The sequence below is a fragment of the Pempheris klunzingeri genome, chromosome 9, assembly GCF_042242105.1.
Source record: "Pempheris klunzingeri isolate RE-2024b chromosome 9, fPemKlu1.hap1, whole genome shotgun sequence".
In the NCBI taxonomy this organism is placed as follows: domain Eukaryota; kingdom Metazoa; phylum Chordata; class Actinopteri; order Acropomatiformes; family Pempheridae; genus Pempheris; species Pempheris klunzingeri.
The window spans coordinates 26,030,769-26,102,226 of NC_092020.1; the positions used below are offsets into that span (position 1 = coordinate 26,030,769).

General features: G+C 41.9%; 4 protein-coding genes across 6 annotated transcripts in view; 1 reads left to right on the forward strand and 3 right to left on the reverse strand.

Annotated features, from left to right (window-relative positions):
- LOC139206753 (transcription factor COE1-like) overlaps positions 1–1,214 on the reverse strand; it is a 157,918-nt gene extending 156,704 nt beyond the window's left edge. For both annotated transcript variants that reach the window (XM_070836325.1, XM_070836324.1), the window contains exon 1: positions 1,081–1,214. In XM_070836325.1, the coding sequence (XP_070692426.1) occupies positions 1,081–1,214 (134 nt within the window). The remainder of the gene's footprint in view (positions 1–1,080) is intronic.
- A 9,339-nt stretch (positions 1,215–10,553) lies between these two features.
- On the forward strand, positions 10,554–23,826 carry LOC139206754 (ubiquitin-conjugating enzyme E2 2-like). Of its 2 annotated transcripts, XM_070836326.1 has the most exons (8): positions 10,554–10,936; positions 18,954–19,017; positions 19,108–19,139; positions 19,485–19,562; positions 20,099–20,204; positions 20,438–20,531; positions 21,458–21,508; positions 23,046–23,826. In XM_070836326.1, exons 1-7 carry the CDS (start codon positions 10,913–10,915, stop codon positions 21,504–21,506), a joined length of 447 nt encoding a protein of 148 aa, XP_070692427.1. In that variant the 5' UTR covers positions 10,554–10,912; the 3' UTR covers positions 21,507–21,508; positions 23,046–23,826. The 2 variants fall into 2 exon arrangements, with proteins under 2 accessions (XP_070692427.1, XP_070692428.1); XM_070836327.1 differs by lacking the exon at positions 21,458–21,508.
- Positions 23,827–26,061: 2,235 nt separating this feature from the next.
- nfkb1 (nuclear factor of kappa light polypeptide gene enhancer in B-cells 1) lies at positions 26,062–58,890 on the reverse strand. The gene is made up of 24 exons (XM_070836322.1): positions 58,800–58,890; positions 58,394–58,437; positions 57,866–57,947; positions 52,281–52,321; positions 51,159–51,257; positions 41,955–42,106; positions 41,696–41,859; positions 41,269–41,427; positions 38,616–38,720; positions 36,815–36,906; positions 36,372–36,510; positions 35,664–35,816; positions 35,377–35,493; positions 34,427–34,582; positions 33,501–33,618; positions 33,239–33,353; positions 31,836–32,037; positions 31,574–31,743; positions 31,367–31,469; positions 30,641–30,780; positions 29,821–29,890; positions 29,520–29,683; positions 28,851–28,980; positions 26,062–28,354 (listed from the first exon to the last, which is right to left on the reverse strand). The coding sequence occupies exons 2-24, from the start codon at positions 58,430–58,432 to the stop codon at positions 28,260–28,262; spliced, it is 2,805 nt and encodes a 934-aa protein (XP_070692423.1). The 5' UTR covers positions 58,433–58,437; positions 58,800–58,890; the 3' UTR covers positions 26,062–28,259.
- An 8,239-nt stretch (positions 58,891–67,129) lies between these two features.
- The window catches only part of LOC139207159 (diacylglycerol kinase theta), a 22,463-nt gene continuing 18,134 nt past the window's right edge, over positions 67,130–71,458 (reverse strand). Inside the window, exons 16-23 of the mRNA XM_070836802.1 lie at positions 71,129–71,280; positions 70,266–70,414; positions 69,994–70,172; positions 69,685–69,785; positions 68,446–68,592; positions 68,249–68,360; positions 67,988–68,140; positions 67,130–67,837 (exon numbers count right to left, since the gene is read on the reverse strand). Coding sequence (XP_070692903.1) covers positions 67,736–67,837; positions 67,988–68,140; positions 68,249–68,360; positions 68,446–68,592; positions 69,685–69,785; positions 69,994–70,172; positions 70,266–70,414; positions 71,129–71,280 — 1,095 coding nt within the window. The 3' untranslated portion in view covers positions 67,130–67,735. The remainder of the gene's footprint in view (positions 67,838–67,987; positions 68,141–68,248; positions 68,361–68,445; positions 68,593–69,684; positions 69,786–69,993; positions 70,173–70,265; positions 70,415–71,128; positions 71,281–71,458) is intronic.

The window sequence follows — 71,458 nt, forward strand, 5'->3', positions numbered from 1 at the left end:
TATTTCATCTTCGAATCGGTACATAAATTAAATATCGCCTAAATTCAGATTTTTTAAATTATACTCCAGCGTCTTAGAATTTCTAAACGGTGATGTTTGGAGATAAAAGAAAATCGCTGTGATTTAATTAAATGGTCTTGTTCTTATTCTTATAATTACCTTCTAAATAACCCTCAAATATTCTTTAAGACTCCCAGAGAACAGACGCCTGCAGCGGCTGCAGCTCCGCGCTCCTCCCGCCGCTTCTCTGCGCTCGTTACGCGCGGCGTGTTCGTGCAGCACCGAACTGCGTGTGAGGATTATTTAAATTAACGATCAGCGGCGCGGTGCGGGACATGCACGCAATATTTCAGGTTGAGCTTTGGCTCCTAAAGACGAGCGGAGGCTGGAAAGTGATTCGGCGTCCGTCTCCGCTCGCAGCGGCCAGTTGGTGAACCCGAATCCTGCGGAGAGGAGGCGGGAGGCGGTGTGGAGGGGCTGCCGCTCCGCGCTGAACCCATCAACCCTGCTGGTTTGAATTACCGACTAATGACTGACATGAATTCATGTGGTGGTTCTCCCTGCGTTTTTTTTTTCTCAAATAAATGTTTGCTTTACTTTTTCTGAATTACAAACGGAGCAAGTTGTTCAGCCAACATGATTTTTCAGAGTGGAGCTTTGATATAAAGTCCAGCTGCTGCTTCCCTCTGTCACTTTACACTAAAAGTTTGCAGCCTCTTTCTGACTGTTTGGGTTATTTTATCCTCTCCCAGATAAAAAGGGGGAAGTGTGACGCGTGCACGGTTCATCCTCTCGCTTTAGTTTGTTTTTCTAATTTTCCCTCAAATAACACAGAGACAGGGGGGCTGAGCTGCCTGCTGCAGCCGTGGGGCTCAGCTGCTCTAAACTTTGGGTCGAACTCGCCGTTTCCTGCTCTGCTCGCCCCGCAGACTGCGCGGGCACTTCGGTGCATGTCACTTTTCACCCGGATCCTGCAGGACGCGAACACCACTTTCACCTTCACGGAGTTTTCTAAGTGAGCCACTAATCGGCCGGTGGGCACCGCGGAGCACAGAGAGGGGAAGCTGTGGTGGTTTTTACCTCTGGGCCGCTGTGTTGGCGTCCAAAATCCCTGCGCCCTGCATCCAGGAGCGGACCGGGGTCATGCCGGTGGGGAGCGGCTCCTCCTTCATGGTCAGGGCCCCCCGGGGGAGGCTGTCCTGGATGGAGAACATCAAAGTGTCCTTCTGGGAGCTTTGCCTTCACCAGAAACAAGAAAGAAGAAGAATAATCCTCCCTGTAGCAGCCACTCAAAAAAGCCAAAGGACCACCTGGATTAAGGTGGAGAAGAGAGGAGCGATGAGGAGAAGGAAGGAGGGGAGGAGGGACGCACGAGCGAGCTTCCCCAAAGTACCGGGTCCTGATCCAGAGATGAGTCCCGGATCCCTCTGGGTTTCTCCGGGGTTGTTTTAGATCCCAGCCCCGGCTCGCAGCTGCCCGGGCTTTAAACCGGCGCCTCTGTGAAGTTAAAAGAGGGCGGAGAGAGGAGCGGAGAGCGGGGAGAGCATCTCAGAGGAGCCGAGAGAGACGTAGGAGAATCAGCCGGGATCCGGAGAGCCTGACGCCGGGAGAACGGAGCGTGGAGAGCCGGGGATCAGAGGGAGGCGAGCAGCCGCGGATTGTGGAGAAATGAAAAGTGGGATAAAAAAACAAGCCACCGCTTCAAAAAGGAGTAAAATGAAATGATTAGCAAACAAGAGGGAGGGACGGACCGTGGAAGGCTGCTGCTCCCGGGGGAACAGGGGGATTGGGCAGCGAGAAATCTCATCCCCCTCCCTCCCCGGCTCTTTATGGCTCCTCTGTCCCGGCGGAGAGCTCCTTCTCCCGGGGTCCGGGGCTCTGGAGCTCCCGGGGGACCGGCGTGGATCGGGAGGGGGCGTGGACACCACCAAATAAGGCCGGCTCATTTTAATACTGGTCGCACCTCTGGCGCGTGATTGGCGGAAGTGGCGCGTTGCGTCATTGTTTTTTCCAAACTCACGCCAAATAAGGGTTTCCGCGTGTTCGGCGGCGCGCACTGTAAAAAATGATGTTTCAATCCAAGTTTGAAGGCGGATAAAAACATCAGAGTTAATGAGAGCGGATCTTTAATGAGCGGAGTGAGGTGAAGCTCACCTGGATGGAGGTAAATGGAGACCTGTCAGACACTCAGTCATGTCTGAAGCCTTCAAAGATCCTTTTTTTTGTTGTTGTGTGTGTGTGTTCACCCCCCCCCCCCCCCCCCCCCCCCCCCCCCCCCCCAGCACGTGGGGGAATCTGCTCCTCTAAACAGCATCACAGGTGTCACAGTCACACCTCTGCTCAGTGAAGCGTCTTTAAATAAAGAAATGAGCTGTTCAGGCTGACAGACAGGAGGCCCAAGCTCCTCCATCCAAACCTTCACAGTGTTTCCGCTCCGGCCTGCGCTCACTACCACCACCACCACCACCACCACCACCACCACCCAAAAAAATAAATAAAAAAAACCCTCTCCAGATTTATTTTAGCGGATACGAGACAGTAATACTGAACCTGATCAGCAACAGGAATCTGTATTCACTTCCTCCTGCCTCACAGACTTCTTCAGATTTGGGGGATTAACTGGTTTCATGTGGAATAATCTCCTCTGTCATCCCACGTTCAGGCTGACTGACACGGGAGGCGCGCAAATTTGGCACCAATTTGCGCTTCTTTTTTTTTTTTTTACGCACGGACATATGGCTCTCTCTCTCACACACACACACACACACACACACACACATTTACAGACACACACACACACATTTACAGACACACACACACACCAGGAGGAAAAGCCGCTAATAAGATGTGTTTTAGTACAAAGTGTTTCATTTCACACTGTTTTAAAATATGTCTTTAATTTTAAAACTGAGGTTAAACAGAAAGCGGCCTCAATAATAACAATAATAATAATAATTATTATTATTATTATTGTTATAATAATAATAATAATGATAATAATAATGATATTTTAGGCTGTCTCTGATCATCCCTCTTGATGTTTTTGGGGCTTTTGACATCTCCAGCAGTCATTTCTGTTCATCTTCGTGGCAGAAGCAGAATTCCTCTAATTAAGCAAAAACTCCAGAGCAGCGCTGATTAAATATTTATCCTCCTTTAGCCCGCTGCCTTCCTCCAGGGAGACAGAAACGTCTGGAAAGCCTGGAAAAATATTTCTGTGCGGGGAAGAGAGTGAAAGTCAATGAGACGCTGCAAACATGTTGGCGATGAAGAGGAGGAGGATGAAGATGAGGAGGGTCCGGCAACAGGCTCCTGGTCCGTCTCCTCTAATGCTGATTATTTTATCTGTGTGATTAGTAGAACAAGTGACAACACGTTCTCACTTCATGCTGCTGTAAATAAAACACTGAGACTTTTTTAGGATTCTCAGAAATAAAATACAAAAATAGAAGATTTTTTTTTTCTGTGATATTTTTTCCTTATTTTTCGTTTTAAAATATTTAATTTAATTTAATTTAATTCCTTCTTGTGACTTTAAAAACACTCTAGAACCTGGTAACTCCTTGAGAACCCCTGAAAAGACCTTTACTGCAGGATTATGATGTGACACTAGAACCTCAGGGCTCCTCTGGTTCCACTCAGACCCTCAAACGCTCCCTCCAGACCCCCTGGAGCGCCTTAAGAACCCTGGGAACGGCCCAGAGTAGTCCTGGAACCGGTACTGGACACTCACGAGTCTGTTAAATACACCAGGAACCCCCTTAAAGAACCCGTAGATACACCCCACCCCTTGGTTCCCCTTACCTAGCTTTGAAACCAACACGGAACCCCTTGGAAACCATTCAAGAACTCCAGGATCTTCCTTTAGAGGGGATGGTGCTCACTCAGGAACCTCAGAGAACCACTTAAAGATGATCAGAACATTAATTACAACACCTTAAAAACCGCCTGGAACCTGCTCCAGGACACCAGAACACCAGTGGAACCCAAAACTACGCCTCAGAGAGCTCATCAGACCTTTAGAACCTCCTGAACATCACACCAGAACAAAGAGGATGTTCTCCACAGACATGCAGAACCTCTGGAACTGCCCTCAAGTCCTCCTGGAACCTCCTGCAGCCCTTCAGGCACACCTCAACCCTCCTCCACCCGCCCTGGAACCATCCGGAGAACCGCCTACACGCTGGAACCTTAAAGAACCTCATGTGTAAATGAATGACAAACACATAAATAAACAGTGTCGACGCACATTCATGTCAATGTTTCCTCTTTTCTTCTTCTTCTTCTTCTTTTAATGTCCAAATGAGGTTCTCTGATCTTAGCAGACCCTTTAAAAAGCCTCCTTACTGTAAAATAACATGCCGAGAACCCGTCACAGGATTAGAGAGACACCTGAAGGAGCACACGGCTCGGCCCGCCACTCACATTTACCTGGTTTGTTTGTTTTTTTTAAAAATATTTTCCACTTTTAACTTAACGACTTTATTAATTCTCGTGCTCTCGTAATAAACAGGAGAATCTGTCGTGTGTGAGACACAGATGGCACTTTGTTCTGCTCAAAATAAATTCAGCAGCAGGCTGTTGGAGCAGCAGCTGCAGTCCGGAGCGCTCAGTCTGCAGGAGCACGGCGCCCCTCGGTGGACACGGCCGGGTACTGCAGCTCAGGTACGACCTTAAAACAGAGACACGCTTCAGTGTGAGTGTCTTAAAACATTATTTTACAGCTTTATTTCATATTTATGTGCTTGATTCCACTTGTTACCGTCTCTTACATGCAGTTTTAAATGTGTTTTAGCTGATAATAATAATAATAATAATCATGAGGATTATAATAATAATAATAATAATGATGATGATTGATTTGTATTATTTTCATGTCATGCACACGTAGTTCCCGACCTTCATGGCACTTAGAAGTACAAAGACATTTAGTTTTATAATAAATTAATAGTTTGGTAAATAAAACCTAAACCTAATGAATCCAAAAGAACAAACAGCATCTGCTCAAAGTCTCCAAATCATTCACATACAATGAGAATGCCACTGAGCTGCAAACGTTCTTATTCTTATTTAACCTGGAGCAGCTTCAATCAGGCCTGGAATCAGTCAAACGATTTAAAATATCTACAATTTAAAATAGTGCTGGAGGAATTTATTATTCTAGTCTCCAAACACGTCAGCGTGTCACAGAACTGCACTTCTTTACAGGATTATTAGGGGGAAAAAATAGAAATGATCCTTTAATTAAATGGAGAAAACTTTCCAGTCAGCTGTAACGACAGAAGACAACCTGGAACAGATCACTACAAGTAATCTATGGATTCATCTGATAAATGATCACAACAGTTTGTAAAAGTAATAAAACATAGTTCAAGTCATGCCCTTCAAATATATTTATCTTATTTATACTTATGATACTTTTCTGCTTCACAACTGAAGCAACTAAACAGACATGACAAATACACATACTACTAGTACTTCTACTACTGCAGTACTAGTACTACAGTAGTAGTACTTCTACTACTACTGCAGTACTAGTACTACATGATTACATACATACATAATGTCTTCAGTAATACTACTAGTACTAGAAATTATATCCATCTTCACTCTCTTCAATGTCACCAGACTCCATTGACAAAAACGCTAATTTTACCTGACAGAGCAAAGGGAGCTGCTGGTCTACTGCTGCCTACATCAGGTAGTTAGTTTGTGTTTCTGTGTGACTTCGGTGTTTTAAATGTTTAGTTTGGGTCTGAAGTTGCATTTTAGTTCACTGATCGAGGCAGCGGCAGTCCAGCAACTCCTTTTGCTCTGTGAGGTAAAATTACCGGTTTTGTCAGTGGAGTCTGGTGGTTTTGAGGCAAGCAGAGATACAGAGAACGGCTTCAGTCCCCCGCTGGAGACGTTTATTCTAAATATGACGTACAGTTAAACTATTTTAGGTCACTGACTGTGGAGGAGCTCAGACAGCCACACTGCACATCATCTGGACTCTGTCTGATGAGCTGAAGGAACATTTTCCTCACACAGTATTTCTACAGTGGAGTATTTTGACAGTATTTCTACAGTGTAGTATTTTTAGGTTTTTTTACAGTGTAGTATTTCTACAGTGTAGTATTTTTTGTTTTTTTTACAGTGTAGTATTTCTACAGTGTAGTATTTTTGGTGTGTGTGTGTGTGAAGAAATGTGAAAATCCAAACAAGCTCCTCTTTTTATGCTCTGATGAGGAGCTCAGGCCTGATGGATCAGAGGACGCTGGAGCCTGCAGACCTCCTGCTGGGGGGGTAGGCAGGGGTGGGGGGGTAAGGTCAGGACCCCACTTTAACCATCTGAGGGGTATTTAACCCCCGAGATGCCCCTAAACACTCCTACATATCCTAAAACACAGTTAACTGCCCCCAGACACTGAACACGAACCAGCTGCTGAAGTGTGAATACAGTCAGAGCACACAGTACTACTGTAGTACTAGTACTAGTATTACAGTAGTACTACTGGACCTGGAGTATTACAGTAGTACTACTGTAATACTACTGCTGCTGCTGCTGTTGTTGTTAAAGATCAAATCCACTGTGAGCTTCAGAGAAATTATAAACTGCAGCTTCATTCTTCACTTAAAGCTCATTGAGAAACTGTTGTACACATTATTTTGTCCACTGATTGATTTTGATTGATTAACATCCAGAGCAGCGATAAAGTAGTAAAAAAGGAGGCACAGACACCAACAGACATCATCAGGCTGCAGAACCTACCGTGCTCCTACAGCTGCTACTGTGACTTCTTCATGTGTTTTTAAACAGCTGAGACAGAAAGCAGTGGAAGTTAAACTACAGTAGTTAGTAACAAGGAGAGTGAGTTCATGTGATACCACAGATAAATCAGACCGACATCTCCCACCCTGCGTGTCTTCTTCTCTCCTCTGGATCCAACAGTGGTCCAAGAGAAGGTAAAGAGCGACATCTAGTGGAGGAAACAGCTCGTTACAGTCTGTTTACCGACCGGCCGACCTGCTGCAGCCTCAAAGTCATCCGCACCAAAACACACTACCACTAAAATGGTGACAAATAGCACCAAACGGGGTTTTTGTGGCTTGGAACAACTTTTAAAAGGTGCTGCATCACAGCTTTATCAAATGAAAACCTGTCTGCAACTATGCTTGTGTGCAGCATCTCAAAAACACCAGAGAGCAGCTGGAAAACCAACATTTTTGTGTTTAACTCTGCAGGAGATAAAAGAAAAACAGTGTCTTTATCTGAGATGCAGCTATTACATTATTTATTGAACATAGTGAGTATTTAAAATAATGATTCTAGTCTGCAAAAGGTCCAAAAATGTCCGACGGTACAAAGTAAATATTCAGTTTAATAATATAAAAACAGAGAAAAGAGGCTGATCCTCACACCGGAGAAACTGGAACCACATAATAGAATTGTTTATGATGACACTGCAGCACCTCTTCTGGCCTGAGGGTGGCGCTAATAGACTGTGAGGTGTGATTGTGTGTGAGGGGAGTTGTTTTCTTAATGATATTTTCCCCCACAATTCACTTTAAACAGGGTTTTTAAACCTGGACCCTGTTTTCACACATTAAGGTGTCTACAACGTGATCCTTTGGGACAGCTGCACCTGATCACAGTAGGTCCACTAAAAGTGCTTGTTTGATCCACTGACAGGCTCAGAGTGTTATTCTAAGTGTGTGACAGCATCATGGAAAGGATCCCTACAGAGAGAGACCTGGAAGATCCTTTTGGTTTAACCACAAACAGCCGTTATATTGCTCTCTGCACACACACCAGACTACATTCAGAAAAACAGCGATTTTAGCTTGCAGAATTTTGCGGTTTCTCGTCAACTGCTGCCTTCATTGGATAGCTGTGTTGATTTGGTTCATATCCAAAATTACCCTTTAAAACACCAAAGTTACACATCCAAACAAACAAACTAACTGATCAAGGCAGCAGTAGATCAGCAACTCCTGTGTACTGTGAGTTAAAATCACTGTTTTTGACAATAGAGTCTGGTGGCTTTGAGGAGAGTGATACAACAAGTGCAATATTTCCCACTAATAGTGCTTGTTTGATCCACTGACAGGCTCAGAGTGTTATTCTAAGTGTGTGACAGCATTATGGAAAGGATCCCTACAGAGAGAGACCTGGAAGAGCCTTTTGGTTTAACCACAAACAGCACACACACCAGACTACATTCACTAAAACAGGGATTTTAGAGAACAGGACACAGGAGCTGCTGGTCTGCTGCTGCCTCCATCAGTTCATCCATCAAAACTTTTTGTAACTACCAATCATTTCGACACAAACAAAAATATATACAAATAGGGCTTGGGTTTGAAAATACTGACTGTAGAGGGAAGTTGAATCAGCTGGTCGTGACCACATCGAAACATAGAAAACAACAAACCACACCAGAGAAAAACTAGAAAACGGCTTTGCAGTGGAGTAAAAGTACACAGCCTAGATTTTAGAAACACTGTCTGCCATATTTTCATTTGCAGATCAAGGCAGCAGTTGACGAGAAACCCTGCAATCTAAAATCGCTGTTTTTCTGAATGTAGTCTGGTGTGTGTGCAGAGAGCGATATAACAGCTTTTAAAAAAATAATTATTTCATGCTATGAATTCATTTAGCAGTTCAATAATACTGTCAGTGACTTCCATCACGCAACACGATGATCTAAACATGGCATCAACACATAATCCCATTATCATACAGCATTTTAATTTACCTTCCAGAGGTATAATCTGTGTGTAACTGCTGAATATAAACTGTGTGTTATTTAGTTAAACTCCTCAGATATTCTGAAACAATCCGACGCTGCTGAAGTACCTGAATAAACTTGATCTTTGTCATTTCTTCTGTCCTCAGGCCTCCTCACAGGCAGCTCTTCTGCTGCACCTCCTGAAAAACAGACACACAAACACGAGATTAATGTGACCGGAAACAACAGAGTCAATCTACTGAATCCACTTTATGTCTCGTGGTCACTTTACAGCCTGAAATTAACCATCACACACATGTATGAGCGTAAAAACCACAATATTTCCTTTTGAGATGTAGCATGAATAATTAATGTGGTTTATATAAATGTTTTAGTCACTTTCCACCACTGACAGATGACGTTATCTCCAGTGATGCTAATGTTAGCTGATGGCTAATGTTATGCTAACGGATAATTAAGCTAGTTAAGTGAACATCAGCTAGCAGTGGTCCCGCTGTATTTGTATACGTGCTAATTTAGACTTAAATACTTTCACTGTATATTTAAGAAAGTGTTTATAACCTCTGTGAAATATGAACTAACCAAAGTCCATTTTTACTGATAGAAACAGTAAATAATTTACGCTCACCGCTAGCTTAGCACGGAAGTACAGGGATGTCCGTAACCGCTCGGTTACTGGTGTTACAACCTGTTTGGTTACCCGCGGAAATGTTTATCCTCATGTCATTGGTTAGGATCTGTCCAATCAGATGCCCCCTCTTCTTCTTCGTCTCTTTCCTTTGGCCAAACATGTTTACATCCACAGACTGAGTTTTTAACATCATTACAAGAAAATTACAAGACACATTTTCCCATATTACAACTTCCTCGTTGGAAAATTTTGAAAATATGAAATTATTCTACAAACATTAATGTTTTTCTCGTAAATTTACAAATCCAATTTTATAATTTCATGGTGGTTTCTTATAAAATTATTACAGCACTTAGAGACACTATTTAGAAACCAAACCTGTACAGTAAAATCAGAATATTGCAAATATAAAGATTATGTATTTTATGCATCAAATCTTAATATTATTTGTTGTAATTACACCAAAATATTATGAGAACAAAGCCATACACTCTGCTAATATTTCTTGAATACATTATAATCGATCACAGGGCCGTTTTATCCACAGCCACAGTTTTATCTTAAAAAAATAATTAGACTTTTATACATATGGAAGTCCATTTTTGAGGATAAAGTCATCATATTTTGCTCTTAATGTAAAGTGTCCTTGGGCATCCAAGTTATCATTATTATTGTTGTTGTTTTGAAGGCAAAACAAACATGAACATGTACTTTATTTGCATAAAACATATAAATATTATTGAATAAAGTTGTAATTTATAATATTTCTTGCATTAAACATAATCAATTTAAGGGAAAAAAAATTGGAGGAGCAGTCTGCTTTATTTTCATAAAATGACATTAATCAATCATAGTATAGTATAGTTCCTTTATTGATCCTTCACAGGAAATTACTTTGTCACGGCAGCAGTACAGACAGACACCCCACAGACAACAAACACTTGAGGCACAAAAACAATAGTAAAAAAATATAAAATATGTACAATCTAAAATAGAATAATATAACATAAGACTAGTTTACAATATAACAAAGAAAAAGAAATAGAAATATCTTGTGCAAATATGAGCTAATCATAATAATAAATAAAAATGTAATAAACATGGTGAGACACTTCCGGCCGCCATGCTGTTTTCGGTCACTGGAAACCTCGTCAGAGTGAGACCTCCTGCTCCCGGTCCTCTGACGGTGTTGAACGGAAGACATTTTGAGCTGCTGCGGTCGGTCCCCGGTTTGTTATTCGACTGTCAGCCTGAAGTCGGGGCTGACGTGCTGGGGAGTCGCTCTGTCTCCGCGCTGAACTGCATTCGGCGAGAAAATTAACAAAAACAAAAAAAGGACGAAGATTTCAGAAAACCTGCTGTTGTTTAACCGGCGAATGTGTAGCAAAGCTAGTTAGCTTAGCGCCCAGAGCCAGCTTTAAAAGCTAGCAAAGTCCTAGATGCTAGTTAGTTAGCATCACCTAGCTGGCCTGCCCTCCTCCTCCTCCTCCACCTCCTCTTCCTCCTCCACCTCCTCCTCAACAGCCGGTCCCTTCACGCAGACACAATGGCTTTAAAACGAATTACCAAGGTAAGCAACGACCCTTCTCTTCTCCACATTTATCGATCACCAGAGTTGTTTTTTTTTTTTAGCCTGTTAGCTGCTGTTTTGCGAGCCTTTAGCCTGTTAGCTAGCAGAGCTAGCTTGCGCTCCTCACTGAAGCAGCTGCTGCCGATGACACAACGTTTGACACAAACCGTCAAATTTATGGCTCTGGTTTCGATTTGCGGCGGCAGCTAGCAGGGACATTGTAGGTTTATCTTCTGGGTGTTGCGTTAACATGAGTCGGTGATGGCTGAGGCAGGGTTTTTTGGCAGAAACCCCCCTGCGGCGGGTGTGTAAGGCTCCATATGAAACAATGGTTCGGTTTATGTTAGCTTTAGCTTCAGTGTCAGGCCTGTGACTCAGATCTGCTCTACTTCATCCTCTCCTGTGGAGGTTTAAATACTGTTTAAATGGCCTCCTCTGTGTCCTGTTGTTCTGTTTTTGGCCAGGTTTCGGTTGTCAGTTTCGGTCTCAGGTGTTTCCACCCTGAAAGGTAGTAGATTTTCAAGTTTAATTTGTGCAAGTCAAGTGTGTTTTGATACAGGTGGTCTCAGCACTTAATAATGTATTTAACACTTATCATAATAGCAAATCCTGAAGTCTTAGAAAGCAGCAGTATAAAACATAGAGGGTAAAATACCCTGAAATGATGTTGTTTATCTTGACAGGATGATAACTGACGGTCTGTTGTCATTATTAGAGCTGCAAGTAGCCTCACAGTTGTTTTCAAGCTTAATCGACCAGTTGTCGGGTTTATAAAGTGTCAGAAAATGGTGACAGGTGTCAATCAGTGTTTGCTGAAGCCCAAGGTGACGTCCTCAAGTGTCTTATTCTGTCCACAACCCAAAGAGATTCAGTTTAACGTCACAAAGAAGTAAAGAAATCAGAAAATATTAATATTTAAGATGCTTGAATCAGAGAACTTTTTCTTCTTTTAAAAACAACTAATTGGTTATCAAAATATTATTTATTATATGTATTATTTCCATTGTCAAGACAATCTGACCCATGCAGCTGAAACATCAAATTAATCAATTAATTGGTTGAACAAATTGGCATTTATTGTAAGAATCACTTTGCTGTTTGGGTAATATCTTCAAAGTCACCAGACTCCATTGACAAAAACACTAATTTTACTTCACAGATTACATTAGTTGCTGGTCTACAGCTGCCTCGACTGGTTAGTTTGTTTGTGTGATTGTGTGTTACATAAACATTGTGTTGGATCTTAATTAACCCTTTGAAACACCAAAGTCACCCAATCACACAAACAAACTAACCAGTGATGGAGGCAGCAGCAGACCAGCAGCTCCTGTGTCCTGTGAGCTAAAATCACTGTTTTTGTGAATGTAGTCTGGTGTGTGTGCAGAGAGCGATAAAACGGCTGTTTGTGGTTAAACCAAAAGGATCTTCCAGGTCTCTCTCTGTAGGGATCCTTTCCATAATGCTGTCACACACTTAGAATAACAATCTGAGCCTGTCAGTGGCTAAAACAAGCTCTTTTAGTGGACCTACTGTGATCAGGTGCACTTGTCCCAAAGGATCACGTTGCAGCCATTTACTTTGACCCTCTCTTTAAAACTGTGTGCCGTTTCGGCTTCCTCCACATCCACAGGCGTGTTTACTGTACACCAGCTGAAGTTAAATTAATCTGATGTGTGTGGGAACAAAGAACAAACAAGAAAGAACAATGTAGTTGATTGAAATTCATTCAGACTGCTGCAGGATACCAGAGAAGTTTTGAAAACGGACACGTTGGTCAAAATCAAAGACGAGAAAATACTACAAAGCCTGTTTTCCTCTCTGGTTCACTTTCTCTGTATCTTAAAAACAACAGTTTAACACAGAAACACATTTATGCTGAAAAGAATCCAGCAGATCATGTTTTCTGAAGGAAATACCGTTCACCTTCACTCATTACTTTCACTAATATTCATGGTGGTTGCTTAAAATTTGAATTGGGAGCATGACACCAAAAGACTGAGACACTCTGCTGTTTACAGTAAAAGATATTAGAGCTACAATGAGTAATCGATCAGTTATTACCCATTCAATCAGCAAGTATTCAATATCTGTCATCAAATTCTCTGATTTCAGCTTTGTAGATGTGATGTTTTTTTCTGACTTCTTTCCTCCTCTGTGACGGTGAACTGAATATATTTTGGTTTTGGACAAAACGAGACATTTGAGAGCATCATGTCGGTATTTTGAAAGCACTGATTGACATTTTTGTAGCATTTTCTGCCATTTTACAGACCGAACAACTTCTCAATTAACCGAGAAAGTGATCGTCAGTAAAAGCAATTATGAGCTGCAGCCCTGAAACATATTATAGAGGAACTAAAGGAGGATTTCCCACCTTTTTTTAAGATTATTTTTCAGAATATATCAGTAGTAGTCTGTGTACTTTCACACCAGGGTAAAGTCTGCTCTCCCAGCTGCCTCTGTCACAGTCAGCGTCTGAATTCCTGACCGTTTTCTCGCCTCCCAAACTCAGTCAAACCTGAAAGATGAGCTGTGTGTGCCGAGCCTGTATGTCACACATACCAACACACACACACACACACACACACACACACACACACACACACACACACACACACACACACCGTTTGGCTTGAGGGAGACCTGCAGGCTGGAAATACAAACCCCTCGTCCTATAAGCCGCCGTGTGTTTTCTGCCCCTCCAGATATATCCTGATCTGGCCTCCTGACTCTTCTGTCCGCACGACTCGCAGAGTAAAAATAGAGCCGCTGCTTACACATCAATAAAGGCTTGTGTGTCTCAGTTTGTTTTTAATGCTGCGTTCACAGGGGAGATGAAACTACATGTGTGAGCTGCTGTTGTTTCAGCGTGAAGTTCGGCTTTCAAAATAAATGTCTGTCTTTGCAGCAGTGCAGGGCTGCAGTTAAATATACAATACAGGAATATAAAATACGTGAAACCTAACAGTTATTTTCAATACGCTGATTATTCTTTGGCCTATAAAATGTAATGCTCAGTTTCCCAAAGCTCAAGGCGACATCTGTTTAGTTTGTTAGACGTTCCAAAACCCAGATATGTTCAATTTACAAGGTTATAAAACAGGAAAAACAGCAAATCCTCATATTTAAGCAGATGGACCCAGACAATTTTGAAATAATTTTTCAGCCACCAGACTCCATTGACAAAAGCAGTAATTTTACCTCACAGAGCAGAAGAGTTGCTGCTCTACTGCTGCCATCAGGGGTTAGTTTGTTTGTTATTGTGTGACTTTGGTTTTTTCAAGGTTTAGTTCAGATCCGACACAATATTTGTGTAACACTCAATAACACAAACAAGCTAACAGATCAAGGCAGCAGCAGAGCAGCAGCTCCCTGTGCTCTGGGAGCTAAAATCCCTGTTTTAGTGAATGTAGTCTGGTGTGTGTGCTGTTTGTGGTTAAACCAAAAGGATCTTCCAGGTCTCTCTCTGTAGGGATCCTTTCCATGATGCTGTCACACACTTAGAATAACACTCTGAGCCTGTCAGTGGATCAAACAAGCTCTTTTAGTGGACCTACTGTGATCAGGTGCAGTAAAAGTATGTAAAGACACGGCACAGGTTTAGAAATATGAGCCAAACCTGTAGAAATAAACGTTATAAGTGTACAGCGGCTCCTCCGAGCAGAACAAACCTGTTTTCTAAGATTAAACCAGATCACATCACCTTATATCCCTCTGAGTAATGAGTCCTTATGTATTTTCTGAGGCTTAAGCTGAACTCGGTGCTTGCCAAGTTTAACCGGTAACCAGACAACAAGAAGTGCTTCAGTTAGCATGTTAGCCAAGTGCTGACATGTTGGATTAAAACTTCATCACAGCAGTTTAGCAGCAGCAAAACATCCAGTAAAACCTCTCTGGTGGTCGTGTTGTCACATGAACTACATCTAACAAGTCCTCATTTCTTCTTCTGGCCGCTTCTTTCTTTGCTCTCGTTGGCTAACCCACTACCACACAGACAAAATGTGTGTGTGTCAGCTCATAGCAGGATCATCATCATCATCATCAGCAGCATCCTCCTCCTCCTCCTCTTTACCTTTCACGTGTTGAGCGCAGCACCAGGAAGCTCTGCGCTCATGTCGTGTTCATGTCGTATCAGATTTAAAACACACACTTTATACAGCTGCTGACAGGAGAAAACATTTCTGCTCCGCTCTCGGCCTCCATCACGATCTGTTACCTCCAGGAAGCTGCTTCATGCACAACTTGTAAAAAGAAGATATATATTTTTCTCAGTCGGTCACATGCTGAGCTGAACCAGACAGATCCTGATGCCTCTCATCTCGTGATCAATAAAGCTGACGGTTTAAACAATCACCCCCCTCATTAAAGACTTCCCTGTGTGATGCAGCACCTCTGCTCTTTTTCCTCAAAGCATAATAAGCTGAATCATCAGGGATGAGCTGATTGTGAAAGATAAAATACTGATTTTTGTTGTTTTTATTCCCACTTTTTGCTTCAGGGAGACGTTTTAAAGCCGGTCAGCCCTTCCTTACGTCTTAAACTGGCACAAATTCAGTCGTACAAATGTGTGTCAGCCTTTAATATAACCTTCTTTCACATGAAAAAAGAACCACCACCTCCCCTGTTGTTGTTGTTGATTGGTTCTGGCGTCGCGTTCGTCTCTTCAAATTTTTCACATTTAATGCAGTTTAATCAGAATCAGCAAGGAAAGTAAACACACATTTAACTTGAGCACAAACACCTAACCTCTGTGCACTGTAAAATATTAAATATATAGAGAAGTATAGATGTAAAAACTATAATAAAAGATGTTAAGATGTGTATTTGACAGTAATGGCATGTGAAACAAACTGTTTCCTACACTAGATAATAGAATAGAATTAGTTACAGTCTAACAGGGTTATTACTATGTGTGGAAATTCTTATTTGGTTAAGACGGGACGCTGCACGTTAATCATGCAAACATCATGTAAATGTGCCAGATTCAGCCACACAGCCTAATATTGACTCAACATATGAAATACATCAAATGTTTTAAAAGAAAACATACAAGCAAGAGCACAGAAGCACAAACGGCTCCTCTTCCTCCTCTTCAAATGTCTGCTAGCTGCTAACTGCTAGCGGCTAACTGCTAGCCGCTAGCAGCTAGCTAGTCCGACCGCAAATAACCACCGTGACTTTTAGCGCAGAACCGATGGGACGCAGCAGATTAACAAGAGGCCAGTGTTTGCCGATAGGAAGATGGAGTCAATAAGGAGAATATCATCCACTAAATCAGTGCATCGTTATTATATTTACCTAATTATTATAAAAATGTAAAGTCTTGTGCGTTAGCAGAGACGTTCTTTATTCTCCTCCACACTTTATTTACCAGGTTTTCACCTCAACATACTCTGGTCTGAAAATAAAGCAAACCAGCCACAGCTTTTTAATCAAAAGACTGAAGTCCTGTTAAATTCCTTCTGCCTCCTTTTATTCTGACCAACAATTAAAGACCCTTTTATTATTTTTATTAACTGAAAATGAGACCGAGACACCCGACATCGACGAGTCCTTTGATATTTAACTAAAGCCTTTAATCAGTTACCAAAAGTGTTCTTCGTTCCAGCTTATTATTTAACGAGTAAACAACATTTTCAGCCCCAGAATCGAATTAATCATTAAAGATAAAAGTCAAAAGAAAGGATTGAGCCAGTTTTAGTTCCATCAACCAATAAATGTCAAAATTGAACCCAGAGTTGCAGACAAACGTGTAGATTTACCCCAGAAATGCTGCACAACGAGCCTGAGATGAAGCTGCACACCTCTCTGTCTTCTACTTCTTGTTTCTACCTGCTTGGTTTTATGCAAATCTCTCTCTGAAATACCTGAACTCACAGCTCACGTGTGGGATTTGGAGGGTTTAACGCCTGACATGATGTTTGGTTTGCCGTTAAACAACAAAGCAGCCAGAAGACGTCACTCACGCTGTGTTGACGGCTGTAAAATGTCTTTAACTTTAACTTCTGGATCCTCGTGCGCTCCAACCAGCTTTTCTTGTTGTTCTTCACGCTGCAAAATAAAAACCCGCGGCCCTCTGGTGGAATAAAAGGAGCGTACAGGCCTCAGGAGGAGCTGCGTTTGGCAGAAAAGCCTCAAATATGACAACAGCCGAGGCACACAAAAGGTCGACAGAAGTAGAAAAAGTAGAGCAGACGTTACTGTTTCTGATGTTGGGGATGCTGTCTGACTGAAGCATTAGTAATTAACCAATTGATGATTATTTAATGAGATTTTAAGAGGATAGTCATCATGACATGTCGTATAATGTGTATTTTTAATGGGATGTCTGCTTATTTTAAAGGTAACAAACGGCGTTAAAGTAAAGTTTTTACCCACTACACCCCTCATGTAATGCTCGAACCTCTTTTAATCCCCTTAGATCCTGTTTACACTGCGGTGTCGGCGTGAGATCACTGTCTGACAGCCTAAATACTAATAATACTGTAATATAAAGAGTCTAACTAACCTCTGAGACCTTCTGTGATCTTGTCGTATCGTTTGTTTAAACGCTAATTCGTCCTGAAGCCTCTCTGGCGAGGAGGTGACATCAGTGCTACGCCGTTAGTGACGCTGCGTTTCTAACATTTCCCGTCTCGCTCTTCTCTTCGCTCTTTTGCAAGTCGTACATGACTTTTTTTTTTTTTCCTGCCGATCTCAACAGCTGGAAGTGTGTGTGTGTGTGTGTGTGTGTGTGTGTGTGTGTGTGTGTGTGTGTGTTAGCGTGTGTGTTAGCGTGTGTGTTAGCGTGAAACGTTGGTGTGGCAGCAGACTCATTAACGACACCTGAACTCAAGTGGTCCGCTGTAGACACACAGGTGTGTTTAGGCCACTGAAACACACTGTAAAGCCGAGAGTAGACTGACAGAGACTATTGATTGTTCATCACTAAATTACTGGTTAGTCTGGTAAAACAGATTACTAGTCCTCATCTGGAGGAACCCAGAAACTGCTGCTGCTCTTATCAGGTAGTTTGTGTTATTGTGTGTCACAGAAATATTGTGTTCAGAATTACTTTAATAATCCTCAGGGGGAAATTGGTTTTTGTTACACACAGCTCCAAAAGAATAAGAATACACTTCAAACACAAAGTAAAATATAAATATATAAAAGTATGAATTAAAAAAAATATATATTTTTACAAATTATTACACAGAGGTAAATTACTGCACCAGGTGAGTCCAGAGTCTTATAATAATAATAACAATAATACCACTACTAATGATAATATATAACAACATGCACAATCATAGTAAGGCGCTGTACTATATAATAATACTACTATTACTACCAACAGTAATATATAACAACATGTACACTCAGAGTGAGGCGCTGTACCATATTATAATAATAATAATAATAATGATAATAATGATACAAATAATACCACTACTACTAATGATAATATATAACAACATGTTGGATATGAACTAAACTTTTAAAGTCACACAGTCACACAAACTAACTGATGGAGGCAGCAGCTCCGTGTTCTGTGAGTAAAATCACTGGTTTTACGGCTGACAACTTGTTGGCTTGTTATGTAAGAGTTTCACAGGTTGTTAGATTATTTCTGCCGCCTCGCTCCTCCGAGCAGCTGAAGGAAGCAGCTCGGCTTGTTTTCGTGATGTTTTCCAACAGTAAATAGAACAAAATGTAAAACACCAAACGGCAGCGGACACACAGGCCTGACTGAGCGACTTGGTTGGTTGGTTCCCATCAGGTTTGCTCAGCGAGGCGTGGAGGATACGCCTGACACGCCCGACGCTGCTGATTGGTCAGATTAAAACAACAGACTGAAAACAGTGACGTGAAAACAAAATGGACGCCTGATATCCTGCAGCTTTATTTTTGAGATGAGATGTTTTCTAATTCAGAAAAGGATCCTGATCAGAACACGGCTTCTTTTCTTTCATTGTCTTTATCCTGTTTCTCTTCTTCTTCTTGTGAATGTGTGTTTCTTCTTCTCTCTGTTTTCCAGGAACTAACTGATCTGTCCAGAGATCCTCCGGCTCAGTGCTCTGCCGGACCTGTCGGGGAAGACAGTAAGTTGGTTTTACTTAGACGTCCTCTTCTCTCTAATATAAACACACACAGATTATTTATCAACCCTCTTTATGTTTCTCCTTTTCCAGTGTTTCATTGGCAAGCTACTATTATGGGACCTGTAAGTATCTTCGTCCTCTGGAAACTTTCCTCCGACCACCACTATAGCTGAGCGTCGGCCGTCCTGACCGACTAAATCAGCAAACATTTCATGCAAAGTTACATAAATGTTGGATTAAATCTCCCTGAGCGACACCAGGTGACTCTGTGAGGACTTTATGTAGCTGCAAAATTATCTGAGTGTTTCTAACTGCAAAGCAATTTAATGGAAAACCGTCACAGCTGCTACAAAAACAGGGTTCGTCCAGATTCACTGATCAGAGCTTCTTGCTCAGGCAGCCATCTTTGCAGAGCCACGTCACATGACTCATCTGTGTCTCTTCTTCTCTCGTCCTCTCTGCTGCAGCCTGACAGTCCCTATCAGGGCGGAGTATTTTTCCTGACTATTCATTTCCCCACAGATTATCCCTTCAAACCACCCAAGGTCAGTAAGCACTTCCTCCTCCTCCTCTTCCTCCCACTCTTCTTTACTCTGTTCTTTTAATGCTAGTTTTTAAAAAGTGAATACTCAGGTTGGACTCACAGGATTAAAATAAGTTGATAAGCAGTGAGCTAAAGCTGGTCAGTTTACAGTGTCGAGGAGAGGAGCGTACTTCTAACAGTTTTATGTGTGCAGGAGCAAATAATGTGGATGTAGAATAAAGTTTATGTGGATAAAAGGAGAAAAATTAACAAAATTGGGGTTAATATTTAAGATTTCTATTAAAATCTCCTTTTTTCTTTTACTCCATATAAAACTGACATTTGTCATTTATTAGTTTATGAGGTTTTATGGAGATTCTTCTTATTATCCTATGATAAGTTGATTCCACACTTAAAGCTCAGCCTTAATGTGTGTGTTTTTGTTGTAAAGTGTACATTTCCCTGTCGTGGGACAAATAAAGGAGGATATTACATTTGATCTGTTTGGGTCTTTTTAAAAAGCATTAAATGTAATAATGTGTTTCCTCCGTCCATCAGGTCGCCTTCACAACAAGAATTTATCACCCAAATATTAACAGTAACGGCAGCATCTGCTTGGATATATTGAGATCACAGTGGTCTCCAGCGTTAACTATCTCTAAAGGTAAGATTCCTCTCACTGCCTCAAGTTCTGTAAAGAAACTGAAAGATTAAACTGTTTAAACTTTTCTGGTTCAAAGTTCTGTGGAAGTCTGAATAATGTCTGATTAAAACCACTAGATGGAGCTGTTGGCCGACAGGTAGAGCTCCCAGGTGTCGTCTAAAAGGCTTTTACAGCAGGAGTCCTGTGATCTGATGAAAGTGTCGCTGGTGTTTTCTGTCTGTTCCCCTCCGCAGTCCTTTTGTCCATTTGTTCTCTGTTATGTGACCCGAACCCTGACGACCCGCTAGTGCCAGAGATCGCCCGCATCTACAAAACAGACCCTGTTAGGTGAGTTCACACCTGTACAACTTCAAACCTGCAGCAGAGTTCGAGTTACCGTCTGCAAAACAGACCTCTGGTTGGAAGATACAACCGAGAAAATCCAGGAACCAGGAACCAGACAAATGTGTGAAACAAACTGTTGGTCATTCCTCTTAGTTCAAAGATAAAACCAGCTGCAAAAACCTTCATCTCCATTAAGCAGAAGACGAGCTCCTGCCCTGATCGGCTCCAGGATTTTCTGAATTAACTGTAAATGAGACGAGCGTATCGGATTAGGAACCAGAAAGAGCCGCACGTTAGAGGAGAACTCCAGTATTTTAACACCTGGGTCCTCTGTGTCCACATCCTGGTGTCTGAGTGACTGGTAGGTAGTAAAAGTGTTGGAACCGGTCCAGTAGATCACCTCAGCCAGCAGCCACCAAACGGGCTGCAACGTGATCCTTTGGGACAACTGCACCTGAAGAATTTAAGTAGCCGCCAGACTCCATTGACAAAAACAGTAATTTTACCTCACAGAACACAGGAGCTGCTGGTCTTCTGCTGCCACAATCGGTTAGTTTGTTTGTGTTATTGTGTGTAGTTTTTAAAGGGTTAATTTAGATCAACACAATATTTGTGTCTCACACAATCACACAAACTAAACTAACTGATGGAGGCAGCAGATCATCACGTCCTGTGTCCTGTGAGCTTAAATCCCTGTTTTTGTGAATGGAGTCTGGTGTGTGTGCTGTTTGTGGTTAAACCAAAAGGATCTTCCAGGTCTCTCTCTGTAGGGATCCTTTCCATGATGCCAGTTCCAACACTGTTACTACCTACCAGTCATTCAGACACCAGGATACGTGCAGAGAGGCTCATGGGTTAAAAACACCAGTTGTCCTTTTAAAGCAGCACCGCGGGGGTTTTAACCAGAGTGTCCTGCTGGTTGGTCTCAGGTATAACAGACTAGCCAGGGAGTGGACAGAGAAGTATGCCATGCTGTGAGGGTAAGAGCTGAGCTGCCGTCTGATGGGAGCAGAGTTACTCACCAGATCTGCCTGCCTGCTGCGTCTGTTCTCACCGTTTCTGGAGGCTTCTGTTGGGGAAATGTTGAGGCTGAGAAGAAGCATGGCTCCAAATCCTAAGACTCAGTCTGAGCTGACGGGACTGCTGGTCTTTCATGTTTTAGCCTTTTTGTCTAAAAAGTCCTTTTACGTTCCTGCCAAATTCACCAAACCACAGGGTTTTAAAATGAGACCGAAACCAGCGGTTATAAGAACTAATGGATTAGTTTGAAAATGTTCAGCAGGGAGGACAAATGTCAGAAGCTAAAACATGAAGTCCCAGTGTTATGGTCCCTTTTTAAAAGAGAAAAAAATCAGGAATTTCTGCCTCATTTGAATTAATGACTGTTTTTCATGTTGGCTCGGTTTGTACAGCATGTAAAAGACGTGTTTGTCAGGTTAGTTTGAACATCAGTGAAAGGCCTGTGATCCTTTGGGACAACTGCACCTGATCACAGTAGGTCCACTAAAAGAGCTTGTTTGATCCACTGACAGGCTCAGAGTGTTATTCTAAGTGTGTGACAGCATCATGGAAAGGATCCCTACAGAGAGAGACCTGGAAGATCCTTTTGGTTTAACCACAAACAGCACACACACCAGACTACATTCACTAAAACAGGGATTTTAGCTCCCTGAACACAGGAGCTGCTGGTCTATCTATCTCCATCAGGTGTTATTGTCTGTTACACAAATATTGTGTTGAGTCTGAACTAAATCTTTTAAATCACCAAAGTCACAAAAAAAACACAAACACACTGACTGATGGAGGCAGCAGCAGAGCAGCAGCTCCTGTGTTCTGTTCTCTAAAATCCCTGTTTTAGTGAATGTAGTCTGGTGTGTGTGCTGTTTGTGGTTAAACCAAAAGGATCTTCCAGGTCTCTCTCTGTAGGGATCCTTTCCATGATGCTGTCACACACTTAGAATAACACTCTGAGCCTGTCTCATCTAATTAAGTTTCTATGGACCAATAATATAATATACTGTACTTTATTCTGTAATGAGCCAACCTGCATAATGACTTTTATTTTTTAGCTTAACTTTATTAGTATATTTCAGTGCTAATACTTTTCTACATAAAGTAAAGTCTTGAATGCAGGACTTTTACTTATACAGAGTATTTCTACATGGTAGTTTTACTGCGTTTACTTCAGTAAAAGTTCTGAGCCACCTGTCATTTAGACACCAGGATGTGAAAACAGGGTTAAAAACACCAAAAATAGAGTTCTCCTTTCTTCATACAGGATGAGCTGGTGGAATAATGGAGGGAAAAAGAGGCAGTCGATGGTCAATAAATAAAACAGGAAACAATTAGTCTGTTTTTCTGTGTGTGTGTGTGTGTGTGTGTGTGTGTGTGTCCAGGCATGGCATCGTCCCTGCTCTCTCTCTCTCTCTCTCTCTCTCTCTCTCTCTCTCTCTCTCTCTCTCTCTCTCTCTCTCTCTCTCTCGTCCACCACCTGATGGTTTGTTTTTCCACCTGCAGGTACAACAAGACAGCTCAGGACTGGACTCAGAAATACGCCATGTGATCTTCCTCCTCCTCCTCCTCCTCTTCCTCCTCATTGCTGGAACAAACTGTTTGATTTTTCTCATGTGGCCACACGCCCCTCTCTTCCTCTTCCTCCTCCTCTTCCTCCTTCCCCCCTCTCTTCCTCTCTCATCAGCCAATAACAGCAATTTGTTCACATCTTTCTGTCTCCTTCCTCGACTTTAAAGGCTTTTAAATTCTTCCTTTGCCCCCCCCCTCACCCCCCAGTTTTTTTCTTTCTCTGCTTTCTAAAAAAGAACTAAATGAAAACAAAGTTAAAACCAGGCGAAGAAGGGCTGAGGACTCTAAGCTGTGAATGTGCCAACTGCAAAACAAAAACCCGACCCGGAGTGGCCCGACGAGAAGCGTTCCTACAGGAAACCAGTAAAATAATAATTTAATGCATGTCAGTGATTGATTGGTTCATGTGCTGCTGAGATTTGTCCACTTTTAAAAAGAGAGAGAAGAAGAAAAAAAAAGAAACGGCAACAGCTTTTTTTTTTTTTTTTTTTTGTGGTTTTATTCTGTTCTTGTTGTTTGTTTTCATTTTATCTTTTGGTTCCTGAGGTTTTGTTTTTAGACGAGAGCCGTTAGTTCATCCATCATCCTCGACACTGTTCTCCTCCTTTTGCACTGAAGATGAAACTCAAAGCTCCAACGGCTGATTGATCAACTAATAGCTCTGTAATGGGTTTTTTTTTTTTTTTCTCAATAAAGTTGAACAAATTGCAGTTTTCCTCTCGTGTCCTACTGTCGTCATTTCTCTCTCTGGTGTTTGTGTTCTCAGTTATCTTTTTAATCTGCAAGTCATTTCTGGAGTAATTTAGGTTTTTAAATATTCAGTTTACTGTCACAACAATTTAAATTAAATTTATTCCTACTGTCCTGCATTTTAACACGTTTATTGATCAGTTTCTCAGCATTATTAGTGTAATATACACTTTTACATATTCTTTTCTATCTATATATTGTTGTAATTCACTTATACATTTTTATATTTGCTATATTTACACATTTTACTTTCTATTTCTCTATCCAGTATATTTCTACTGAACTGTAATTTAACCTGATTTGAGGATCAATTAAGTATTTCTGATTAATTATCAATCGATTTTTGACTATTTCAGCTCTTTTTTTAATTGAATGCAAGTTTGAATGAAGTTATAAGTTGATTAAAAAACTTCTGTTTTATGGAGCTGCTGTCAGATTTAAAGGCTCAGGATACTCAAAATACTGAATGTGTAGATGACTATTTGTTAAAGGGACAGTTCAGATATTTTTCAAGTGTAGTCGTCCAGTGGTCTTTCTCCATAGTCATAATCAGATGGTGGTCAGCTGCTGTAGAAGCAAGAACAAGATTTTCAACACCTTAAAAAAGACCCACCTAAAAACAAATTGATATCAGTTTGAGTGTACGCTGTATTGGGAGAACTTAAACCACCTCACTGTGCCACCAGGCAGCTCTTTCAGCATGGAACTGAAGCTACAAACAGGCTTTTGATCGCTCTCGTCAAACACACCAGACTCCATTGACAAAAACTGTAATTTTACCCCACAGAACACAGGAGCTGCTGATCTCCTGCTGCTTCAATCGGTTAGTTTGATTGTCTTACTTTGTGACTCTGATGTTAAGAAAGATTAATTCACATCTGAACTAATGAGTCAAAACGCCAAAAATCACTTCAAATAGACCAGTAACTCCCTGTGGTCCGAGAGGTAAAATTACTGGTTTTGTCAATGGAGTCTGGTAGCTGAAGAGAGCGATATAATAGTCACAGTTCCCCCGTCATAAAGGGGGAACAAATGCTTCCAGGAAATACACAGGTCCTTACGTACAGGTAAGGCACATCAGGTACATTTGTATTGGCAGCAAAATGTACTTGAAGTATTAAAAATAAGAAAAAAAGATATATTCTTTGACCTGATTGGTCCAATCAGCAACAACTGAAAACACCTGTGACAACACGTCATGTCTATCAAGTTAAATTGATGTTTCAGTAAAAATGACATTAGATGAAATGTTCCCCTGGAGTAGAAGTAGACAGCAGTACAAGTACTTGAACACATGTATTTATGTTTACTTCCTGGTTCAGACGCGATGTTTTCGGCTCACCTGGGTGACGTCACCGGCCTGATTAGATCCGACAGGTGGAGGCTGAGGCGCGCAGGTGAGCTACAGGTGAAACACGGAGAAAACACAATTTGTTCCACGCGACAAAGACAAACAGGAGGAAGTGAAGGTGAGCATTTAGCATCATGCTAACGGTGAGCCACTGGTTTACTAAGCTAGTTTAGCCAACGTTAGCTAGCAGCGGTCCCTCTGTATTTTACATCAGAGCTAAATTAGATGTAAAAACACAAATGTACTTGTCACAACTTATATAATATAAAATATAAACTGACCAAAGTCCATTTTTACTGATAGAAACAGTCGTATTTTATGAGATGCTCCCCGCTAGCTTAGCACGGAAGTACAGGACTGTCCGTAACCGCTCGGTGGTGTTACAACCTGTTCGGTTACCCGCAGAAATGTGTCTCCTCGTGTCATTGGTTAGGATCTGTCCAATCAGATGCTCCCTCTTCTTCCGTCATGTTTCCATGTTTACATCAGACCGGTTTACTGAGACTAGTAAGATAAAAATGTGGTAATATTTGATTTGATTATCTTAATATTGATAAGATATATAGATGTATGTGTGTATATATAGATATATAATATAGATATATATAGATATATATTATAGATAGATGCTTTCCATTAGAAATGTACAGACTTGGTTAAATTACAACTTTAACTGAAATGTAAATTAAAAATATTAGAAAAGCATTTTTTTTTTTTTTTAATCAATGTAAACATTTGCTAAAAATAAATTAAATATCAGTTTATCCTATTGATTAATGACTGACTGATGTAAGTAATCACAACAATGCAGCCGAACATGAACCCACTTAAGCAGCGTGTGTGTATATATATATATAAAAAACAACTTTATTTAAAAAATAACAATACAACCAATGAAAAGCTCGTGTTGAACTGTACAGTGCAGGGCAAAGATATAAATATTACATGTTGGACACAGAGAAGCTTTGGTTTCACACTGAAAAAGGACCTCACAGCTCTGGACTTCCTTTCCCACAATGCCTTGCATCATCAACAGTTTCCTCCCGCTTCAGGTGCTAAAATATCTCTCATCTGAATCTCTTATCTTATCGGAAGACAGAACAGACTGAAGACACACAAACAGTTTGACAAAACATTGTTTTGTGAAGTTCATCTCGAGTCTTTAGAAGGTTTCAGTGGTGAGAAAATAAAGGTGACAGTGAATTCACATCATTGTCGGTTTAAAACAATAATACGGAGCCGAGGGACGGGGGGGGGGGGGGGGCAGGACTCAACTGGACCTAAAGTCCTAAATTAATGAGGGAAAAACTCAGATATTCTTTGAGACTAAGACTGAAGTCACAAATATATATAAATATATATTCTCAGAGACTTAAGTTGCAAATTTATATTTTCTTTTAACAAAAACCCACAAATTTATGAGAAAAAAACTGTCTGAGATGTTGAAGTAGAAAATTATGAGAGAAAACTGAGACATTTACAAGGAAAACTATAAAAAAATATGAGGAAAAGCTGAAAACTATAGTTTGGAGCCACTTCACTTCAAGTTTCTTTAAGTGGAACAGCCCCCCCCCTCTAATTATGGCTCTGTTATTATTTAGTTTCATTATCTGCTATGTTCCTGATATGCCGTCATATAAACTAAAACAAAACAAACATTTCTTAACAATCTTTAAAGAAGCACTCTTAAGGACAGTTGCAGGTTTTGTCTTAATGTCCACGTGAGGAGCCGTCGCCGTGTGAACCGAAGCCTCCTGAGACGTCGTCCGACCCACAAGACAGTTTAAGCAAAAACACTATTTGATAGTCAGTGCCAACGATTATTCCAGGAGTTCACTTGTGCGCCACCGCTGATCAATCATCAATGTTTTTATATTGTCGGCCAGTTCTTCTCTTATTGCTGAAACTCGTTTTACTTAATGGCAGAATTCTGTTTGAATCAGAGCTAAGCTAACCAGGCTGCTTCTGGCTAACGTCCGGTCGCAGGAAGATCGTCTGGATGAAAACAGACTCGTTTTAACACCTGACTTCATCTCAGCGCCCGGATCAATCTACTGATCAGGCTCCAGTAGAAATGAAGGAAAATCTGCTTCTAAAATAAGACGATAGTCGTGTCAAGTCTTCAATTTTTAAAAATAATTTAACGAATATTCTATAATCGTGACCCTTCCCTACGACAGACGCTCATATTTAACATTTATACTCAGTGGCCACTTTATTAGGGACACCTGCAAGGCACCATGTCGGCCAATCAGATATCTTCATGCACAACTTCCTGGTAGATGAATTTGCTCGTCATCCGTCGGTGTGTCGCATGAATACGAGAGCGGTTTCCGTCTTTTAATCATGTTGTCGGTAGTAGAAACGTTCCTGTGGCCTGCAGCGAGCGTACGATAAACCGTTTAGTCGATTTCATAGAAGATCTTTTCAGGAGCACACGCCAACATCTCTTCACACGGACATGAGGGCGATCAGAACCGATCCTTCAGCGCTAAAGTCGCCTCTTTACAATCATTCCAGTTTTCATAGCACCGAAAAAAACAACCTGCAGGTCTGAAGTCTGAAGTGTGTCCGCCCCTGAGCGCCTCACAACCCCCCCGACACGCTCGCTTTCTGTCTCCATTCAGCAGCCAACAGCATGAATCAAAACGAGGGTAAAAATGGAGCAAACAGGCAACAAATCAATACTTTTTTGGGGTGAATTATTCCTTTAAAGTGAACCAAAACAGAACAGGTTGCCGTTGTTTGGTTGAGGGACTCTGTTGGCGCGTAGTGTGGGCCGAATATTTAGTTCATCTTTCTATGAAACAATCAATCAAGTCGTCGACGCACACGAACGCTTCCAGGTTTCCAAACGTAACAGAGTTCGACACATTTAGTTAAAAACAGGTTAAGATGTTTAGAAACATTCATGAGGAGGAGGAACTCGGCTCAGCCCGGACCCATCCGTTAGTGGATGGATCAATCATTGGATGGATGGACTGTGCTTTTGTTTTTAGTTTTTTCCTGATGACCCCGGGTCACTTGGCGACGGACCGACCAGGTCATCACGCCGTGGAGAGCTCCACGCCGCTGTCACACACCCCGCTGTCCATTCGAACGTCCACCTTCAGATCCTGAACCCGAGCGCACAGAGACTCGCCTGCAGAGAGGGAACACACACACACACACACACACACAGCTGAGTGACGCGTTGCCATGGTGACGCTGTTTAACCAACCAGGACAGAGAAGGACGAGTGGGTGACGTGACCACAATGGTTTCCATCCAAAACTTAACCCGAATTCAGAAAAAAATCAGCTAAAGGAAAAGAACGTGATTTTTTTTTTTAAATCATTGTTATAGTCCAGACACTGAACTTCAGAATGTGCTTAAAACACACTGATGGAAACATGATTGGTGTGTCAGGCTTCTTTACAGACACCTGGATACACCTGGATACACCTGGATACACCTGGATACACCTGGATACGAGGAGCACGAAGCCAAACGTTCAAATCTCAGGGTGCAAAAGTACCTGGATCTTCCTCATGGTGGGGTGATACAGCACGGAGGGCTACCCTCTCAGGCCTGCAGAGCCAGCTAACTTCCTGTTAGCCCTATGCTAACTTCCTGTTCCCGTGTGTGTGTGTGCTCACCGCTCGTCTCAGTCGCCGTCGTCTCCGTGTCCTCGAGGTGACGCAGTGCCTCCTCCAGGACGCTCAGTGCTCTGCAGTCCCCCACTGACTTCAGACCAGCCAGCAGGTCCCGGACCGTCCCTCCTGAGACCTGCAGGACCACACACACCCCGAGAGTCAGTGTGTGTGTGTGTGTGTGTGAGAGAGAGAGAGAGAGTGTGTGTGTGTGTGTGTGTGTGTGTGTGTGTGTGAGTGTGTGAGAGAGAGAGAGAGAGTGTGTGTGTGTGAGTGAGTGAGTGAGTGAGTGTGCGTGTGTGTGTGTGTGAGTGTGTGAGAGAGAGAGAGAGTGTGTGTGTGTGTGTGTGTGTGTGTGTGTGTGTGTGTGTGTGTGAGTGTGTGAGAGAGAGTGTGTGTGTGTGTGTGTGTGTGTGTGTGTGTGTGTGTGTGTGTGTGTGTGTGAGTGAGTGAGTGAGTGAGTGAGTGAGTGAGTGAGTGAGTGAGTGAGTGAGTGAGTGAGTGAGTGAGTGAGTGAGTGAGTGAGTGAGTGAGTGAGTGAGTGAGTGAGTGAGTGAGTGAGTGAGTGAGTGAGTGAGTGAGTGAGTGAGTGAGTGAGTGAGTGAGTGAGTGAGTGAGTGTGTGTGTGTGTGTGTGTGTGTGTGTGTGTGTGTGTGTGTGTGTGTGTGTGTGTACCTCGTAACTGTCCAGTAATGTTTTAGCTGGGGAAGGACTCAGTCTGAAGGCCGTGTTGAGGATCCCCAACCCAAGACTGTGAGCCAGGTTCTCCCAGCATCCTTCACTCTCCAGAGCGCGACACACCTGCTGCTTCACCTCCACGTCCAGGCTCACCAGGTCGCCTACACACACACACACACACACACACACACACACACACACACACACACACACAGTTATATATGATGCTGTTCAGTCAGAGCTGTACTTCATACTTCAGTGTGTACGTCAGTGGAGTCAGGTTAGACACTAATCTCACCTTGAGGAGGGGTGACAGGTCTGTGTGGAGTTTTTGGTTCATACTCTTTACCATTCAGGAGCTCCAGCACCTGGACACACACACACACACACACACACACACCATCAGATAGGCATAAATAGGCCCCCCTGTGGTCAAAAACCACTTAATGCAGCCTTTACAATAAATGAAGCAGTTTTAAAGAATAACTCCAGGGTCCTCTCTGTCCACATCCTGGTGTCTGAGTGACTGGTAGGTAGTAAAAGTGTTGGAACTGGTCCAGTAGATCACCTCAGCCAGCAGCCACCAAACGGGCTGCAATGGCTGCAACATGATCCTTTGGGACAACTGATCACAGTAGGTCCACTAAAAGAGCTTGTTTGATCCACTGACAGGCTCAGAGTGTTATTCTAAGTGTGTGACAGCATCATGGAAAGGATCCCTACAGAGAGAGACCTGGAAGATCCTTTTGGTTTAACCACAAACAGCACACACACCAGACTACATTCACTAAAACAGGGATTTTAGCTCACAGGACACAGGAGCTGCTGGTCTAACATTACCTCAACCAGTTGTGTGTGTCTGTTATTGTTTAAAAGGGTTAGTTCAGATCCAACACAATATTTGTAAAACACGCAGCACAAACTAATCACACTGAGGCAGCAGCAGACCAGCAGCTCCTGTGTTTTGTGAGGTAAAATCACTGTTTTTGTGAATGGAGTCTGGTGAGTGTGCAGAGAGCGATATAACGACTGTTTGGTGATCTACTGGACCAGTTCCAACACTTTTAGTACCTACCAGAATCTTTTATCAGTTCAGGTGCTGAAGGAAGCCGGTGTACCTGAGTGGTGGCAGCCATGTTGAGTGGAGTGGTTCCTGGGATGTAGCCTTCATCTTCATCCTCATCCTCCCTCTCTTCATCACAGCAGTCCTCCTCCCTGAAGAACAGCGGCTCAAAGTTCTCCTTATGAGGGTCTGCACCTGGAAACGAGATCGAAATCGTTGACAAAGACACAGAGGTCGAACTCAGCTGCTACAAAACCACATGACCGTTAGCTTAGCTTAGCTTAGCTTAGCATAGCATAGCATACAGGGAGAAAGGGCTAGCTCTTCTCATCTGAAGTTCAGAAATACACCTGCCAACACCTACGAAGCTGAGTGACAAACATGTTGCATGTTTGACAGAACAATCCCAACTCAAGGTCCACTTACTCTTTACCAGATCTTTCACCTACGTCTTTATAAGTGCATGGAGTCATGTGATGCCTGTAAGAGCACCGTGAGTCACCACGGTCAAGAACGAATGATGAGACTCAGCAAACCAGATCCGTCTCCATGACAACGAAGAACTCATGATGAAGACGGGTTAAAGGCTAGTAAGTGGACCTTGAGTTGAACAACACTTTAATCAGGGAGCTTTACAGGTGTAGGCAGGTGTGTTTTGTCAACTGTAGACGAGCTAGGCTAGCAGTTTCCCCTTGTTTCCAGTCTTTATGCTAAGCTAAGCTAACTACATCCTGACTCCAGTGTGTGTGTGTGTGTGTGTGTGTGTGTGTGTTTGTCCCACCTGCAGCCATCAGCAGCGCCGTTAGCTTGACGGAGCCCCGCCCTGCAGCCACATGGAGGGGGGTGGAGCCGTTAAAGGTGCAGCAGTCCACGTTGCCGTTACCCTGACGACAGAAAACATCACACACACACACAGGGCTGAAGGTGAGTGAAGCGCAGGCAGGTATCCATTCTCTGCTCTGATTGGCCACAAGTGTCCAGCGTGTACCTCCAGCAGCAGGCAGCCGGCCAGCGACACGTTGTCGGTCTCGGTGGCGAGGTGGAGGGCGGTCCGGCCGGAGCTGCGCTCCTGAGCGTCCACGTTAGCCCCGCCCTCCAGCAGCTCCCTGAGGGAAGACAGCTGATTGGCCAGAACCGCCAGGTGGATGGCACACAGACCTGTAACCATGGAAACAGACAGACAGAGGGTTGTGAAATGTGTTAAAGTTTATTTTGTGTGTGTGTGTGTGTGTGTGTGTGTGTGTGTGTACCTGCTGTGTTGGTGTGGTTCACCAGCGCTCTGAGTTCTCCGTTCTGTAGTAAAAACTTGACCATCCCTCCTCCCTCCAGCTGGGACGCCAGGTGGAGCACAGTGTTGCCGTGACGATCTGTCAGAGTTGGGTCAGTGCCGGCCAATAGCAGCGCCTCCACCGCCTCCCTCTGCTGGGTGATCACAGCGAGGTGCAAAGGAGTCTGGGATACACGGAGGAGAGAGGGAGAGGTTTTTATCCTGCCTTCAGGTGAACACAGGACATGAACACAATATTAACAGTATTTAGGTTTCTGACCATCTGTGTGTGGGTGTGTATTTATCTCCACCAACAAAGAGTGCTCAGAAGTCTGGATCACGTGTTCACATGTACAACACATAACCTGGAATACTGTAACAACTGGGGAATTTAATCTGTTACATTGCTTTGTTCAGCCACCAGACTCCATTGACAAAAACAGTAATTTTACCTCAAAGAACACAGGAGCTGCTGGTGTAGTTAATGTGATTTTTGGTGTTTCAACACATTAGTTCACATGTAAACTAATGCTTTTAAACACCAAATTCACACACTAACACAAGCAAATTAACCAATCGAGGCAGCGGTAGACCAGCAACTCCAGTGTTCTGCAGGGTAAAAATACTGTTTTTGTCAATGGAGTCTGGTGGCTTGGAAAATGAGTTTGACAGCTTCAGTTTGTCATTGAAAGGGCTCTCTAACGGCAAGCTAAAGTGACGACAATATTCTAAATGTAGCATAGATTTAAACTGATGACTTTTCTTTTTAGCTGGGTCTGTCTTTTTTTTTAGGGAAGTTTCTGAGTGAACTGTAAGTAGGTCAAAGGCAAAGTTACATCAGTTGCCGATTGGTTAAAGGGAAGTAACATGAAGACGAATGAGAACAAGAAGCTTCAGCTCTTACTCACTGTCCCCTAACCACTTGTTCCCTAACCAGGACATTTTCTGTTATTTGTAGGAAACATCTTCCTTGTCTCCCAGTGCATGATGGGAAACACCTGGCTGTCGCTGACTGGCTCTTCGTTGTGACCACAAACACTAAAATTGATTTGAAAAAATACTGATTATTATTATAGATTATTCATAGAAAATAAAAACAAGCGATGACAAAGTGCTCTTGAAGGCAGGCATAAAAACATAATCTGACCTCCAGGGGTTAAAATCTTCCTCTGATTCTCTCTTCACTTGTAACATCGTTAAACAAATAAAAAGTGTAACTGCTGTGAAAAAACAGACTCGTTGTTGTGATGAATCAAACAGGAAGTAAATATTTCTGTGACTTCCTGTTTGGTCTTTGAAGGTTTGAAGCCTATTTTCACTTTTCGCTTCCTGAGCAGGTTTTCTTCTTCATCGCTCGCCTATTTGAGACGAAGCACGGCTGAGTACCTGGTAGAGGTGGTTCCTCGTGTCGAGCACCTCCCGTCCAGGCAGAGCGGAGACGACCTGAGTCAGACTCTTCAGCGCCTCCTGCTGGCTGTGGAGGACGGCCAGGTGGAGCCCGCTGGGCGGAGACGGAGGGAAATAAAGGAAAGACTCACTGAACTGCAGTAACTGAATATAAGCTCTAAAACTGTCCTGATGCTCATTGAAGTTTAAGGTGTGTGTGTGTGTGTGTGTGTGTGTGTGTGTGTGTTCTGTGTTTACTGACGTGTCTCCGTCCTCGTCCTGGGCGTCCATCAGGGGGCGCTGTGGAGCCAGCAGGTATGCCGAGTCTCCTGTGACCGAGTACTGAAAGAGAGCGTCCAGCTCTCTGCTGGTCACCTGATCTGCAACACACACACACACACACACACACTGTTATTTTTATGTCTCGTTTAAAGTTTAAATGTGGGTGTTTTTTGACTTTTAAAACACAAATTAATTTGGGCTGTTTGGATTTTTGTTTTTCATTTTTCGGTTGATTTTTAGTATCACTGTTACGTCTCTATTTAATCTCTAATCTCTATTTTTTGGGGTCTTTTTAATGTCATTTCTATTTCTCCTCCTTTATGTGTAGAGAGGTATTCTTTATGCAGATGTACCTGTCTGGTAATACCTGTCCATAACTGATCCATTTTGAAACTTTTGATAAACAAAAATGTGAACATATCTTGAACATTATCAGAAGTTACGGAGTCTCTAGACGTCAGTCATCTGTGCTGCTGATATAAAACTAGATAAAAGTCTCAGAGCGTAAAAACTGTAAACTGTGTGGAAACGAAACCCAGCGTTTGATTTATTTTACTGAGTGAAAGAAAATGAAATCTGTTTGGCTGCTGCATCAAACCTGTGACGACTTCTGTGACACGAGAGCCGAAACAATTCGTCAGTTAATTGATTAGATAACAACAAACTGACCATTTTGATCAGTTTTAAGCAAAAATTACAATCATTCATTGACTCCAGCTTCGTTGTTTCCTCTCACAGTGAACTGAATCTCTTTGGGTTTTGACCTCAAACTTTTGCTGTGAGAAATTTTAAGAGGTATTTTGTTCTCAGCCAAACGATTAATCAGTGAATGGAGAAGTTAAAATCTGTTGCAGCACTGTTAGTGTTTCTCTGTGTATATAAAAGGTGGCAGCAGTAGCAGTGTACCTGTGGTTGGCTCCACACTGACCCCTCCCTCCTCAGTCCACTCCCCCACCTCCAGGCCTCCTGGCTGGGGTGAAGCTCTGAGAACGACCCCTGACCCCGAGTCATCGTCTGGATCGCTGTCGTCACCGCTGTCGTCTGCTGCGTCGCCCTGAGAGGCTTCAACACAACATTCACGTCTAGTTAGCACAACAACAACAACAACAGCAGCAGCAAGTGATGAATCTTAATCGACAGATGAGACTCCAACATGTCTTTTCCTCAGATTTCCACTTTATCAACATTTTATCAGCGTTTCCTCACAAACTGAGACAGACCTGCAAAACAATATAACTGAAATGCTATTTTTAACCCTGGATGCTCTCTGTCCACATCCTGGTGTCTAAATGACTGGTGGGTAGTAAAAGTGTTGGAATTGGTCCAGCAGATCTACAGAGAGAGATCCTTTTGGTTTAACCACAAACAACCGTTAACGCTCTCTGCAAACACACCAGACTCCATTCAAAAAAACAGTGATTTTACATCGCAGAACACAGGAGCTGCTGGTCTGCTGCTGCCACGATCAGTTAGTTGGTTTGAGTTACTGAGTGACTTTGGTGCTTTGAAGAGTTGGTTCAGATTCAACACAATAGTTGTGTAACACAAGACAAACAAACAAACTACACTGAGGCAGCAGTAGACCAGCAACTCCATATGGGGTAAAACAACTGTTTTTGTGAATGGAGTCTGGTGGCTTTGAGGAGAGCCAAATCACAACTGTTTGAGGTTAAACCAAAGGGTTAGTTCACATCCAACACAATATTTGTGTTACGCAAATATTTTTGGTACATTTTTGCATAAAAAAATACCATTTTTTCATTGGAATCTGTGCTGATTTGTTTATAAAAGATGTTCCAAATATTCCTATTCAGCCGCACCCTTAGCTGCCTCTGATCATTGTGGTTATTTCTCACCATGTTTGATGCCGCCTCCTCCCAGACCAGCTGAGTATCCTGTAGAGAAACCTCCACCTCCACCTCCTCCTGCTGCTGCTGCGCCATAATTGTAGGTAGTGAAGCCGTGGAAGTAACCTGGAGGACAAATCAAACGCACCCAAATTCAAAATCCACTTTTACAGATTCATCAATAAAGTTTTCTGACTCTTGAATGTTTTGGCCAAATCCAACAATCAAGAGTAAGTTTTATGTTCTTCTTTTCTTCCAAAATCTGTCAATGATGTTCCAGGTTTTCCAGGCCTTACCTCCACCTCCTCCTCCTGCAGAGCCAGGTCCTCCTCCTGCAGCAGGCCCTCCTCCTCCTCCTCGGTACAGTCCCCCTCCTCCTCCTCCATGACCGCTGAAGTCCTGGAAGTTTGGCAACGTCTTCTGCCTCTTCCTCTGCACCTCCTCCTTGTCTGAACACACACACACACACACACACACAGAGCATGCAGGTGAACGTGTGCACAGGTGAGCATCATGTTACCTGAACAGTGAGTTCCAAGAAGCTTCAGCAGGGGGCAGTGATTACCTGAACAGCTCACCTGTTCATAACGACAGTCACATTAACACTAAAGTTTTCACACAGACAGTCAGACTGTTTTACCTGAGTTCAGTCTCCCAGGCAGCTCAGTGTTGTTACACCTGACTGCTACCTGCCTACCTGCTACCACTTGACCTACCTATGATCTGAGGGCGGAGCTACCTGGCCTACCTGTGGTCTGAGGGCGGAGCCACCTGACCTACCTATGATCTGAGGGCGGAGCCACATGACCTACCTATGATCTAAGGGCGGAGCCACCTGACCTACCTATGACCTGAGGGCGGAGCCACCTGACCTACCTATGATCTGAGGGCGGAGCCACCTGACCTACCTATGACCTGAGGGCGGAGCCACCTGACCTACCTATGACCTGAGGGCGGAGCCACCTGACCTACCTATGATCTGAGGGCGGAGCCACCTGACCTACCTATGATCTGAGGGTGGTAGGTGAAGGGTTTGGGCTCGCTGGTCTCGTTGTCGGACTTCCTCTTCAGCTGGACGAACACCGACGTCGGTTTCTGCAGGTTCTGGTCTCGATACTTCGGCGTCTTGAACACGATGGCAAACTGATGGCAGAGAACACGTCGCCACGGTAACATGATTATGGATCTTATTGTGGATGAGTCACGTTTAATCCTACTGGAAGTACTAATACTGCAGTACTACTGTAATACTGATATGACTCATAGTACTACCACTACTACAGAGTACTGCTCTACTAATATGTAGCCTATAACAAATACTACGATACGACCAACGCATACTAGAAGTACTGATGATGTTTGATACTTGTACTATTGATTATACAACTAGTACTTTGCTCATGCTGCTCCCATCACTACTACTAACAGTGCTTCTTCGGTGACTCACCTGTCTGTGAACATCCGTAGGAGAGAAATCTCCAAGAGCCTCCCAGGTCACCCCCGTGTCGTCTTCTTCGTAGAAACGAACCTGGATGTCATCTGGAAACACACACACACACTTATTTTTAATCCTAATGAAAGTGGTGATATCTCTGTTCATCCTGTACTTACATTTAGAATCCACAAAGTTTGGCTTAAATCAGGTATCAGGTGTGACCCACCTTGCTTCGCTCTCTTCAAACCCACCAGACTCCATTGAAAAAAACAGTAATTTTACACTGAAAAACACAGGAGTTGCTGGTGTCTTTAAACAAGGCAGCAGAAGACCAACAACCTAAAATTACTGCTTTTGTCAGTGGAGTCTGGCGGCTTTGAAGAGAGAATAAGTGAACGTAACTCCAGTTCAGTTCTCCCGTCTGGAAGAGCCGACTGGCGGCAAGTTAAAAGGGTGAAAATATTCTAAATATAGCGTGCATTTAATGTGCTTGCGCAGGACAAGAAAAAAAAAGGTATGATCACATCACAGCCTCAATTGGCCGTTTCCTCCTGAGCGGCTCACAAATCGGAGGGGAATTCCCTGAGGATGAACTTCCTCCAGGAGAACAAAACGCCAAAACTGCTCCGACCAGGAAACACCGTTCAGTGTCAGTGCATTCAAATAAAGCTTTAAAAAGAAAACCGCAGCAGCTCCAGGAAATAATCTTTATTACCCCATCTTCGTTTTTCAGTCCACTAGTTCTCCTTTATACCTTCACTGTGTTTGAACCTCTTTTACTTTCTAAAATATGAAGCTTAATAAAAAATGTTTACCACACAAATGAGTGGAAGTGCACAACACAACAAGCCTGTGTAGTCAGTAGCAGAGCTGTGGTGCATTTTCTGGTTACAGTTAAATATGAAACTGGCTGAATGAATCATGTTTAATTAGTCCGACTGAATAACTGTAAACTACAGTAAACTACACCAATAATTCAGATGGAACAACGTTAAACATCGATCATTTGAACATGCTGTTGACATTGTGGGTTAACAGGTTAATGATGGAGGTTAATGACAGTAAAATGTGTGAAACACTGCAGGACGATTTAAAGCTCTGTGATCAGCTGCCCTGCCTCCTAAATCCTGACCGACACCTCGAGTGTTTTCATTTATCTGCACAGATAAATAATATATTTTAATTTATCTCTGCTAACAGTCACGTCGAACACCTACAGCATCCTGTCGGCCCGAGCTTTGACCTTTACACCAGAGCTGCTGAGGGTAGGCAGCATACTTTCCTGCTTTCCTACTATTGCTTATTTTTTTCTATTTATGCCTATCGTGCCCCTGCTGCTGCTGTAACATGCAAAATCAATCAAGTCTTATCTTATCTTACCTTTAGTTAATTATTTGGGCTGTAGTGGGCTCTCAAAGTTTGACAGACAGTTCAGAAACAGTCAGATCGACTAACAAACCTTCAGTAACATCGCTGATAAAAAGAATCTGAATGCTTCTTTAAACACGTGTGTGCAGAGGACTGAACGAACCCTCCAGCAGGCGGCGATACCTTCTGGTAAACAACCAGTTAAAACAGTTTTTCTGCACATTTACATTTCCTCCACTCAGGAACATCCCTGCCACATATTGTGAAAGTGAAGAATCTGTTCAAGATGGAAACTGAAAGATTTAAGGGGAAACAAAAATCATGATGACTAAAATCTGAGCTCAACCGTCCGTTAATCGTGTTTTTCAGCTTGTTATCAGGCTGATTTTAGGTTTTATCTTCATCCCACGTGTCCTGTGCAGCCGTGACTGTCAGTCCGCCTCACCTTTCTGGACCTTGTCGCAGAGCAGGTAGACCTCCTCTCCTCCGCTCACGCAGCCGGCAGTGCGATCCATCCTCACGATCTTCAGGTTGGAGGCGTTCGGAGCCTCTGAGGGAGGAAAGAGACACACAGCAGGTCACCAGACTGCAGAGAGCTACTACAACACCGAAACCAGAGAATATTCACATACAAGAAGCTGAAATCAGGAAATCTGACTTTTAGATACATTTAAACTCTTTAAAATTACTCAAATGGATTAATCCATAATGAAAATAGCTTGATATGTCAGTGTTCAGCCATTTACAACCAGGTGTTTGAGAGGATACTTTCTGTTTAATGGCTTTTATATTCTTATTTGAACCCAAACCAGCATCTTTTCCTGAACCTAACCAAGTAGCGTTGGTGCCTAAACCTAACCGAACTGCAACTAAAAAAACAGAAAAGTAATAAAAGAAAAAAAAATATGCAAGTTTACAAATAAATAAATGCAGTTTTGTGTCTCACACAGAATTTGAATCCAGTTTTCTGATATGAAAGTCGTGTAACTAAACCACTCGACTTCAGTCTGAAAAGGAATTCCTCGTTCTTTACACAGCGTGATCGAACCGTCTGGTCATCTGCATTACACCTTCGACTGCAGTCCCACCCACCCGGAGAACACCATCGTCAAATTTGCAGACGACACGACGGTAGTGGGGCTGATTTCAGGGGGAAATGAGGAGGCTTACAGAGATGAAGTGAACAACCCTGCACTGAACATCACAAAAACCAAGGAAATCATCCTGGACTTCAGACGAAACAGCGTCGACCCCGCCCCCCTTGTACATCAACGGCGAACGCATAGAGAGAGTCCAGTCCTTCAAGTTCCTCGGCGTCCACATCTCCGCAGACCTCTCCTGGACAGCCAACACCACAGCGTTGGTCAAGAAGGCCCAGCAGCGGTTACACTTCCTGAGGGTGCTCAGGAAGGAACATCTGAACACACAGCTGCTGGTGACCTTCTATCGTTCCTCAGTTGAGAGCCCGCTGACCTACGCTGTCTCGGTGTGGTACTCCAGCTGCACCGAGGCCGACAGGAAGAGACTACAGAGGGTGGTAAACACGGCGCAGGAGACCATCGGCTGCCCTCCGCCCTCCCTGACTGACATTCACAACTCAGCAGGGCCAGGAACATTGTTAAGGACACCACTCACCCCGGCTCCCACCTCTTCGACCTGTTGCCCTCTGGCAGGCGCTACAGGTCCATCCGTTCAAAAACGAATAGACTCAGAGACAACTTCTTCCCCAAAGCTGTCACCTTTTTGAACTCTGATCTGCACTGACGTTTCTGCACTGATGCCACTTATTTAATTATTTATTACTGTGTTATACTTGTTTTTGTGCACTTTAAGGAGCTGCCCTTTTTTTAATCTCATTGTACCCAGTACAATGACAATAAAGGCTTTCTGTTTCTATTTCTATTTCTATCAGGCTGCAAATAAACACTCCATTAACTTAATCAATTGATTGTTGCAGCTCTACTGAAGCCACTTTAAGAGCAGATGAATCATTGGCATGTTTGCTCTGTCAGACACGCTCATATCGCTGCTGCAGCCTCTAAGAGACAATACGAAACAATAAACTGGAAAAAGGGGCTTTTACAAATGCTGAGTCAAAAACCTCCTGAGAGGATTAAAAAAGGGAGGATTAAAAACACCAAAACGTAAAGTCTGAGTCTGAATCTAAAGTGAAAGTGCAGAACTGTCGTCAGAGCGGCTGAGAGGAAGCTGCAGGGTACGGAAACCAACTCAGCAGGAAGAGGGAAATGAAACCAGGCGCCCTGACACGACACGACCATAACCCTCAGCTGCAGGGACGCCGCGATCTGTCCGAGCTGAATAACGTGAGCTACAGTCTCAGAAAACACAGAGCGGAGAGAGTTTCATCTGTCCTAACACACTCCCCCCACCAAACGCTCACCGACAAAACTTGAAAAAGACACAATCAGAAGCATAAAACACCGAGCAGATTATTTCATTTTGTTCACACTTCACTGTAATCCATTCATTTTGTGTTGTATAATTTCATCTATTATTTAAATATTAGTATTTTTTCTTATCTTTTATTGTTTATTCAAACACACCAGACTCCATTGACAAAAACGGTAATTTTACCTCACAGAACACAGGACTTTCTGGTGGACTGCTGCCTCTATTGGTTAGTTTGTTTGTGTTATTGTGTGACTTTAGTGCTTTGAAGGTTTAGTTCGGATCCAACAAAATATTTCTGTTACACTCAATAAGACAAAGAAACTCCCCGTTCAAGGCGGCAGCAGACCAGCAGCTCCTGTGTTTTGAGGGGTAAAATTCCTGTTTTTCTCTATGGAGTCTGGTGGCTTTAAAGAGAGCGATGTGACAGCTGTTTCTATCTCTGTAGGGATCCTTTCATAATGCTGTCAGACACTCAGAATAACAATCTGAGCCTGTCAGTCACTTTTAGCAGATAATATCATAGTGAAGATGATCTACTGGATCAATTCCAACACTTTTTGTACCTACCAGTTAATTAGACACCAGAATATGTTTGAAAAAGTGGAGCCCAGAATTAAAAATACAGTGGTTACCCTTTAATGAAAGCAGCCTACAGAGCACAGATGTGTAACAGTGTTCAGACTTACTGCTGTCGTAGATCGGTTCAGACACGACGGGCTCGAGCCGTCTGGAAAAACCTCCGTCGCTGTCGAGGAGGAACGCCGTGAACATGAGCCGAACCACGCTGAGGTCCATTTCTTTAGCCTGAAGAGACGCCACGCTGCTGATCGCACTGCGCTGGTGGTCTGAAGGGAGAGGGGGGGGGGGGCAAACAACGAATTTATTTAAAGGCAAAACACAGAAAGGAAACTGTTTTATGGTTCATCAGACACACAGAGCCTCAATACATCTCAAAATATGTGACATGACATAAGATGCTTGATTTTCAGAGAGTGAAGGGAAATCTTTTCTGTCCTCACTTTCCAATCTGTCCGGTCAAAGTCTGAAACGTCACTAGGTCCTCACAAAGACACCAGTACAAGAACACACACACACACACACAGCAGCACATACCTGTGAGTTCTCGAGGGACTCGGACTTCCCCCTGCAGGGCGTCGATCTCGGGGTGGATGGCTACTCCACAGTTGTACCCCATCCTGAGGGCCTCGATCATCCTCTCCTCCAGAGTCTTCGCCACGTTCTTCTTCGTCACATGGAGGATCCCCAGGTTTGGAAAACTAACGAAAAAATACCCCACAGTCCTTACTGGGGTTCTTACTGTGTGTGTGTGTGTGTGTGTGTGTGTGTGTGTGTGTGTGTGGGGGCTGCAGACCTGATGTTGGAGTCTTTGGGCTGAAGGTCAGCGATGCAGATCCCTTTGTCGCACTGTTTCCCCACCAGACTGTGAGCGTGAAGCTGAGGGACGGGGGTCAGAGCCGTCACCAGCTGGACTACCACCCGGGCCGGACCCTGGTAGTTACTGATCTGAATCACACACACACACACACACAGAGCACGTTTTACACCTCAGACTAGCAGATTCACACTGAATCTCACAAGACTTTTAATTCTCTGAATGTAGAGAAGGAAAAAAGGACTCTGATTGGGGCTGATAAAGCTTGACGGTCTCATCCCTGCAATCAATCAGTCTTGTTGTCAATGTTGGTCTTAAAAACTGAACAATTGATAAGTTAACCCTCTGCTATCTAAACGCTGGTGTTTCTTCTTCTGGTGACGTCATTTCTTGGAGGACCTTCTTCTTCTTCATGTCCCTAAAATGTGTCCAACCTCAGCTAAAAGGTTCCAGAAGTCACTAAAGCAGAATGAGTGAGAAAAGACTTCAGACTGGAGAAACATGGAGGAAATCCAGGAATCAGACATGTTGTTCATCAGAGGAGACTAAAGAAAGACAGAGAACATGTTGATCCAGAACAACAGTGGATGTAGAAACAGAAACTAAAGATCTGTGAACCTCCAGAAGAGATCTGAACTGTTTCAGGTTTTACTTTCTGAGCGACGGAGATTTGATAGAACAGAAAGATTTCCCCAGAGCCTCCATTGGTGTTTCTGCTTATTGTCCTCATGGAGGCTCCATAGACCTCCACTACACACTATAGACCTCCACTACACACTAACACACTGACTAACTAACACACACACACTATAGACCTCCACTACACACTAACACACTGACTAACACACAGTGGGGGGGTGGGGTGTTTCTACTGGGTTATTTGTAAGAGTTACAAACAAATGACTCAGTAATGAACGGCTGCACTCATGGATTAGTCATTGAACTATTATTAAAAAGAAGCCTTGATGTCCATTTTTAGAGACTAGCTTGGTCACCTGTGCAGATACATTTAGCTCACATTGAAGTTTAAAGGGCGCCTAATGTGAAGAACGGCTGGTGTGGAAAGTCTGAACTTGTGACTGCATCATGTGGTCAAGGTGTCACATCAGATCTGAGTGTGCCTGGACCCATCAGATGACTCAAACACAGTTTGTTTATGTGTCTCTGGTTCAGAAACACTTTCTCCCGATACGATGACTCACAGACGTCATCTTATTCAAAGTAATTTTACTATTTAATTATCATGATATTTTTATCTTGGCCCCAAAAGACCAAAAGGTTTCATAGTGGAAGAATAAACAAATTACTCTGAGTGCATAGATAAACTTAAAATCATTTACATAAGTTTGTACAGAAAATATGAAGAATCTTTAAGGGTAACTTCTGTAGATTTAAACCTGAGCCCTGTTTGACTGGTGGGTAGTAAAAGTGTTGGAACTGGTCCAGTAGATCACCTCAGCCAGCAGCCACCAAACGGGCTGCAATGGCTGCAACGTGATCCTTTGGGACAACTGCACCTGATCACAGTAGGTCCACTAGAAGAGCTTGTTTGATCCACTGACAGGCTCAGAGTGTTATTCTAAGTGTGTGACAGCATCATGGAAAGGATCCCTACAGAGAGAGACCTGGAAGATCCTTTTGGTTTAACCACAAACAGCACACACACCAGACTACATTCACTAAAACAGAGATTTTAGCTCACAGAACACTGGTCTGCTGCTGGCTTGAATGGATAGGTTCTTTGTCTTATTGTGTGTCACACAAAAATTGTGTTGGATCTGAACAAAACCTTTAAAACACCAAAATCACAAAATAACACAATCAAACTAACTGGTGGAGGCAGCAGCAGACCAGCAGCTCCTGTGTTCTGTGAGCTAAAATCCCTGTTTTTGTGAATGTAGTCTGGTGTGTTTGCAGAGAGCGATATAACGGCTGTTTGTGGTTAAACCAAAAGGATCTTTTGTCATTGCAGCTGTTGATAATTTCATGTCTTAACCTTGTTTGCACAAAATAAAACTGAGAAATCTGAGAAACACCAGCGTTCAGCGAACAATTGGTGATTTTAAGTTACGACTGAGTTCATAAATAACGTTCGGCTGGAGTAAAAGTGAGACAGTGTTGACAACAGTGTTCACAATCTGCCTAGATAAGTCATTTTACTGATAATGTTCACGTTCTTTACATTATAAAGCACCACAGCCACTATTTAAAGGCACATTCAGCTTCATAAATACAGATCTACACTGTCTCAAACACAGAGATTAGAATCTGAATACAGATCAATCCAGTTTGGTTGTTTCAGAGATCAATATACAGGTTCTGTGAACTGTTAAATAATGGCTGTAACAAATTAAACTTGAATGAGGAAGGAGACAAAAAAACAGACTGATTATGGCTGCATTCAAGAATCCAGTGTCTCCAAAAACAACCTTTAATATTCTTTTCTCCGGGAAACAACATGAAATCTGACTCTTCCAGTCTATTTTTATTTTCATTTATCTATTTTAAGTGTATTGATCGGCATTGTTTTCTTGTTCTTGGTTTCCTCTTTTTCTTCAGTGTCTCCCACACACTGATTTTCATGTTATCTCACTGCTTTATTGTTACTGAGCAGTTTTACATAAAGGAAATCAGATTGTAAAAAATACGGTTCCTGTTTCTACTCTGTGTGTGTGTGTGTGTGTGTGTGTGTGTCGTGTCAGTGCAGGTTCACGCCTGCAGGAACGTTGCAACGGCCCGAAAAAATAAAAAAATAAACACAAGCCCACTTCCTCTTCCTGGTGCGGTCGACCAATCGAATAGCTCCAGCAGACAAATCCAGTTCCTAGAAATATGCCGCATGTTGCCGTTTCATGGTTTCCTGGCTCGATGGTGTTCAAACTAGATCATGTGTAGTATTTGGAACTCCCAGCAGGTTGAAACAGCTGGGAGGGTGTTAGTATCTGTCAGTGAGGTGTCTGTGATCAAACACTGAATCTGATTGATCCTGATGCAGAAGAACAAAAAGTGTCTGAATTGCCTACAGATATCTGACAGCTGTAGGAGAAAATATGAAGAATCTTTAAGGGTAACTTCTGTAGATTTAAACTTGAGCCCTGTTTGACTGGTAGGTAGTAAAAGTGTTGGAACTGGTCCAGTAGATCACCTCAGCCAGCAGCCACCAAACGGGCTGCAATGGCTGCAACGTGATCCTTTGGGACAACTGCACCTGATCACAGTAGATCCACTAAAAGAGCTTGTTTGATCCACTGACAGGCTCAGAGTGTTATTCTAAGTGTGTGACAGCATCATGGAAAGGATCCCTACAGAGAGAGACCTGGAAGATCCTTTTGGTTTAACCACAAACAGCACACACACCAGACTACATTCACTAAAACAGGGATTTTAGAGAACAGAACACAGGAGCTGCTGGTCTGCTGCTGCCTCCATCAGTTGGTTTGTTTGTGTTATTGTGTGTTCCAAAAATATTGTGTTGGATCCAAATTTAATCTTTAAAACACCAAAGTCACACAATAAAAAAAAAAAAAAACCTGATTGAGACAGAAGCAGATTAAATGCTCCTGTGTCCTGTCAGGTAAAATTACTGCTTTTGTCAATGAAGTCTGGTGGCTTTGACTTAACAGCTGTTTTTGGTTAAACAAACACACTCTGATATCATTTACATTGATAAAACCACAGACTAGTTAATTGTGCTTTATTATGAAGTCACAAACACAAACAAACTGCCTCAGTCTGTTAGTTTCTTTGTGTTACTGTGGTTTATACAAATACTTTGTTGGATGTGAACTAAAGACACCAGGTAGGTAGTAGGTAGAGTAGATTTACTGTTATATGACTCCTATAGTCAAAACTACAATACAGTATTATCATTCTAAGGAAATGAGTCCAGAAACATGAACTGAACATCAAAGATTTCTGAGAAAATTCTTTAAAATGTGTCTCCTTCCTTTCTCACTTTATTCTTACTGAGCGTTTTTTTTTTTTTTTCCGTTGCACCTGAGGCTCTGCAGCAGTCAGCAGTCTGTGGCGGCGCTGAAGTGCACGAACGTGAAGTAGGACGGCGGTCTGTCAGTCACAACAAAGGGTTAAAACGTGTCGGTGCTTCTGGGCCCGAGTGGGCGCTAACACAGATATCACACCTCTGGATGTCGAGCTTTCATCTCTGAGATGAAACTAAATACCTTTCCAGCTTGTGACGCAACACCACTTCCTTGTAATTACATGTGGGTGTCATGGGAGGAAATTCCCAACAGACATGAAACACTGCAGAGGTGTGTGTCTGTGTGTGTGTGTGTGTGTGTGTGTGTGTGTCACACTGGGACAAGTCCAGGCCAGCAGGAGACTCTTCAGAAGCTCCTTCAACCAAAAGTTCGTTAGTTAGTTAGTGACGCTCATTAATGTCAGCATTAGAGGATCATGTCTGCATTATCAAACCTTTTTGTACGTAGTTCGGTGTCTATACAAAAAGTGTTGGAATTGGTCCAGCAGATCACCTCAGGCAGCAGCCACCAAATGGAGGCTATTCTAAGTGTGTGACAGCATCATGAAAAGGATCCCTACAGAGAGAGACCTGGAAGATCCTTTTGGTTTAACCACAAACAGCTGTTATATCGCTCTCTGCACACACACCAGACTACATTCACTAAAACAGGGATTTTACCTCACAGGACGCAGGAGTTGCTGGTCAGCTGCTGCCACAGTATTTTAGCTTGTATGTGTTATTTTGTGTTACACAAATATTATGTTGGATCCAAACTGACTTTTTAAAACACCAAAGTCACACAATAACACAAACAAACTAACTGATCGAGGCAGCAGTAGACTTAAAAACTCCCGTGTTCAGCTTGGTAAAATTACCATTTTTGTCAATGAAGTCTGGTGGCTTTGAACAGAGCAATATCACATCTCTGGTTGAACAAAAACAATCAACAGACACTATTTACATTAATAGGAACAGACTAATTAATCATATGTTCAAACGCTCCATTTATGGAGTCCAGCTGCAGTCAAACACAAACAAACGTTAATTCATAAACAAATTATTCCAATATTAATTATTAGCTCTCACAAAATACTGTTCCGTGGTCGCCTGCTGTTGAATGACTTTATCTACGCCCTCAAATTAATAATCAATTACGACTTGTTTTCATTCTGTTGAATTAATAAGCTCATGCAAATAAATTAATTTCATGACGACATTGTTGACAATTTAAAAGGGATGAAAGATAATGGTAAAAGGTGAACGTATAACCGCTTACAGCATCTCTGTAATTAATCAAGAGTATTTATTTCCTGTAAAAAAATAATTGCTTCAGTTCCAGCATCATGTTTCTTCATTGATTATTTGATTTAATTTAATCATAATTTGTGCAGCATTCCACGATTTTATGCTGATGACAGTGTGTTATTGCTTGCTGGCGTCAGGTCGGTAACTTTTGATTGATTCATTCATTTATTATAGACAGTATGACCTTTTTCCCCTGAAATGACTTAATTTCCCCATCAGAGTGTCGGTGGTTTCACATGTCAGTTAAGATTAATTCAACATGTCTGTAATTTCTGAATAATTTCACTGGAAATTCCTGGATTTTTCCAGTGAAATAACTTTGTAATCTGGTACTAGACAACTTCCAATTCATTAAATTAACCCCTAGAAAGTTTTTTAATGTGAATTTTATATATATATATTCTGAGATCAAGTGAGTAAATAAACAATGTTCATATTGTGGACTTTCTTTTAGGGAAATTCCTATTTTCCCCCCACATTTAGTGTCACTTCACAGATTTTATTTCAGGAAACTTCTGAGGAAAAGTTTGGGGAATTACAGACTTATAAAATAAAAACAAATCTGCTTGAGTTACTCAAGGGCATAAATTATGGATTATGATGATTTTATCAGTGAAAAAGAAAACTGATTTCTGATGAAGACGTCCTCACAGAGAGGTTTGATGAGTCAGAAACATCTCCATCACCAACAGGAGGGGTTTTCCCGCTCCACAGCCTCAACACGCCGACAACAACACGCACATGAACGCATCGTCTGTCTGACGCAACTCAAAACCAACACAGAGACACAAACAGACCTGTGGTTTGTTCTTCTTGACAGAAAATATGAACATGTCAATACATATTTTCAATATTTCAGTCTTAAAGGGAAAAAAATATCATTCGCTGACATGGCAACAATAATAATAATAATAATAATACAGAGCTGGGAGGAGACGGTCATTTTGTGAGAAAAAACTGAATTTTTGAGATTGAAGTCACAAATTTACAAGTTAAAAAATTTGGATATTTTCTGAGATTAAAGCTTCAAATTTACAAGAAAAAAAAACCTCACAAAAATAAGTTTTTTTTTTGTGTTTATGAGTTTGTATCAGCCTCATCACACCATAGACGACGACGCTCGCTGTGCAGTGTGTCCAATTATTCCTCCCCTTTAATAATTCGTTGGAAAACCTGATTAGTCACCTTTACAACCAGGTGTGGGTGGCGCCCCCTGCAATATCCTCAATGCAGAGAGATATCGGACCCAGTGGTGATCCCATATCTCCAGAATCTGGCACCGAACTCCATCCTCAAGCCAACTGAACACGTGTGGGATCAGCTGAACACATGAGGAGGATCTTCCACACGCTACTGAGGTCCCTGACTGTAAAATGAATAAAGTGAAAATGGCCAATATGTGTTGTTGTTTTTTTTTAATCTACCAAATCTACCTAATTCACCAAGCAACTCACAACAAGAGTGAAGACCAACAGGAGAATATTGCAGGGGATTTTGGCACATTTCTTTGGGGGCGCTACTCACACGTTGAGTTTCGTTGCTCATTCCACAGAAGCACGATCATTACAAGTTGTACAGGTGACTAATCAGGCTTTCCAAATTTCCTTGGTATTATTAAAAGGGGAGAAATAATTGACTGAAATAACGTTTCCAAACTTTTTGAGGAGTTTATATATATAACCTCCCAGATTAAAGTTGTAAATTAACAAGAAAAAACAGATACTCTGAGATTAAAGTGGTAAAATTCACAAGAAAACAAATTATATTCACTGAGATTATTTAGGTATATTTATGGGAAAGAAACTTTGATATTCTCTGAGATTAAAGCTGCGAATTTACTAGATAGAAACTGACACTGAGATTTACATGGTATATTTACGAGAAAAAAAACCTTCAAATTTATGAGAAAAAATTCTATTGTTTGAGACTTAAGTGGTACATTTGTGTGGAAAAAAATGGATATTCTCTGAGATTTAAGTCACAAATGTATAAAAAATATTTTAAAATCTATTTAAAAAAAACCTGAAGGTCAAATTCAAGCACTTTTCAAGGATTTTCAAGGTACATTATCAAGCTTTTCCAGCATCTTTCAGCTGTGGTAGATTTATTTTATTAATCCGTTTCAAGCACTTCCTACAAAATCCAAGCACTTTTCAAACCTTTAAAAAAAAAAACAAGTATTTTGTAAGGATTTCCAGCACCTGTGCGGATCCTTACACAAAATTCACTTATTTTCCTGAAAAATTCCTGAAGTAATTGAATCCAAACCCACAGACCTGCTGATTTGTTTTAAGGTCCATTAGAGGCTACAGCACATTAGAAGAACATGTGTGGGGATGTGTCTAAATTCTGGATCAAATCAAATTTTGCTGGTGTTTTTTTGCTCAGCGAGCGTCAGACTGCAGCAGGAATCTGGGGATTTCCTGTCTCCTCCGGTTTGGTCGGAACATGTGGGAGCTTCAGAGGCCACAAAAAACATCAACAGACACAATGAGACGGGAAACTTCAGCTCCTGTGAACCTGCGAACGCCTCACAGGGACACGACTATAGTCTGGGGCGGGGACGGATTACTGCTACTAATACTACTAGTACTACTACTGCTACTAATACTACTAGTACTACTACTGCTGCTTCTAATACTACTAGTGCTACTAATACTACTAGTACTACTACTGCTACTAATACTACTAGTACTACTACTGCTGCTACTAATACTACTAGTGCTACTACTGCTACTAATACTACTAGTACTACTACTGCTACTAATACTACTAGTACTACTACTGCTGCTACTAATACTACTATTGCTACTACTGCTACTAATACTACTAGTACTACTACTAGTAGTACTACTACTGTTACTAGTACTACTACAACTACTACTATTACTGGAACTACTGCAACTACTGCAACTACTACTATTACTGCAACTACTACTATTACTACTGCAACTACTACTATTACTGCAACTACTACTATTACTACTGCAACTACTGCAACTACTACTATTACTACTGCAACTACTACTATTACTGCAACTACTACTATTACTACTGCAGCTACTACTAGTACTACTGCAGCTACTACTAGTTCTACTGCAACTACTACTGCTACTACCACTACTGTACAACTTCTACTACTAATAATAATAATAATGATAATAATAATAATAATAATAAAAAATAATAATAATAATGCAAAATGCTGTTTCTGAGTTCCCTTTAATGACTAAATAACTCTGCCTGAGAGGGATTCATTTTCATTTTCATTTCCAGCAGAACCAGAAGCTGAAGGAACAGCAGCAGCTTTCACTTTTAAAACATCATCACACCTGATCCTCTGGTCTGACATGAGCGCCACAGTGAAGTCCCGTTTCCTCGCCTGCACTAAACACACCGAGGCACAAAGCGACCAGCTCTGCTTCTCCTGCTGGGAAAACTGTCGACTCCATACAGGTCAGAGTTTGTGCAACCTGCACAATAATGTACTCTGATGACAAACTGGTGAAAACACACCAGCTGATTTCTGCTCTTATGTCTAATAAAACACATCAAATCCTGCATTGCCCTTAAATTTTAGAACAATCAGAGTAAACCCATCCTCCACTGGCCTTAAAGTTCCCACGCCTATTAAGTCGACCTACAGAAGCAGAGCGAGGACGGCGCTGAGAGAAAAGACAACAAACATCCTGAGGGCAGAGAGAGTCGGCTCGCAGCTCTTCGCTCTGCAGGAAACCGAGTGTTTCTGCAGACGGAAGCCGACCGCAGTCTATAATCACTTCCTGGACATCGTTTCACGCTGGAATCAGGTGTGAAAGTCAAACACAGTCAGTGAGGCTTTTTAAAGACGCCGAGCGGGCCAGACCGCCTCCTCTAACAGAAACAGAAAGTGTTACCTTGACGGTGGGGTAGGTCTTCCTGTTCTTCTCGCTGGAGGCTCCGGGCAGACCACCGTGGGACGGACCTTCACAGCCGTACCTGAACCTGAAGCCACGCTGGGACACACAGACACACACATTTTATTCTTCCTGTTCCTGCTTAACATTTTTATTTTTATTTTTTCTTATATTTTCTTTTCTTATATATTTTTATTCATATTTTTTTCGTAAAGCACTTAAAGCTGCGTTTTATGTATGAAAAAAATCTGTATACATTCATTTTAATTATCATTATTTACATTGTATTATAACTTTATTACTGCAGGTAATTTATCATCTACTGTGCTTTTACTTTACTTCAGTATTTCTTTATTTGTAAAGTACTTATTCATTTTGGAAATAGCTGATAAACACATACTTATTAATCACTTAGTTATTGGTCGAACAGAGAGCAGAATCAGTCTGCATCATCTGCCGCGGTGCTTTTTAGTTTGTCTGCGTGTTTATTTAAGAAGGGGCACATTAATTAACATCATTAATTATGACAGATTCAACTGTACGAGCTTCCCGTCCACCTTGGTTTCAGGTTTACAGCTTATTTTCTGTGGTGGAAACTTTAAATACATCAACTTCTACCTGAGTAGTAGTAAAGTAATGGAACAAGGGGATGTTTATTTATTCAAGGTCTTGATCATTGCATGTAAGAGGGTCATCACAAGGAGTTGGATGAAAACTGATCGCCCGCTACCTGGACATTGGTTGGACATTATTGACGAAATCTATACCATGGAAAGACTAACTTATCACTTGTCAAAAATGGAGACGTTTAGGGAGCTTGAAGCTGAATAAAGAGACCGTGTGGACCTTTTTGATAAACACTTGCATAATAAGGAGTAAGAACGGCCCCTCGTGTTTTCCCTTTTGTTTGTTTTTTTTCTTTATTTCTATCCTTGGAAAAAAAAAAAGGAGAAAAAACAGTTGTAAAAAAAATGTCTTGAACTCAACTTCTCAGCATTAATCATTCTCACACGTCTTCCTACATCTGATCATTCTCATCACTGTGAACTCCTACGATGAGGCAGCAGCAGGAGGAGGAGGAGGAGGAGGAGGAGGAGGAGGAGGAGGACAGGTGAGTCTTACCTGTTTGGGCTGCTCCACGATGTGCAGGAACGGTCCGTCCACTGAAACCACAGAGACACTGATTCAGCTTCACACAGTTTTCCGTCTTTAGAGTCAAGTCAGCGTCGTTTTGGTCTTTTATAAACTACCTTAAAGGGCTCCACTAACAAATCAGCAGCAATTATATCAGAAGAAGAGTCGTCCTTCACTGTCCTTCAGGTGTCACACCAAACTCAGTTTTTTTGGAGTTTTGTTGGTTGGAAAATGAGAGACACCACATTAGAGCCCCCACGCTCTGTGGTGAACGCTGCCTGTCGGCTAACGGTAACAATCACTCAAAATGACCTGGTTTGCTTTGCAGTCACTCACATTGATCGTCCGCAGCATCCTGGCTGCTGCAGCCATTTCCTCCCTCATCATCATCATCATCATCATCATCATCACCACCAGACTGAGTCACTCCACAACCACAGCGACAGTCAGCAGAGGTGGACGAAGTACTGCAGTAAAAGTACTAATACCACAGTGTAAAAATACTGAGAGTAATAGAGGAAATTAATCTATTGATTGTTTGGTTTATAAACACTAAACTGATTTTTTGTCAGTCCAGTGGTTTAAATGTTAATTTATGTATAAACTCATATTCCATTATGTTATCTGTAAAATTAATTGATTAATTAGAATTTAATCTGTCTGTTATTCCAGTGATTCACATCAGACGCTTGCTGCAGTGAGAACTGAAATTTGGATTCCTGATTTCTCATATTTTATCCTCTTCTATGATTTCTTTCATTTAAAGGGTAACTCCAGTATTTTTTAAACCTGAGACCCATTTTTACATATTTGGTGTCTAAATAACTGGTAGTAACTTACAGAGATTGGCCTTTTTGTTTAAAGAGAAAGATCCTTTCCGTTTAAGCAGAAACAGCTGTCGTTACATCGCTCTCCTCAAAGACACCAGACTCCATTGACAAAAGCAGGAATTTTACCATGCAGAACACAAGAGTTACTGTTCTGCTGCTGCCTCCATCAGTTAGTTTGATTGTGTTATTGTGTGATTTTGGTGTTTTAAAAGGTTTAGTTCAGATCCAACACAGTAATTATGCAACACACAATAACACAAACTAACTAACCAGTAGAGCTACATCTAGACCAGCAGCTCCTGTGTTCAGTGAGCTAAAATCACTGTTTTTGTGAATGTAGTCTGGTGTGTGTGCAGAGAGTGATCAGTCATTTTTAAAATCCCATTAATCATCATTTGTATTGGAGTTTTTGGAGTAAAAAGGTATTAAACTAGCAGCTGTATGGAAACATGTATGATGGCACCAACAGTCCTGCTGTTGATATGTGACGGAGGAACTGAAGCTGCCTCTACCGATGACTCACATTCATTACTCACATTTAAATGTAAAGAGGAGATTCTTTCCCCTCATCCTACACATCTATAACCAGCCTCCTGCTCCATCGTTACCTCAGAGTGAAGACACAAAGAGGGAAGTGAGAGCTCTGCCACGCCGCCCCACTCTCACCACATACGACACGCACCAGCACGTCATGAAACTCATCTTTCACATTACGATATAAATATACGTGTGCCTAAATTTATGCAATCACTCTTTTCCCAAAGAGAATGTTTCTGAAACTGTGAGGCAGAGCAGGACACTTTCTGTCCCAAAATACAACATCTGTTCAAAACCACATTGACAAAAACAGTAATTTTACCTCGCAGAGCACAAAAGCTTCTGGTCTACAATCACCTTTATATTTCATCTTGTTTGTGTTTTTGTGTGTTACATAGATATTATGCTGGATCCAGACTAACCCTATAAACCACCAAAGTCAAACAATAATGCCCGCAAACTGCCTAATCGAGGCAGCGGTAGACTAAAAAACTCCTATGTACAGCTGGGTAAAATTAGTGGTTTTGTCAATGGAGTCTGGTGTCTTTGAAGAGAGCTATAGAAAGGCTGTTTGTGGTTAATCAAAAACAATCTAACACTATTTATATTAAAACAACGATTCCACATAATCTTTTAACATTATCAGCTTCTGAAGGAAGGAGCTATGTACATTTACTCAAGTACTGTACTTGAATACAAGAGAGTACATTTTTCTTTTTTTACTCCACTACATTGATCTGACAGCTTCAGCTATTTTGAGAACTATTTGTGAACTAATGGTGGTCGGACTTGTTCTTCCTGATTGTAGCTTCTGATCTGAATCATCTCAGTGTGTTTTTTTTTATTTTTAAATAACGTTGGGCTCATTGTGACGCCACTTCTCACTGTTTACGTCATTTTTTTTACAAACCAAACAATTAGCATATTGGTGGAGAAAAATAATCACCAGCTGCACGCTAAATAAACAGTTCAGAGCGTTATTCTAAGTGTGTGACAGCATCATGGAAAGGATCCCTACAGAGAGAGACCTGGAAGATCCTTTTGGTTTAACCACAAACAGCACACACACCAGACTACATTCATAAAAACAGGGATTTTAGAGAACAGGACACAGGAGTTACTGCTCTACTGCTGCCTCCATCAGTTAGTAAAATTACTGTTTTGTACTGCAACTGGTTTCTGGTTGAACAAAAAGAGTTTTCTGTAGGGATCCTACCAGTTATTTAAATATATATAAAATATGTAAAAGTAGGATCCAGGTTCAAAAATACTGGAGTTAATCACTGGAATACAGTAAAAACCTGCTTTTACATGAATAATAATAATAATAATAATAATAATAAGGAATAATAATCTAATAATTTATAACAGCACAGACACGTTTCTGCACACACAACCTTTACTACACTTTCCTCATTATACTCACATACTTTTACTGTAGCATCATCAACATGGTATTAGTTCTTTTACTTCAGTAAAGGGTCGGAGTACTTCCTCCACCGCAACGGTCCAAACACCAAAACAAAGATCTAAATGTGTGACAGAATCAGTCAATCAATCTTTATTTCTATAGCGCCAATTCATAGCACGTGTTATCTCAAGGCGCTTTGCATGAAGAGCAGGTGCAGACCAAACTCTTTCATTAAGAGCCAACTCAAAGTCCACTCGCTGGTGGGTTGAGATGCTGCCAGCCGCTCCAGCGATCATCGTTACAGCTGCTGGCTTTTCCACAAAAGTCCGCAAGTCATCTCTTGGCTCGATAACTAATGAGCTGTCAATCACACATGCTGAGCTTCCTGCTCAGCCACTAAGCACTTCCAACCACCAAATAAATAAAATAAAGAATTCCCCCAAAAGTCAAGGGACGCTGGTTACTGGTGACATTAATAGCCGGTCAATATGACAATAAATATCTGCTAAGATGATAAATATTCCATTTACATTGTGGTAACTATCCTTTTAATATCCTGGTTGGCTTAATATCAAGACAAGTGTCAACAGGAAGTATAATGTTGCCATGGAGTCAGCTAATTCGCTGTGGGCTTCACCCTGAGCTCTGTTATTTTAGCCTATACTGGTTTACATTTTAGCTCCATTAAAAGTGAGCCGAATTATTTGTTAGCCACTCCAGTTTGCAGTGGACACTTAGATGAGCAGATAACTAACGCTGGATCGCAGCGACACTGACGGAAACCTAAAAAACATGAAGATTCTCAGGCAGGTTCTGTAGCTTCTTTTTTCTATCATTTCTAAGTGGATGTATGGACGTTTATTCACGATGGACATTAAGAGATGATTTGACTGTTGTGCTTCTATAACATACCTGCATGCGTCTGTCCCTCTAACCTCACACAGCGTCTTCACCCCCTCTTCAAATCTCCCACTTCTTTTTCACTTTAAAAACCTCCCGTCTACAAAATGTCAGTCTGCAAATGGTTCATTTTGTACGACCAACAGTCCGAAACCCAAAGACATTTAGTTTACCGCCGTATAAAGCAAAGACATCCACATATTGGAGAAACTAGAACCAAAGAGTTGATTTTAAAAATAAAAAAATCAAAAAGGTGACAACAAGGCGTTCCTAAACTGTGATGCAACACTTCAAACTATTGTTTGAACCAGGAAGTAAAGACCAAAAAACAACAAAATAGAAGCTAAAAACTGATAAACATTAATAGGAGCTGATAATATCAACAACACTCAACTTTTACTGAACTCAAAACTTCATTTCAGGACAACAGGCCAAACTACACCTACTGATGAAGACGAGTGAGTAACTGGATCTTGAGTTGGCATTGTTTTGTCTACATCTGTTAAAGAATAACTCCAGGCTCCTGTCTGTCCACATCCTGGTGTCTGACTGACTGGTAGGTAGTAAAAGTGTTGGAACTGGTCCAGTAGATCACATCAGTCAGCAGCCACCAAACAGGCTGCAATGGCTGCAACATGATCCTTTGGGACAACTGCACCTGATCACAGTACGATCCTTTTTTTTTTTTAAATCATAACCAGCTATTACATCGCTCTCTTCAAAGCCACCAAACTCCATTGAAAAAAAATAGCAATTTTACCTTGCAGAACACTGGAATTGCTGATCTACCACTAACTTAATCAGTTAGTGTGTTTGAGTTACTGTGTATCACCAAATGTATTGTTTTGGTTCTGAACTAACCTTCTGAAAACACTAAAGTCACAAAATATCACAAAGAAACTAAGAGACCAAGGCAGCAGTAGACCAGCAGCTCCTGTGTTCTGTTCTCTAAAATCACTGATTTTGTGACTGTAGTCTGGTGTGTGTGCAGAGAGCGATATAACGGCTGTTTGTGGTTAAACCAAAAGGATCTTCCAGGTCTCTCTCTGTAGGGATCCTTTCCATGATGCTGTCACACACTTAGAATAACACTCTGAGTCTGTCAGTGGATCAAACAAGCACTTTTAGTGGACCTACTTTGATTACTCGGCTTATGTTGCAGCCCATTTGGCAGCCACCAAAACAGACACCAAAATATGTACAAACAGGGTCCAGGTTCAGAAATTCCAAAGTTCCCCTTTAAGACACAAGTTTGGTGTGACACACCTACACTGTTTAACAATGAATAGTTACCGTTTAATAGTTTATCAGTTCATAAAGTTGAAAGCTGCTATCACAGACATGAAGAACAGAGAGTTTCCCTGATGCTTCTGCCACCAATACGGTCACATTCAGCCATTTATGACAGAATTATAGAAGAAATGTAGTTAATTAGATCCTCATTAACTGCAGCTCCTGGCTCTCACATGTTCAGTTTCTGTTATATTCATCTATGCATTCTTCAAACCAGACTCCATTGACAAAAACAGTATTTTTACCGCGCAGGACACAGGAGTTGCTGGTCTATTGCTGCCGCACTTGGGTAGTTAGTTTGTGTTATTGTGTGACTTTGAGTGTTTTAAAGGGTTAGTTTGGATCTGAACTAACATGTTAGTTTATTGACAGAGACAGCAGTAGACCAGCAATTCCCATGTACTGCAAGGTAAAATTACTGTTTTTGTCAATGGAGTCTGGTGGCTTTGAAAAGACTCCTGCTTTCTTCTCCAAACTGCTGAACACCATCTACTGTAGGTGATACACTGACTATGGAGAAGGACCTCAGAAAACCACACTTTAAAAACATGTGAACTGTCCCTTTAGGCTCTCCAGCAGCAGTATGAACGTGTGGGTCTCACCTGTCCGCAGAGACGGGTTCTGAGACATCGCAGGAAAATGTGGAAAATCCCACGTTGAATCTATCATGATGTTGTCAAAAATCTGAAAGAAGAATGCAGACATGAAGAATGACACCAGACACCAGACTCCATTCACAAAAACACTAATTTTACCTCACAAAAAACGGACATTGCTGGTCTACTGCTGCCTTCATGAGTTAGTTTCTTTGTGATATCTTGTGACCTTGGTGTTTTTAATAAGTTAGCTCAGATCCAATACAATATTTGTGAGCACAAAATAACAACCAATTGAGGCAGCGGTAGACCGCCCAACTCCCATGTGCTGTAAGGTAAAATTACTGTTTTTGTCACTGGAGTCTTGTGGCTTTGAAGAAAGCGAATAACAACAATATTTTTGTCAGTGAATATAACTTTTAGTAAAACAACATATTTGATTCATTCTAAAGAGATACTTCCTGTGAAGATGCAATAATTTCCCAGCATGCTGTGCTGTCAGAATAGAAGGAGAATAGTTAAACATGAGTTTACCTGGTTGGAAGTATGAAGGTAGTGGTCGTCTCCAGCCATGGTGTCTGCAAAGGTCAGGTACATCGGTTACACCCAAAGCAGTGGTAAATATACAAGAATAACCACCAACAACTAAATAAAAAACATGTGATTACACTATTCAATTATAATTACATTTTTTAAAAGCTAAAAACATTAGAAAGTGCACCTAAATGTCAAGTTAATTTGTCTTAATCATAACATTTCTGCATTTATAATGTAATGCATGATATAATGTCAGCCAATAAACACGCATTAGTGTTATTTATTAATCAATAATCCCTCAGTGACACTTGTTGCTGCTGTGCACCGCGCGTTCCCGCACCGGTTACACATGGACGCGCCTGTGAGAATAGCGCTAGCTCCCTGGCTAACAGCTAGCACTTACCGGACTGTTGCTTCTGTCATTAATCAATAACCTGTTAATAACCGTCCACAGCACCGACAGGGGCACAGCGGGCTGTCTGACTGTCCGCTCCGTGTCACAAAGCGGCCTTCGGGTCCCGGTGCAGTCCGCTACCTGTCCGAGCTAACTGGGTGCTAGCCCTGAAGAGTGACCCTATAGGAGAACGTAACACGAAACTCCATTCACAAATCTGCCAATTTAACGGTTCGTCACAAGTCACCTTAGGACGTTGAGCTGCAGATATAAGTTAACATTAACATCACAGTCACGTAAGTCCAGTCCTGTTTTCAGCAGGTGTAAAACTCCCATCAGTCACTTATAATAAAAGTTTCAGCCTTTCCTGTAGTTTGTCCGCTCACCCAGTGTCTTCTGCGAGCAACAAAACGTGGAAATCCGGCGGGTTGAAGCTACTGTAGAAGTTATAACTTCGACTCGAATAAGGACTTAACGTTGAATATGTACACACCGAATTCACCAGAAGCTGTCAGAAACATAAGAAGTGTCTTTAAAGCCGATGTAAGACATTCGCGTGTTTGCTGGCAAGTGTGAATACCTTAAGTTCCCATTTTTAACACTAAGTTTGGTGTGACGTTGTCGAAGTTACCTGGCTAATAAGGAAGTGAGCAGCACAACAAAGCCAAGAGTCGCACCGCCGAAACGGGTCACGGTAATGAATCACGGTGATGAGGGCTGAGGTGGTTAGGCTAGTTAGCGCCTACACACAGCGGGGGGTTAACCTGTGCTTACCTGGTTAGCTCGGTCGGGTTAGTAGTCGGGTTCTCCGAGTGACAGTCCGCTTCACTTCAACACATCAGTCATGCTGAAGCAGAGGATCCATTCAGGTTCAATTAGAGTGCGTCATGACGACATAAGACCGCGTCGCCGCCGTTAATGAAGAGGAGGGTTTTTAATTAGAGGGTCTTAATTAGAGGGTCTTAATTAGAGGGCTTTAATTGATGCTGAGGTCCTGCAGGTGACACCGAGCTGATCTCTGATGGTTTCCTTCCTGCTGGAAATTCCCCGTGACGTTCAAACTCAGCAGAGAGCAGAAAAAAGGAGAGGACGTCTCACTCTGGGGATTAAAAATACTTTTTATTTTATTATCAGCCAACTTTTTTTTATTCTTTTATGGTGTTATCGCTTTTGTTGATGTTGTGTTATAGTTTTACTCTGGGGAAAATAATTTATAATTATCATTTTTAAATTATTATTTGTTTTGGGGGGGTTGGTTATTATTTTTTTTTTTTGGTTATTTGGTTATTTTTTTTAATTAATTTTCTATTTATCTTTTCATATGTATATATATATATATATTATTTTTTACGTTTTTTGTTTTGGTTGTTTTTTGTTATAGTTGCACTCTGGGAACAATAAAATATTTTATTATTTTATTAAAATTAGATTTGTTTTATTATTGTCATTCTTATTGTATGTTTTTATTAGATTTTCTTTGTATATTTTGTTGTCTTTGATTATAGTCTCACTCTGGATAAAAATATTTTATTATATTATTAAATATTTGTATTCCTTTATTATATTAGTTTCTATGTATGTATCTTTCCTTTTTTTTTTTTTTTTTTACATATTTTAGCTTTTGATTTTTGTGTATCTATGAAATAAATTATACTTTCTTATTTTTAATCTGAACACTAATTGTGCCAAGATAAACGTAGTAGAGTAAAAAGCACAATATTTGGCCTGTGAAGTGGAGTATAAAATGTAAATAGACAAAATGTAAATAGATACCCATGTGAAGTTAAAGTACTTTATGACAGTATGAATGTATTTGTTTATTTTGCACTGCTGAGTGTCAGGGGGGCCGAGCAGACGTCCCTGAGGAGCTCCGGTCTGAAGAACCACAGAAGAAGAAACCCTGTGGAGGACGTCATTGTCCATCAGCTGAGGCACAGAGTGAACACTCCTGCCTGTCAGAGAACATCTCTGATGGAGGGTGGGGGGGGCAGATGTTGGCCTCCTGCCCCCTGCTGGTCAGACACAGCAGCACCACAGCTCCCAGTTACCCCAGTCCAGGGGGCAATCTTTCCTCCCACTATAAACACTTTAAATATGACAGTAAAAAAAACTGAAAATTATATTTAAAAAATATAAAAGGTCAAATTTATTTCAGATTTCAGGGATAAAAGAAGTTAAATATTTCAGATTTTTATTGTTAGAAATCTGACTAATTTCTATTTTTCTACGTGGTTCAAAACATCTTTAGAATTATTATTATTATTGTTATTATTATTAGGAAGAATAAAATGACAGAAAAATAATTTTGCAGCACTTTTTTTTTTTACTTAAACAATATAATAATATTTTACGTTAGTGTTCCTAATGTTATCGTTAGTTTCCCCCGGCGTCTGTCACATTCCCGTTTGGCCAAGTGGGCTTCACCAGGTAAAAACGTGTTCTGTAGTTTGGCGTTGGACACAGAAGTCATTAATACACGTTCATATTACACACAGCAATGACAGAAGTCCGACTGTACGGATGGACACGTTGGTTTTAGTGTCTTCATGTGATTTGTTGGTAAGAATAAAAATATAAAATAAATCCAGACTAAAGAAACCACTGTGTCATGGTCTTTAATTAATTATGATTAGACACATATAAGAATCAGTCGTTTAAACATATATATATATACATATATATGTACTATATATTTAGCTTTAGTTGTTACAACATTCATAAGAACCTGAACGTCACATCTAAGAGCATCTGTAAAACAATTAGTGCAATTTACAGTTAAAACTTTACAGTTGAAACTTAAAAAAAAAAAAAAAAAATCTGCTTCTGTCTGCAAAAATATACAAATCGTCTATTCAATAAAACCTCAGGTAAAAACCTAACACGGTTACAGCAAAAGAAAAGAAAACTCTAGATGACATCTGGAGGCACATTAGCTCAACACACACACACACACACACACACACACTCACTCTCACACACACACACTCACACACACATTTAAACATCAGAGCACTGAGGGTGTCGAAGCGTTTCGATGAGGCACTATGCAGACGTCGTCCTGCACACCAGACCGACGCCGGGTCTGCGTTCAGGACGCTATGAGGCACGACGGACACCGTGAAGCAGGAACAGAACATGTTAAAGCACATTTTTAACAAACGTTCACCAAATAAAAGTAGTTTATGGCTTCGATGATGAAGGAAAATACGTTTATTAGGGTGCAGGGGGAAATGTTTGCCCAAAAAGCGCACAAATAAAATGCATTTTTAGTCTCTGAAGGTCAACCGGATCTAACTTTTTTTAAATCAAACTTTTAAAATGTTCTATTCTAGTGGAGATCTATGGGTCACTAAATATATTAAATCTACCTTATAAGATAATAAAACCATAAAAATCAGCCCGTCCTCAAACCGAAAACAAGAGTCCACGTCGAGAAAAACGAGTAAAAAACTAGAAAACTAAGTTTTAAAGCGACTTACGAACACAACTTATCGTGTCATGTGATATAATTCACTCACATAACTCAGGTACTGATTTTAAGCCAAACCACGGAACCTAAACAACAAGTTTTGGTGCCTAAATTAAACCGAATCCAATTCCAACGACCTTTTCACAACATTAACTTACATCACACGTGTGAAGGAACTTTTAATTTACCTTTAATATGTAACTTCACCTACATCACATGACGTACTTCACTCTCGTAACCGATTCTCTCATTTTAACATGAATCCATTCCTAAACTGAACCAACCTGCAACCATTTCACAACATCACCAAAGTAACGTCACATACCTGCATAACGAGCTTATTTTAACACAAACCGCGATCTTTTCCTAAACTTAACCAAACATACTTTCATAACTTCGTCCTGTAGGCGACACTGAAGACGCTCTCGACCTTTAATCGACCTTGTTTCGGTGTGAGGACGTGTTGATAACGACGGTCTTGTGTTTGAATATTTTGGTGTAAATATCATCGAGCTTCACAGTCTTAGTACACAGTAAGAGAATAAAAGGAGCTTTCCGCCTTTTTTTTCCCCCCTGATCCTTTTTGGGGACTATTTTTTCAGGCTATAAGCATTTTATTTATTTTGTAAACAACAGAAATTTGGCCATTTTTGACATTATTGTCCATTATTTCGTGCCGTTGTCGAACGCTCGACTCGACGGTTGCTATGTTGCTTAAATCAGTATTTTCTTTTGTACGAAGCCGCATAATAAGCGGAATAATCTACAGCGAGAAACGTCACTATTGCAAAAAAGCTTCACATCAGGGTCCCGCTTCGCTCTTTTGAGGGTTCGTTCCGCAACAAGGATCATTTTCATTTTTGCCGACTGTGTCCAAGCAAACCTGGTCTGAACTGTCTGTACGTCAGGAGGGTGGAGGGGATCTGGTTTGAGGACTCGGACGACAAAAACGTTTCGCTCATGAACAAACAAGCTGTGTGAACTTTATATTCCTGTAAATCAGCTCGCAGAGAAGTGAAACTTCAAAGCACCAAACTCACTTTGATCAAAGTACCAAAAGACTTTCATAATCTGAAAATGAAAAATATAATCTTTTTAATCTCTTTTTTCTTCTGACTCCGGATCATCTGGTGGTATCGCACTTTTTAAAATAACTTTTAGTGCGTAGCTTCGTAGCTCGATAAAATAGCTTGCTGTCAAAAACAAAAATGTAGTCGTCTCTCTGTAGCGAGTTTTAAGTCTCTATGAGCTGATTTTCATAGAAGTTAACTGATTTGGAAAATAACCAGCAGGAACGTGAAGTTAACTAAAAGACTGTCTCTTGTCGCTGTTTAAAAAGCTTTAAACATTTAACTGAGTGACTTATGAGCGGGAACGAGGATGAAACGCTGCTGTAAATACACCACACTCAGAGCTACAGTACTTCATGCATGTGATAAAACACCGCGACAGCATCTGTACAGTTTGAACTACTCACAGCTACATCCTACCGTCAGTAAACACAGCGTGGACCGTAGAAAACACTTCGTCTCACTACTGACGAAGCTCAGCAGGTTACTCCACAGTCGACCAGGATTAACAGTTAATGCCACTTATGTGTCAGACCTTCATTCATTCAAAGCCACAAACCTTTTTCTGCTTATCTGGATTTATCAAACTCGTTAAATGGAATAAATCCATCTGCTTTAAAATCATTAAGAACCACAGAAACGCGCAGATTGTACAAAAGAAAGAGGACGGAGCCGCTGTGACGTCAAACGCTCTGAGTTTGGCTTCACGGCCGGCGCCATTTTGGCTTTTTGGAGCCAGAAGAATTTGATTTCAATTGGTGATATCTAAACAGTTGGAACACATTACCAACTAAAATCTAATCAATTTCAGATATTACAACAAAAGTGAAGTTTAAAAGCAAAGCAGAGCTATTCCCATCTTTAGCTAACGGTTCTCTAAATCATTATTGGTGTGTGTGTGTGTGTGCTTTTGGGTATTTTATGTGTATTTTATCGTAATTTCATCTCTGCAGTGTGATGTGATTTCATGACACTGCACGTATAAAAACTCAACTAGGGACAAGAGCTGAAAACTAGCTTTAGCTATAAACTCACGTCATGTATTTGATTGGGACGATCTTAAATTGCATCGTCCCAATACAATAAATTAAAGTAAATAAGTGATATTCATTTCAGACCGCCCTAAAGCTCCTCTTCCTGGTGTATCTTCCTCTAAATGGACCATAATTGACTAAATGAAGACTGTAAACTAGCGACTGAGAGCAGAAACTCATCAGGAAAATGTTCACTGAGCTGATAAATCAGGAGAGAAGTCGCCTCATTTCATCATTGACTTCCATCCAATCAGAAGAAGCTACGTCCACTTCTTTTACACAATCATTGGAAAGACGCTACATCTCGAGTGAACGTCGGTTTGAGGCTTTGAACAAAAACAGGATCCTTGAATCTCAAGTCAAACACAGAAACAACTGTAACATACCATTAACTTCTAGCACCAAAAACGTCAAAATAAATCAGTTAATGCAGAACTTGGATTTTTAAAAAATACACCGAACATCACAACCGCAGTACGGTGACTGTTGTGGCTACATGAAGAGCTGTGGCCTTCAGAATAAGAGCCCTCGTCTAGTTCACAAACCGCTCTTTACAGACTGAGTTTCTTTACGTTCTGCGTCTCTGGGAATGTGGACGAAGTTCATAAAATCCTCCTGCGTCTTTCTGTCAGAGGCTGTTTGAGTATAAACTGGCAGCTGAAGCTCATCTGTGAAAAGTTTCCTTTAGAGTTTTGGATTTAATTCACTTTACTGGACTTGAGATCCACTTGGGATTCACTGAAATAAACTCGTGCAGGTTTTTGCTTCTATAGTTTTATGCTGTTGATCAATAACAGTATTAGTTCTGAAATAATATAATAAAACTAATTTTTCTTTTTTTTTTTAAACTGCAGATGGGCTCCATTATCCCTCAAATATGGTCATTATTTTAGACCTGTCAATTAAGTATTATTTCAGCTGTTGCTTGTAAAGTTTGATTACGTAATTCCTTCAAATAACTTAATGTGATCTATAATTTTGTTCCTTCATATTAGTAATTAAAAAATAGCCATAAATGGCTTCATTTGTTGCCTAAACATTTATTTTGTTTTGCTAGGCTAGCTAGATTGGCATGTAGCTCGCCAAACTAGTACCGTAGCTAGTTTTCTAGCTTCTGGTTCCAGGTGCTACCTGTAGTGATTCACCTGCAGCTGCGTCCTCACGTGTTAGCCCGTGAAACCCTCCAGTTAATCTACAAAATACGTTTTATTTGGGCAGTTTAGCTTGCTAATAAACCAGCTAACTACCTTCCAAAGCTAGTAATGTTTCCAGTTTAGTTTCACTAGTAACGTAGCTAGTTTTCTAGCTAGTGTCCCGTGCTGTCTGTAATTGGAGAGCCACAGTTTGTTTGTTCCCTCTAAAATCAACTGAGTCTTGTTTTGCGTTTATTTTGGCAAGCTAGCTGAGCAGCCAGCTCACCAAGCTAGCAATGTTAGGCTAGTTTTCTAGATAGTTCTGTAATCAAATTGACTTTAACCACATTTCAGCAATTCTTACCCTCAGTTTACTTTAAAATTAAGTTTTGTTTTGGCATATTAGCATGCCAGCTAGCTTTCCAGTTATTTAGCTAATTCAAAGCTAGTAATAGCACTATAGTGCAGCTAGTTTTCTAGCTAGCGTCTGCAGCTGCCTGTAATCACAGTGGCACATAATAAATTCACCATCAGAGAGGACAGTTTGTTGGCATAAACTGAAAACAGTGTAAAGCTGCAGCACCGTTTCGATCGTAGGAGACTAACCTCTAATGTTTAAACCATATGACATCTTCTAACTTAGCAACAACATCACATCATTTAGCATCTCGCTTTATTTTGTGGCTGATTTGAATTAATAGATATGTCAACTCCAAACTCGAGATTTGAAGAAAGGATAATATCAACTCAACTAAATGAAGTCACAGAAAAACGTAACCTAATGTGTTAATGGTAATTTAACGAGCAGGTTTATGCTAATCCTGCAGTTAGCCTTCCAACAGTATCTGTTAGCATGTTGTGATTAATTGTTTGGCTGTAAAATATCCTGCTTCAGCACATCTTTTATAATATAATGTGTTTCTTGGCAGGTTTTACACTTGTGTTTCAGAGAAAACCCTAAATAAATCTGATTATTTGTCTATATTGATAATATTAGCTTAGCCATATGCTCACCAATCTTTTAAAAAAATATATGTGCTATTATTTACTACTGCTTCTGTTCTTTTACATTTAATTTTTTCCCAACTTTCAGCAGGATGTATTAGCAGAAAATTATTATCTAACTAAACTTAATCTTAGTAAAAAAAGCAGAAATAGTTAATGTAGCTGCCAGATTTCATGTCAGTCTCACCTGGTCAACAGATTTTAAAGTTATTTTGAGGCAAACGTGGACAACAGGGCTTAAATATCCATTTTACAGTTGATGTTGCTGCTAAAGTAGAAACTTTCCACCAGCTGAATTACAAACTGCGCTTCAGGCTTTACAGTTTATCTTCAGTTTAAAACTATTTGCCACTTTCTCTCTTGTGAAATTTCCAGTTACGGTGGGCACTGTGGTTTCAGAGAATCAGAGCCTCCTTGTTTGATTTAGCGCGCGTTCATTAGCTTCGGAGAGCTTCACCGCAACACGAGTGTTGTCTAAAACCAGCGTTATCAAAGGATTTCACACCAGAGAAGAAGAAGAAGAAGAAGAAGAAGACCGGTTCATTATCCCAGGAGGTCTCTGGTTCAGATAAACATAATGTGGTTACAGCTTCTGAAACAAACTGCCTGTCAGTCTCTTATGGAGCTTCATTATTTGGTTTCTTTATATTCTCCATCGACATCATGACCAACACTGAGGTCGTGATCATGTTATAGCTGCACATTATTTTTCACAACTAAAGTTATTACAATATATCAACTGACACTGAGTCTACTGCTACCCACTGTACATATACAGCCACAGGAATTCAACAACTTCTGTTAGATACTTTTCTAGATTTTTTTTGTTTTGTTCATCATCTCTGAAGCTTATCCGTACTGAGAAATCGTCAAAATTCAACATCAACGCTTTGTTAATAATTTATGCAGAAATTTCTATCATGAATCTATTAAAGAGACATTTTAGTAGCTGGATATTAAACGTGGCTATTGTGAATTCTGTGAGTGATAAGTGCCCGGCCAGCAGGATGGAAACGCCATCCCACCTGAGCCAAACTCCAGGTGATCCAGGACGTCCTCCCTCCACGTGCAGGCTGTAACTGATAAACCTCCCGTCAGACTCCGCGTCGCTCTGCGGCCCGTCGGCGTTGCTACTAAAAAAGCTACATGACTGAAATCACAGCCGTTGAAGTGGCTGCCCAGGTGCAGCAGGAAGCAGGTGAAAGGCGGGACTCTGGTTTTCCAGGTGGGTCGGTCAGCGTCCTCCGTCTCTGGAGGAAGGACTCTCAGACCGGCCGTCCTTCGCGCCAGCTGATGACTTCTTCTGCTTCTGCTTGGACTTCCTCAGCATCCGAACCTGCGGACACAGCAGAGGAGCACGGACAACAAGCTTAAGTACAGGTGAACTACAGGTACACACTACAAGTAAAAGGTGAGAATTAAACGATGGAAAGAAGAAAACAAAAAGAGAAAGTACGGGTGCCCTTCAGGGACAAACAGGGCGTACCTTTGGCCCAGCAGCAGAGATGATGATGTGTCCCGGCGGCTGGATCCACGGTTCCCCGTCCACCTGCACAGGTATGGATTTGCTCACAGTCAGCCTGATGTAGTTCCCTTGAGCGATACGAATCCCAGACCGCATACCACTCTGCACCTGGCCCTGCTCACACACACACACACACACACACACACACAGAAGAAAGCATGTAAGTGGACCTTGAGTAAAGCCACTGAATATCGTGTGTGTGTTTGCTGTGACTCATCTCACCATGTGGACGACCCCGGTGACCCCGACCACCTCCAGCAGGCCGTCATCGATGCTTGGTTTCCCATAGCGACCGTCTACCTCTGACCCCCAGAGATCAGCACCAGAGCCCCAACTACACACACACACACACAAAGGATGATATGTGTAGTAATGCCTCTATGATACCTGTGTTCCTGTTTACCTGTGTTTGTGTTTACCTGGGTATGTTGAGGAAGATCAGCCCCTCGATGTTCGGTAGTGGGACGGTCTGAGCGTCCACCTGAAGCTGCAGCTCTTTGTGGAGACTCCTGGTGGAACTGATCTTCTGCAGGCCGACCTTCACGTACACTCCTTTGTTGTGGAACCTGTGAGGTTTGAGCCAATCACAGTGTGTTAGTGTGTAGTGGAGGTCTATAGTGTGTGTGTGTGTGCTAGTTAGTCAGTGTGTTAGTGTGTAGTGGAGGTCTATAGTGTGTGTGTGTGTGCTAGTTAGTCAGTGTGTTAGTGTGTAGTGGAGGTCTATAGTGTGTGTGTGCTAGTTAGTCAGTGTGTCAGTGTGTAGTGGAGGTCTATAGTGTGTGTGTGTGTGTGTGTGTTAGTTAGTCAGTGTGTCAGTGTGTAGTGGAGGTCTATAGTGTGTGTGTGTGTGTGTGTGTGTTAGTTAGTCAGTGTGTCAGTGTGTAGTGGAGGTCTATAGTGTGTGTGTGTGTGTGTGTTAGTTAGTCAGTGTGTCAGTGTGTAGTGGAGGTCTATAGTGTGTGTGTGCTAGTTAGTCAGTGTGTTAGTGTGTAGTGGAGGTCTATAGTGTGTGTGTGTGCTAGTTAGTCAGTGTGTCAGTGTGTAGTGGAGGTCTATAGTGTGTGTGTGTGTGCTAGTTAGTCAGTGTGTTAGTGTGTAGTGGAGGTCTATAGTGTGTGTGTGTGTGCTAGTTAGTCAGTGTGTTAGTGTGTAGTGGAGGTCTATAGTGTGTGTGTGTGCTAGTTAGTCAGTGTGTCAGTGTGTAGTGGAGGTCTATAGTGTGTGTGTGTTAGTTAGTCAGTGTGTCAGTGTGTAGTGGAGGTCTATAGTGTGTGTGTGCTAGTTAGTCAGTGTGTTAGTGTGTAGTGGAGGTCTATAGTGTGTGTGTGCTAGTTAGTCAGTGTGTTAGTGTGTAGTGGAGGTCTATAGTGTGTAGTGGAGGTCTATAGTGTGTAGCGGAGGTCTATAGTGTGTAGTGGAGGTCTATAGTGTGTGTGTGTGTGCTAGTTAGTCAGTGTGTTAGTGTGTAGTGGAGGTCTATAATGTGTAGTGGAGGTCTATGGAGCCTCCATGAGGACAGTAAGCAGAAACACCAGTGGAGGCTCTGGGGAAATCTTTCTGTTCTATCAAATCTCCGTCGCTCTCTGCTCATAAAAATGAGCCTCGGTGGAGGAGGGGCCACCATAAAGGTGTTTTTGGGGAGCTGTCATGTCGTCTACCTGCTGGTGAATTTATCGGGCTCGTCCTCTCTGGCCTGGTGGAAGTCCAGGCTGAGCTCTGCGTCGATGCCGAGACCGAAGTAGTTGTTCATCTGCACAATCTGCGACACGAAGAGGCACAAACACACCTGTTCAACACAGTGATATGGTTCCCACCCCAAATGTAAAACTCCCTGACTTTTCCATGATCTAAGAATGTAACAAACATCACGTTAAACCCACTTCAGATCAGGTCTGACTGGTTTACTAGATTCCCTGACTGTCCAGGTTCTCCAGGACCTGTGGGCTCCCTGATTAAACGGTCCAGACCTTGGGCGGCTCCAGGAAGCCGTTGTCCTTGCCGTCTCCAGACACGTCCTGGGCGTCCAGCAGGATGGTCCACCGGTCCATCAGAACCTCGTCCGCCTCGTCGACGGACGCCAGGATGTGGTGGGGGTCCTCGCCGCTGTATCCCGCCCCCCAGCGCAGGATACGAGCCAGGTCGTTACCTGAGGAACCAGGACGGACGTTAGGCCCTCTAATGTCAGCAGAGCCTCTAATAACCGGAGCGGTGACATTACAACGGAGCAGCGTGGTCTGACCTGTTCCCAGCGGTACGATCCCGATGGGCGGCTCTCGACAGACCAGTTTGTGCCGGACGGCCTCCAGCACTCCCAGCACCCAGCCCACCGTCCCATCGCCGCCGCAGACCAGCACCCGAAACCTGGGAACCTCCCGGAACGTGTGGAGGCTGAGTAGAGATGGAGAACAAGGCACAGGAACCTTTTATTTCACATTACAGTGAGTATCATCAACATTTCATCAGACCGGCAGAGAGCCTCTGCTAATCAACCCAAAGAGACTAGCTGCTGAGTCAAAGTGAAATTAACTGAAACAAACCAAATAAACTAAACTAAAAGAAAAAAACACTAGTTCGACCGTTTATGACCCCAATAAATGGCCTAAAATACTCCAAATTTTGACATATCATACAAAATGCCAGACTTCCTGTGCGTTTCACGGTATGGCCCCAAGAGGCTCTTTTTCAGGTCTGGGTGTGATACACATGCTCACCAAATGTCATCTTTCTAGGGCAAAGCGAAAGGAGGGGGCTTCGGCTTTGAAAACTGTTAGGGGGCGCTATCGAGCCATTTCTGCCAGACACCGGTCCTGACATGTTTGCAGTTTTTGAATATCCCTTGCACCTCGTTTTCCCCCTTTGAAGTGTCCAAATAAAAAGAAGAAGAAGAAGAATACACACTCGGTGCTCGGGCCCTAAAAATAAATATACAAAAAAATAACGGTATGCTCTGAAAAAAAATCAAAAAGTACATGATTTATATTTAAAGGGCTAAAATATTCTTTAAAAATCACCTGTATGAGCCCTTTAAAGCGGCAGGATTAAGCTAAAAACGGCATCACCCATGTTTTCCCTGTGAACGTGTGATGTGTCGGCGGCTCTCACCCAGCCAGCGGCCCTCCGTTGGAGATGTCAAAGACCTGATGAGGGTTCAGGAGCTTCCTAAAGCTGTAGAGGAGCTCTCTGCCCTTCAGGCCGCCGCTCTTTGGGTTGACGAACAGCAGCAGGGGGCAGACGTCCGGGCCCAGCCTGTCGCGCTGAGAGATGAAGATCAGTGATCAGGGAACGACGTCAGGACGGAGTGGTTACTACGTCGCACACTGGAAATAACCTTCTTGTTGAGAAAACTACATTTGGCCAGTTTTCTAGTGTGTGTGTGTGTGTGTGTGTGTGTGTGTGTGTGTGTGTGTGTGCTGTTGCATTAAATGACCGTTA

Excerpts from the sequence above, each read along its gene's own strand:
- nfkb1 (XM_070836322.1), bottom strand. The coding sequence starts at position 58,432 with ATGGCTGGAGACGACCACTACCTTCATACTTCCAACCAG. Across the intron at positions 41,860-41,954 it reads CCCAAAGACTCCAACATCAG|TTTTCCAAACCTGGGGATCC; the intron begins GTCTGCAGCCCC and ends TTTTTTCGTTAG. Across the intron at positions 38,721-41,268 it reads TGAACCGATCTACGACAGCA|AGGCTCCGAACGCCTCCAAC; the intron begins GTAAGTCTGAAC and ends TTCCTCCCTCAG.
- LOC139206754 (XM_070836326.1), top strand. The coding sequence starts at position 10,913 with ATGGCTTTAAAACGAATTACCAAG. Across the intron at positions 10,937-18,953 it reads CTTTAAAACGAATTACCAAG|GAACTAACTGATCTGTCCAG; the intron begins GTAAGCAACGAC and ends TCTGTTTTCCAG. Across the intron at positions 20,532-21,457 it reads TACAAAACAGACCCTGTTAG|GTATAACAGACTAGCCAGGG; the intron begins GTGAGTTCACAC and ends GGTTGGTCTCAG.